At 50.3% G+C, this 70535-nt stretch overlaps 2 protein-coding genes across 2 annotated transcripts; both read right to left on the bottom strand.

Annotated features, from left to right (window-relative positions):
- Positions 1–17841: 17841 nt before the first annotated feature.
- Positions 17842–32967, bottom strand: Ifitm10 (interferon induced transmembrane protein 10). Its single transcript, XM_051145691.1, has 3 exons — positions 32773–32967; positions 31456–31908; positions 17842–18453 (listed from the first exon to the last, which is right to left on the bottom strand). The coding sequence occupies exons 2-3, from the start codon at positions 31696–31698 to the stop codon at positions 18304–18306; spliced, it is 393 nt and encodes a 130-aa protein (XP_051001648.1). The 5' UTR covers positions 31699–31908; positions 32773–32967; the 3' UTR covers positions 17842–18303.
- Positions 32968–36544: 3577 nt separating this feature from the next.
- Ctsd (cathepsin D) lies at positions 36545–49227 on the bottom strand. Its single transcript, XM_051145692.1, has 9 exons — positions 49057–49227; positions 46635–46797; positions 44096–44219; positions 43291–43409; positions 41639–41853; positions 38030–38152; positions 37638–37782; positions 37448–37546; positions 36545–37356 (listed from the first exon to the last, which is right to left on the bottom strand). Exons 1-9 carry the CDS (start codon positions 49122–49124, stop codon positions 37189–37191), a joined length of 1224 nt encoding a protein of 407 aa, XP_051001649.1. The 5' UTR covers positions 49125–49227; the 3' UTR covers positions 36545–37188.
- Between the last annotated feature and the right edge of the window lie 21308 nt (positions 49228–70535).

Consider the following 70535-nt stretch of genomic DNA (forward strand, 5'->3'; position numbering starts at 1 on the left):
TTCCAGTCTGAGCAGAGCTCACAAAAAGGAGGGTGGATATTATAGGCCAAACAGACTAACTGGAGCCTGGGGCTTCAGTGCTGACCCCTACGCTGCCATCCAGGACCCCTAAGACACCCTCCTTGCTGCACTGTGGCCGTATTGCATTGGCCTAAAACGAATGTGAGGCTCAGGGCTGCATTCACTCTGGCACCCAAAAATACCACCTGTGCCTAGAGCTACCTAACGGAGGCACAGGAAAATTCCAGGCAGGGCCACAGAGCCCCAAGGGTCTGAGCTCCAGACACACACACACCCTAGACCCTGAAGAAAGAAACAGCTTGAGTCAAAGCTAGGGACAGAAGAGATGCATCGACTAAGCACTCCATAACAACAAAAAGAAAATGGCTTAGATTTATATTCTGTGTGTGTGTGTGTGTGTGTGTGTGTCTGTGTGTGTGTGTGTGTGTGTGTGTGTTTGTGTGTGTCCCATGAGTGTGTGGACACCTAGAGAGGCCACAAGAAGGCATCAGATCCTCTGAGACTCAAATTACATGTGGTTGTGAACTGCCGTGTGGGTGCTGAGAACTGGACCCAGGTTTTCCTCAAGGATAGCAAGTGTGCTAACCACTGAGAAACCTCCCTGGCTTTGACGGTGGGTTCCAACTTCCTTGGCTCCATGGGACCTTGGTCAGAGTAGAAGGTGCCTTCCAGTTGTGGTAAGTAGAATCACATAGCCCAGGCTGGCCTCAAACTTCTATGTAGCTGAGGATAATCCTCCAGCCTCCTAAGTTCTATAACCATAAGTATGTGCCATCATAACATGCTCACTTGTTGTGTGCTGAGGATCAAGCACAGAGCTTCACCCATTCAAAGCAAGCACTCCACTAAGCCACATTCCCAGTCCTACGGATCAACCACTCTCTGTGAAATGTGCCTATCGCTGTGACGGTTAGCCTGTTCTGAGGACTTTCTGTGTGCATATAACCAAGAGACAAGCACAGATGGGTCTCAAGGAAGGGCTATGTCCAGTGAGGTTTTCCTGTGCTGTCCCTGCAGGCAGGAGTATGCTGATTCTAATTAGCCAGTGAAAGGGGACTACATCTCCCATAATTCCAGAAAAGCACGCACAAGCAAGAGAGTGAAGGGGATCCTCTAAATGATAAAGATATTTAATAAAATCTCAGCACCGGTGGTATACCAGATAAGAGAAAGGAGACACAAATGGTCAATATTAGGAATGAAAAAGAAATCACCTCAGACCTGTGGACAGAGAAGCAGAATTCAATCAAGCTCAAAAATGGCCATCCAAGGGTGGAAAAATGAGTCAGAGGTGAAGGGTGCAGGCTGCTCTGGCAGAGAGCCCAAGTGTGGTTTCTAGTATTCGCGTTGGGTGGGGTGGCTTATAAAGGTCTGAATCTCCCTCTTGTGGCCTCTGCAAGTAGTACATACAAGGTGCACACACTTGCATGTATGCACAATTAAAAACAAAAAACAAACAAAAACGCTCCCACCTGAAGGAGAGATAAACCTGATTTTTAGGATCCCAAGTGTGGGATCGGAACAGTCTGGTGAGAGAACAGGTGAGGTTAATCCACTAAAAGGCCAACCATCTTGTGCTGGCACTTGATTGTTGCCAGCTGAAAAGATTCCAAGAACAGACTCTAGGAGGAGATATTTAAATGAGCCCAGAACTGAAGGCGGGGCTCATTGGAGACTTGGGATAGTTTTGGCTGTTCATTGCATCACTTTGAGGCGCTCCTAGAGAGAACTCTCAAGGGAAGGCTTTGTCTCTGGCTCCTGCTGAGGTTCCGGCTTCTGGTTACTACAGGTTCCAGCAGAAGAAATCCTGCTGATTACGCCAGGAGAATCATTCCTTACAACTGATATCCTTACGGTTTTGTTATTGTGTTCGTTAATCCTCTTTTACCATTGTTTTTGTTAGTCAAGTTATAAGTGGCATATGCTCAGTTAATGTTGTAATAACATATATTGGTTAAGAAAAGTTGAGCCTACAAGTGGCACCCAATGTCCGCCTCTCAAGAACCAATCAAAAGAGCAGAGAGGGGTGGGAGGAGGATTCAGCTGTAGAGGCCTAACATCCAGGGTATATAAGACACACAGAAAACGACTCCAAATCGAGTAACCCAACCCAAAACAGGACACTTCTCATAGGAAGGAGTACGTGTGGCCACAGAGAAAGAATGTGTCAGTGAAAATGACCTAGGACCAGGTGTAACACAGTGGTAGGGCTCAGCTACCCTGCTCGGGGCCCTGGGACCCATACCCAGCATTGCTGGGGGACAACCCAGCCTACAGGAGGTGCTGCTCCGTCCTGTTAGACTGGCAAACAAAAGTACTGAAGCTGGGCATACGGTCAACATGGCTCGCACACTATAATACTAGCACTTGGTAGGCTGAGGCAGGAGAATTGCCTTGGGTTTGAGGCCAGCTGGGCTACAGGGTAAGAACCTATACCAAAAGAAAAAGAGGAAAAAAAAAAAGTTCTGGTAACAGCGTGGGAAGGAGAGGATGTGTGTGCATTGTCAGTGGGGATGTAAAATAGTCCGGTCATTAGGGAGGATAGTGTGGAGACTTCACACAAAATTAAAAATACACTTACTCACGATCCAGTATTCCACCTCTGGGCTCATATCAAAGGGAAATGAAATCCCTAGACAAAGAGACTGAACTGTCCGCAGCTCTGTTTGCAAAGCCTAGGATGTGAAACAGCCCAGGGGCCCACCAGTGAATAGATGGATGGAGAAGAGGTCTGTGTGCATACTGGAGTACTACTCAGTCATGAAGAAGAACAAACTCCTGTTGTTGGCAGTGAAATGGAAGGAGCTGCAGACTACTGCTGGGTGAGATAATCCAGGCTCAGGAAAAGTTCCCCCACTTTCTCATTCACAGTGGAAGCCATGAACTTTGTAACCATGACACCACACACCATAAACAGGCAGATTTCCCCCGATAAGATGAAATGAGACAAGTTCGGTAGTGACATGAGCCACCAGGATAAAAATAGATGGGGTGAGCCTTAAAGTTTAAGAAAAGGAAAAGCAAACGCTGAAGAAAACCCTCAAAGTCTGAACATTTTCACTAGTGAAGTACACAGAGTTGTTGAGGAAGCAATAATGCAGATTTCACATCATTTTCCCCCCCAAAAAAATAGAACGGCCGTTTTTAAAGATTCCTCTTCTCCTTTTTTAAAGTGAGGAGCATAATTAGGAGCAAGACCAGACCGAGGAGGTTTTGACCCAGAGACAGACGCGCGAGGAGTGTCCCCACACTGCCATGCCCGTGTCAGCCCCCACTGCAGCCAAGCGGGATTGTTCCCAGGAATACAAAGCTTGGAAAATGTTGGGCACAAACAGAACTGGCCATAGAAAAGACTTAGAGGCTGGGAGAGAGGCCACAAGACCAACCTCAGCACCATTCACAGGAGGGCAGGGGGCAGAGTTCCTTCACCACAGGCCTGAGACGCCCACGAGCCCACAGCAGTGGTGTACTTAGTGATAAGAAGAGGGGAGCCCTTCCCCTGAAGTCAACAATAAAACAGGAAAGTCCACTCTCCCCGCTGACGTGACCATGGTTGGCAGAGCCTGTGCAGTCAGGGCACCTGAGAGCACAGAGATGTAGAAGAGAGGCCAGAGAGACAGCTCAATGGGGGAAGCCCCTGCCACACAGGCATGAGGACCCCATGTAAAGGCAGGACAGGGTGGCACATGCCGGAGGGGATACCCAGGGCCCACCAACCAGACAGTGTAGCCAACTGGTAATCTCCAGGTTCAGGAAAAGACCCTATCACAGAGGTATAGAAGGACACATGAAAACATTCTGGCCCATGGGTGTTGAATTTGTGTATTCATTTAAATATGTTTATGTGTATCGTGTATGCCTTTGCATTCTCCAGAAGGCCAGAAGAATGGCATCAGATTTTCTAGAACTCGAGTTACAGATAGTTGTGAACCATTGTGTGGTTTCTGGGGTCTTCTGCAAGAGCACTTTTAACAGCTGAACCATCTCTCTAGCCCTCATATGTCCTCATGAATGTAATAAAAATAAATAAATTTTACATCATTCCACCAAAACTGCTAGAGCTAGAAAGTGAAATCAAGGTCACAGGGCATGAGACAACCTACAAAACCCAGTTGTTTTTATGACTCAGTAGGATAGTGAAGAACAGAGAGAGACCAAACTTATTAGAAATATTCAGTACAGGCGGTGGTGGTGCACGCCTTTAATCCCAGCACTGGGGAGGCAGAGGCAGGTGGATTGATGTGAGTTCGAGGCCAGCCTGGTCTGAAAAGTGAGTCCAGGAGAGCCACAGCCAAGGCTACACAGAGATACCCTGTCTTGAAAAACAAACAAAAAATTATATATATATATATATAGGCTCCCACACAAATAGGCCTCTGAAATATTTCTGACATCATTTTCAGGGAGTGGCTTCTTACAATGACAACGAGGTGCACTGCACAGTGCTGAGTGCACAGCATGAGGATCCGGCTGGTGTGAACGTGAACAGCAGGAGCGATCATCTGCAGCTGGTGGGAATGCAAACCAGTCTGGGCAGTTGGCAGGTGGTCTGACAGCATCTCACACAGCTGTGTTCACCCAGAAACCTGTAAACACGTCCACACACAGCCTTGCGAGTAGGTGTTTTCAACATCCATAATTGCTAACGTTTGGAGGCAAGCCAGATTTTACCCTTCAGCATGTGGTCGGATAGGCAAACAGGTCTATCCAGAGAGTGGATTAAGATGCAACCATAGAAAGAAGCGAACTAGGGCTGGGATGTAGCTCGGTGGTGGGGAGCGCTTGCTCAGCACGAACAAGGCTCTGGGTTCCATCTCCAGCAGTGCAATAAAGAAATGGTCTATTGAGTCCCTCAAAACTTAAACAAAACTACCACTCTGTGATTTGAGTGTGGGATGTCCCCCATTGGCTCGTGGGTTTGAATACTTGAAACCCAGCTGGTAGCTCTGTTGTGGAGAGTCGTGGGTCCTTCAGGAGGCGGGACCTCATTGGAGGAAGTCTGGGGGGGGGGGGCGCCTTCAAGCTCCATTTCCGCTCACTCCCTGCTTCCTGGCAGCAGGGTATTGTTACCCTCTGGCCCCTTGCCATGCCTTGCCTTCCCTGCCGTGTTGTTCTGCGTCTGCTGGAACTGTGAGCAAGAATAAACGGTTTCCCTTCAGGTTGCTTCTGGTCAAGATTTTGGTCACAGTTACGAGAAAAGAAACTAATACACAAGGTAATCCAGGAATCCCATTTCGCGGCTCATACCCAAAGGAACTGAAAGCGGGGAGACAGCGGCGAACTGTGTATGCAGCAGTATTCACAGTGTTGCTCAAAACGTGGCCGCAGTATCCATCAGCAAATGACGGGGCCAGCAGTGTGGCTCTGCACACAGCAGAGTTCAACCATAAGAATGAAGGGGTTCTGTCATCTGCTGAAATGGGCATTGGCTGAGACAGGTCTGTCACAAGGGGACACACTCTCCTCGCAGAATCCCACTCCTGCGAGACCCCAGAGTCATGGTACCCACAGGTCAGGATGGGCACCAGTGGCTGGGATGGGTCAGTGTTTTCTACCAACAGATCCTCAGTATGAGAAGATGAAAAAGTTCTGCGGTAGAGAGTGAGGCTGGCTGTGTAACACTGACTGTCCTTCTGCACTCAACTGCTCTTTTGAAAATGGGAGGCTGTAGGGAGGGATAGTGGAGGTGGATATGACCAAGATGCTTTGCATGTGTGTAAGTTATTGTATAAAAATTTAAGTAAGCAATAAATAGGAAAGATGTTAAATATCATGTGAACTTTACCACAACATGTGATGACTGGAAAGGAGCTGGGGAGGTGGTTTAGTAAGCGAAGTGCTTGAGTTTGGATCTTCAGCTCCCACGTTAAAAAGCCAACCATAATGATATGTGTCATTAACCCAGCAGTCTGGAGGCAGAGACAGGAGGCTCGCCAGTGCTGGCTGACCAGCTGCTCTTCCAAATCAGCAAGGTCCAGTTTCAGTGAGACTCTGCCTCAAAAGATAAGGTGAAGAGGCACTAAGGGAGACTCCTGATATGGACTCTGGTTTACACACACACACACACACACACACACACACACACAATCACACACAGTGTATGCACACATGCATACCTGTATACACCACACATACACAGATGCACACACATGCATGCACAATTGAAAAATAATTATGGAATCGTGAACACACAGAGAGAGAGAAAGAGGGAGAGAGAGAGAGAGAGATGTCAGTCCTCAGCACCATACACTTGTCACAAGCCATACACATCTCCCACCAAAGCAGAAATGCAGTGTGAACTAGGGACCCTGCTGAAAAGGGAGTGTTGATGTGACTTGTAGACTATGACAAGTGTCCCTCTCTGGGGCAGAACAGTGATAATGGGCGAAGCTATGTGTCAGGGTGGTGGGAATGACTAGTGTGTGTGTGAGTGACAGGTACATGGAAGGATAGGTGAGGGGATGCGTGTGCATGGGGGCAGGTGAGGGGGATGCGTGTGCATGGGGGGCAGGTGAGGGGGATGCGTGTGCATGGGGGCAGGTGAGGGGGATGCGTGTGCATGGGGGCAGGTGAGGGGGATGCGTGTGCATGGGGGCAGGTGAGGGGGATGCGTGTGCATGGGGGCAGGTGAGGGGGATGCGTGTGCGTGGGGGGCAGGTGAGGGGGATGCGTGTGCATGGGGGGGCAGGTGAGGGGGATGCGTGTGCATGGGGGGCAGGTGAGGGGGATGCGTGTGCATGGGGGCAGGTGAGGGGGATGCGTGTGCATGGGGGCAGGTGATGGGGATGCATGTGCATGGGGGCCAGGTGAGGGGATGTGTGTGCATGGGGGGCAGGTGAGGGGGATGTGTGTGCATGGGGGCAGGTGAGGGGGATGCGTGTGCATGGGGGCAGGTGAGGGGGATGCGTGTGCATGGGGGGCAGGTGAGGGGGATGTGTGTGCATGGGGGCAGGTGAGGGGGATGCGTGTGCATGGGGGCAGGTGAGGGGGATGTGTGTGCCATGGGGGCAGGTGAGGGGGATGCGTGTGCATGGGGGGCAGGTGAGGGGATGCGTGTGCATGGGGGGCAGGTGGCTGTACAGACAAATGTGTCTGGAGGCAGGGGCATGTTGGGTCTGTGTGTTCGGCTCAAGTTTGTTGTGAGCCCAAAGCTACAAGAAAAAAAAATTAAGCCTATGTTTACAAAAATCAATAAAAGACTTAGCTATAATCTAACTGCGTATGTTCAGAATTTGCTTGCTGCAATTTACAAGCTACTGACTGGAGAAATCAATGGATATGTGAGCAGAGAGAGCATGTCCTGTGGGTTTATTTGGAAACTCAGAGGAGTGACAATGTCAGGTCCCCCAAACCCAGTTTCAGACTCACTGGAGTTTAATAACAACACAGGGTGCTAGGCAGAGGCAGACACACTGTTAGTGGAATGTGTGTGGGAAGAGGGGAAATAATATCCAAAGCAATTTTGAAACGAGAAATCAGTTGGGAAAAGGTATTGACTGATTTTAAGACTTTTTGTGTAGCAGCAGTGGTCTGGGACGTGAAGTGGCAACAGAGGGGTAGATGTGCAAATCAGGGGAAGAATGTGGCCCAGAAACTGATTCTGCTGCACAATTTGCAGCCTTGGAGAAAGGCAAAAGGGCAACTATGGTGGAGAGGAAATTTTGTCCCTTGCTGCTACTATAACAAGATACCTGAGTCTGGATGCTTTATGAAGAACAGAAGGTTAGCCCTTACAGTTATGGAGACTGGGAAGTCCAAGGAAAAGGCACTGCTGAGGGCATCACTTCTGGGTCCACACATCAAGGAAGCGAATTGGACCTGAGCCATTGTCCATCTGCACCCACAGCCTTTTAACAGGATGCGGGTCTACAGGTGAGCACCAAGCCCTGCCCAAGGCCATCACATCACCACTTATAGCCACCTCAACAGGGATCACATTACAGCATGGAAGTTTGGGGGACACAGTTAGATCCTAGCTGGAGCAAGAGCCTATTTTAGCAAATGGACCAGTGGGTTATCCATCTGTAGGGTTGTCTGCCAACAACCTCATACCTTCAAGAGTTAACAAGTCAGCCACAGATCCACCATTCAGCACACAGACGCCTGTGCACATGCAGAAGAAAGGAAGGAAAGGAAATTATAAATCATCTCATGGCAGAGAATGGAAAATACCTTCTCTGCACCTAGGCTTTCTCAATGGACAGCAGGCAATGCCCACATCAGAGAAGATCATGGTGAGGATGTGACTCAGTCTCCACCTTAGGAAACTGCTACAAAAGGAGCAAGAAATGACACTGAAAGAAAATGGAAGGAGAGATCAGAGTGAAAACATGAAAAATGAAACCCAGCAAGACAGGCAAAAGCAAGTAAGCCCACAGACTGCACTTCCATATCGGTTGACAGCTGGTAAATTCCTGGATGGTTCAAGGAAAGTAAGAACCGAGAAGACAGATATCCCCAACTGCAAGAGTGAATGTGGACTCGGCATTGTAGGAAGATGGCTCCCGGGAGCAGTGGGACCTGCTCAGTCAGGACTCTGTGCTTGCCTCAGGTCTCACAGCTCCACTCCTAGGGTCTTCCCCAGGGCCTGGCTCCACAGCCCACGAGGGAAGCATGCAATGGACCTTCCATCTCCACGAGTACATTGTGTCTACCAGACATACAAAGGACCCAGAACCAACATGGGGCCTCCCCTGCCCAAGGACATTTGACACATGAACTAAAGACCAGCAATAAAATATGCATTGTAACATTTAAAAAGATCAAAGCCAAACAGTGGGTATTTCCCACCCACAGTGTAATTATGCTACAACTCCATGGGGAAGAAAAAAAAAACCCATAGGAAATTCATGTTGGTTTGATATTAGAAAATATCACAGATGCTTCAGGGAAATCCCACAACAAATAGGAAAGTATTCTTAAATGCTGGACTTTTGACTGGCTTGGTCTTGTGCAATGACGTCATTGCTGAAATCTCAGGCTAAATATATGAAACTGATGCTGGGCATGGTGATGCATGCCTTTAGTCCCAGCACTAGGGAAGCAGAGGCAGGCAGATTGCTGTGAGTTTGAGGCCAGCCTGGTCTACAAAGCGAGTCCAGGACATTCAAGGCTATACAGAGATCCTGTCTTTAAAAAAAAAAAAAAAAAAAAATATATATATATATATATATATATACACACACACTGTTAATATGTAGCTGGTGTGTGTATGTGTACCTATGTGTACAAGTATACATATGTGGGTTCATGTGTGTATCTGTGTTCATGTATGGGTGGGCATAGACATGGTACTTGTGTATGTGTGTTTAGGTATGTTGGCATATATGTATGCGATTGTGTGTGTTCATGTGAGGGTGGGCACACATACATATGTATATATGGGTCGGTGGGCATAGTTGCATGTATGCATATATGTATGTGCTTGTGTATATGTTCCTAAGTGCAGGGGTACACATGCATGGGTGTGCATGTGCCTGTGGAGGCTAAAGGTCAAACTTGAGTGTCATTCCTCAGGCACTGGCCACCATTAAAAAAAAAAAAAACAACAACAAATAAAAAAATTTTTTTTTTCTTTTTTTAGTTTTCTTATTGGCCTGAAATTCACCAAGTAGGCAGAGCCCCAAGGACATGCCTACGTCAGTCTCCCAGTCTTGAGGCTGCAAACACCACCATTCTCAGGTTTTTCTTTCTCCATGTGTTCGGGGCTCAAACCCAGTACCTACCCCTGACTTGGAAGCTTCTTTACCCACTGAGCTGTCTCTCAGGCGTATCTTTTGTTTTTACTTTTAATTTTTACTTATGAAAGTAAGAAACCAAAGTATTTCAACCAGACATGATGAAACTCTACGTGTCAAAACTGGGGAAATGGCCAAAGAAAAATGAAGAAGCAAAGTGGCTTAACGGCAAGTATCCTGAGCCCACAGCGACTTTATATTTCCTGAGAAGCCTGACAGAGTGGAACGCCAGGAGGCAACATATGTCCGTCAGTTTGATGTGTAGATTATAATGTGCTCCGCCTCAACCAAGACATCAAGGTGATTTTAACAAGTGAAAACGTGGGCTCACACACCAATGCTGCAGAGGGAGATGGAGAGTTAGGGGTGAGCCATGGCCACTGAAAATGTCACCTTTGTCTTCACGGATTTTTCTACCAGTTTTGTCTCTGTCCCTGTTGTCTGGTACTCAATCAATAAAACGATAGCACAGGAGACACCCAAAGGGAAAACGGGAGCTAAAGCTGAGAGCAGGCCTCAGCCACCCATGGCCAACAGCAAAATGGCATGACCTCTGCCCTTCTCCCTTAGTGTGTGCAAACCCAGGACAGTGTCTGTGCTGCGCATAGCCCAAACTGTATAACATCTTCTCTCTAGTGAAAAATTCTATGTTACGTAAAACAAAAACAAAAACAAAGCAAAAACCCGTGTTTCTGTCTCAAGCCCATTATGCCAAACTTCCTTGATGTGCGCGTGCCTGCATGCAGTTGTGCCCAAGCATTGCGAGCATTGGAAGGCCAGCAGTCAACACTGGGTGTCTTCCTTAACCACTCTCAACCCTGTTCTCTCAGTGAACCTGGAGCTGGCTCATTCAACTAGCCTGGCTGGCTAACTTGCTTTAGGGGTCCTCCTGTCCCTACCTCCCCAGGAATGGGAATACCAATGCCTCTCACCACACCCACCTTTTCCCATGGGGATCTGAACTTGGATCCTCACGCTTGTGTGGTAAGAGGCACTTTGGACTAAGCTATCTCCTGAGCCCCTTGGAGCTTTATCCTGAAAGTGAACTTGACCAGATGGAGATATGCCCGGGGGAATCAGAGGTGGGGACTCACAGACTCCCCCCTCCCCACAGTGGGTATGTGAGGATGTTTCCAGAGACATTGGCCCAAGAGGCAGAGAGAAGGTCAAGAAGGGGAAGACCCACCCTCCATGTGGGCAGTACCACTTAACAGTTTGGGCCCAGATGTAATAAAAGTGGGAGAGGAGGAAGCCAGGCAGCACACACAAGCACGGCTCACCTAGCTGTTTCCATTGCTATGGGCATCAGAATCCTGGTTCATCCAGTTGCCTACATGAGCTCACAGGAGTGGGCCCCAGGGAGCCTCTAGACACCAGCGGCAGGCTGGAGCTGCATCATCGGTCTCCCTTGTTCTGAGGATCCCCATCACTGCACCATCCAGCTGCCTATGATGTAAGCCAACCTAATAAATCTCCCTTTAGGACACATATGCATGTGTATGCATGTAGACACATGTACTGGTGTGAAAAGAAGCTCAGTGTGAGCAGTCCAAGTTCTCAGCCATTTTCATGATGAAACGTCATAAGAGGACATCATGTGTGTCTGTTTGAAATAGGAAAAGATGACTGGCATCCTGCCCCATACCTGTAATCTCAGTACTTGGAAGGCTGAGGCAGCCTGGGTTACAAAGTGAAACCTTGTCTCTTTAAAAGAAAAAAAAAAAAGCCAAAGGTAGAGCTGGTTACACGGAGTTCAGGGTCAGCCTGGGCTACATAAGATGAAATGAGGTGTGTGTGTGTGTGTGTGTGTGTGTGTGTGTGTGTGTGTGTGTGTGTGTGTGTGTGTGTGTGTGTTAGAGAGGCAGACAGAGACACAGAGATACAGAAGTGAGACACAGGGACACAGGGAGGAATTAAGGAGCTAAATATTCAGTGTGAGATACTGGAGGCAGCAATAGCAAACAGGACAGCAAAAAGAGCAGCACCTCTTAAAAAGAAATTGAAACCAAAATCAAAACCTTCTGTATCGGTTGCCTTTCTCATTGCTGTGACTAGATGCCTCAGAAGAAGAAACTTAAGAGGAGGAAGGACTCACTTTGCCTCACATTTGCAGTGTGGGGAGGGCTGGGCAGCTGGGGCTTACAGCACGGCGGCGTGTTACATCACAGTGGATCAGAAGCAGAGAGGTCACTCTGCAAGGGCAACCAGCCTGTGACCTCTTGCTCGCCTCTCTGCAGACTTACTATGTCTGCCACCTAGACCAATCCAGTGTCCTAAAGGCTCCAGGACCTCCCAGGACAGCACCAGCCTCTGGGAACCCAGTGTTTATGCACTTAAGCCTGTGGAGCACATTACAAATTCAAAGCCTGACTCCTTCCCACTTAGAAGCTCCAGAGCACGTGGTCCCGTCATCTGCTGCTCCAAACAGCACAAAGACACCTCATTCCCAGTGTCACGTCCCTGAGGGAGTGGGGGGAACACTGCGAGTCTATCGCTATCACATGCCTCTGCGTCTGAAGAACCGCAGCTACAGCAGTGGTTTTAAAATACTAGTGCAAACAGAATACTTTAAATTTGTCCCAGATGCACAAAGCTGTTTCAATGTTTAAAAAAAAAAAAAAAAAAAGACAAATAGTATGTTAATTGTTTCTCTAACAATTTTTTTTTTTTAAGACTTTTATTTTGTGTGGTGGTGGTGGTGGTGTATGTGTGTGTGTGTGTGTGTATGTGTGTGTGTGTGTGTGTGTGTATGGTTATACTACTTACAGGGGCCAGACAAAGGTGTTAGATTCTGTCTCTCTGCACCCCGCCCCCACATGGAGTTACAGGTGATTGTGAGATGCCCCATGTGGGTGCTGCAAACTAAACCTGGGTCCCCTGCAAGAGCAGCCGGTGCTCCTAACTACTGGGCCTTCTCACCAGCTCCCAGTTTATTTTGATTTTTGATTATGTGTAGTGTAGTATAGTGTGTACATGTGAGTGCAGCACCTAAGGAGGCCAGAGGAGGATTTTTGGATCTGCGGAAGCTGGCATTGCAGGTGTTGTGAGCTGTCTAGCATGGCTGCTGGGTCTGTTGCAAGAGTAGCCAGGGGTCTTAACTGCTGAGCCATCTTTCCAACTTCTACCTTAATTTAATAAGGGAGGGAGGAAAATCATGTAATCAAATTAAAAGATACATTGCTATAGAGCTGTTAAATTCCAAAGAAGTTTACCATAATTGGGCTGCTGAGGCAGGTAAAAGCACTTGCTGCACAGCCTGACAATCAAGGTTCAATCTCGGGCCCTGGGATAGAAAGAAAAAACAAACTCTAAAACTTCTGACCTTCATATGTGTTCTGTGCACACGTGTAGTCAAGCTCACACCATACACACGATAATAATACATATTATTTTGATTTTAAAAATTTCTGGAGAGCTGGCTCATGGCTGGTTCTGTAACTTAGCTAGTTTTACAATGAAGCTTAGTTGTTTAGGGGTTAAGATGTTTTTAGGTCTAGATAGATGTTTTAAGTTGATAATGATGAGATATATAGATATTGATTAACATTCAGAATTTTAGATGCACCAAGATAGGAAAGATGCCAAACACAAATAGCCAAAACCCTAAGTATGTAACACTTATATAATTCCTGATTGCGTCATGGTTCTTTTTGCTGTGGGTAGTTTATTGTATAAATGTGTAATAATGTGAATGCATATGTAAAAAATAAAAAATATTTAATAATTAAAAAAACAATATTACATGGAACACTGGTGTACATATGTCTCTGCGATATGTGCCCAGGAGAAGTGTGAGCTTTATTTTTATTTTTTGTCTTATTTGTGTGTGGGGTGTATAGATGTGTACACTCGTGTAAGTGTGCATGTGGAGGCCAGGGGTTGATGTCAGGTGTTTTCCTCAATTGCTCTCCATTGTTTCTTCAGAGACAGGGCCTTGATGAGAAGCTGGAGCTCACCAGTTCTGCTTGGCAGGCCTGCCAGTGAGCCCCAGCACTTGTTTACAGGTGTGTAGCAGCACCTGGATCCTCTGTGGGTCCTGGGGATTCAAACACATGTCCTCGTGCTTACAGGACAGGCACCATACCCACTGAGCTGCCTCCCCAGCCCCAAGCTTATTACTTTTCAATACATTTTTATGAAATGCAAAATTCTGTCCTATCATCTTTGCAGTCTAGCAAGAAAGCCCTCATTAGCATATCGTGAATAATAATAAGCTCCCTTATGCAAATCCAAGAGAACTACAAATAGCTAGAATAAATATTATAGGAAGTCACATGGCCTCAAAGGACTTTTCTTTCCTGTGAGGATTACACAAAGAAAGCCTGCTTTCCCAACTGCCATGACACACTGTAAATGAGGCCTAAGGACAGGCAGACAGTCAAGGAAAACAGTGTATGCTGATGAGATGAGACATTCTGGAGAGCATTCACAGATAAGGTTCCACAGCTACAAAGAAGTCAAAACAAACAAACAGAAAAACACCAAGAAAGATGCTGACTCTGCATTTATGCCTCCAATATCAGTTATGTTTTCTGACAACAGTAATACACACTCAGAGAGGAGACTATTTCAGGCTGTGACATTTACAGCCACATAAAAGTCCTATGTCTAGAAATCAACAAACGCTTTAAGATTGTGCAGAAAACTAGAAAGCATTCTGGGCAGAAGTTAAAAGGCCTCAGTAAAGGCATCCGACTGCACACTGGGGCATTTGGAAAGTTCAGTGTTCTCAGAGTATAAATTCCCCCTCAGTGTGTCTACAGACTTAACGAAATTTTCACTAGTCTTTTGTTTTTGTTGTTCTTATTTGACAGGTGGATCCTAAAAACCAAATGAAAAACACCAGTGGAGTGGCCGGGAGAGTTCTGGAGAGGCAGCTCCGGGAGACCACAGCCGGTACAGGCCTGGAGCGCGTCTGGGGAGACCCTTAGAGACTCAGGCTGGAAAGGACAACAAAAGGATGACTGTCCAGAAAAGTGGGTGGGTTTGTTTCTCTCTCGGGTTGTATACCTAGATGTGAAAAGAGCAGACAAATTAAGACTGTCAGTGATGCCGGGCGTGGTGGCGCACGCCTTTAATCCCAGCACTTGGGAAACAGAGGCAGGTGGACTGCTGTGAGTTCAAGGTCAGCCTGGTCTACAAAAGCAAGTCCAGGACAGCCAAGGCAACAGAGAGAGACCCTGTCTCGAAAAACAAAAACAAATAAACAAACAAACAAAAAGTCAGTGATAGAAAAAAGTCACCATGCAAAGAGACTGCCTCACAGAGAGGGATGTCCAGACTCCGAGGATCTAGCAGTGAAAACCTATCCCCCACCTCGCCATTGCTGGTCTTTCTAGGGGAAGGCAAGAGTTCTAGGGCTGGTCCAGTGTCCACCATGACAGTACATGCAGAAAGCCTCAGCAAAGAAAACTGGACCATGCACCCTGCCCCCTCGTCGCAGGCCTTTTGGGCTTTTGTGTCCATCCACATGTCCCATACACCTTAACACGTTTACTAACATAGCCTGCCCCATCATGGCCAGGCTCGCTGCTGCCAACCCTGGCACCTGGGTCCCTGGTAACCTCTTCACCTGCCCTTTTTTTTATGTACCCTGCCTCCATGGACTCTCCCCACACCCTTCGTAGATGTTTTAGTTCATAATAATAATTACTGACCCCCTCCCCACTTGTTTCTTTTTACAGAGCCAGTTTGTATCTAGACATAATAACAAGTAAATATCCCTTAAAATAGTTTTCTTTATGAAAATAGGAAACATCATCTCTTCTGTGCTGGAATCGTTTATGAATGACTTAAGGATGACTTCCTTAAGGAAAGCTACTGGAAACTCACACCAAGTTGTGCTTAAGTACATTTTTTAATGCATGTGAAAAATATTTATTAATGGATGTCTTAGTTGTCTAATTGTGTCATTTATGAACAATATGCTATGAATATATGTATAAACACATGCACATTGAACAGAAGCTACATAGAGTAAAACCTGTGATTTAAAAACTTTAAAAATAAATGCTCATGTGGTCCCCATCAGCACCTCACAAGTCACTCATGGGTACTTTGATGGTCATATATGCTGGCTTTCGTCCTAATGCCTTCAATTTTTTGATAAAATGTTATAAATATTTATTGTTTTATTTATGGGTCTTTGTTGTTTATGGGTGATTGCTGTGCATGCATGATTACAAGAGCATCATATCCCCTGAAACTGGAGTTACAGATGTGTGAGAGATGCCATGTGTGTGCTGAGAACTGAACCTGGGTCCTCTGGAAGACCAGTGCACATTCTTTTTGTTTGTTTGCTTGTTTTCGAGACAGGGTTTCTCTGTGTAGCCTTGGCTGTCCTGAACTCACTTTGTAGACCAGGCTGGCCTCCAACTCACAGAGATCCACCTGCCTCTGCCTCCCGGAGTGCTGGGATTACAGGCGTGTGCCACTGCACCCGGCCCAATGCATTTACCTGCTGAACCGTCTCTCCAGCCCCTAGATGCATTCTGTTGATATGTTCCGGAGAAGCAGCAGACAAGATGTGAGGAGCTGCCTGCCACACCCTCCATGCATCAGATAAGGAAGTGGCTAAAAAAATGACAGCCCCATAGGAAGTGGTCAGGGCTCTTCAGCGTTCTACCAAAGGGGACAGATATCCTGGGTGGTGCAAGCTGAAGCTGCCATTAAACACCACCATGACCTTGGCAGAGACAGACAGCAGGCAACAGGGAAGACATGCAGTCATGGGGCATGGGGACATATGCCTCTGATGAACCCAGGAGTATAAGCCCTTCAAAACTGGCATCTCCTACCAAAGAAGGTGTTCTGGGAAGCCCCTGGCCCAGCAGCCTACCTCCTAAGGATGAGCCCCTGGAAACACATTATTTCCTAAGGGTGCTGAGTATCCTCGTCATTTTTTTTTTTTTTTAACTTTCCTGCAGCTTTGAAAACAATGTTTTGCTTTTTTTTTTTTTTTTTTAACCTCCTCCTCTGGTGCTTTAAAGTCCATTTCCTCCTTTTCTTTGTTCTGCAGTGTAAAGGTGCAACAGTTTTCTTGTCTCTGTGCTCAAAAGCCGGTAGCACAGAGCTATATTTTGCCTCAAATTTAAGGGTGGAGAGGGCATGGCTGTGGCAGAGGGGTGTGGGCTGCTTGCTCACAGCTCAGTGGAGCAGGGAGCAGGGAGCAGGGAGCTCTAAAAGAGATCACTCAGCTCCTTTCTCTCTTATTTCACCCCAACCCCCAGGGCTTTTTGTTTTGTTTTGTTTTGTTTTTCTTGCCACAGTAGCCCAGAATGCGGTAAGCTCCCAGGGACTCCTGAGCTGCCCTCTCTCATTCTCATCCACTGTCTTGTCTACCCCTCTCCCGCCCCCCACTCCCACCAGCTCAAGCTTTTGTATCAGGCCCCAGACCTCCACTGACCTCCGTCTACACTCTGTGTCCACTGCTGGCAACAGCCTCTATTGCCTGTCCTCTCCTGATACCGCCGAGGGTATAATCAGAAATCACAAAGGGAGTCACGCCTCCACATCACTGAGCCTGCCATTAGCCCACTACCTGAGCCCCACAGTACCTCTGTTTCCCCAAGACCAGCCAGGTCCTCACAGAGTGGGGGCTCTGTCTACTCTGCCCACTATCCTGTTCCTACCTTCCCTTTTTCAGCTTACCCCCACCCCAGCACATGGGACCGCACCACTTTCTAGACCAGCACAGCTGCCATTGATCTTGACTTTTAAGCAGTGACCTTCAGTTGATGATAAGGAGTCTCCTTATCCATTTCAGGGGCTAAGTGGATGAAAACCTGACCAACAGCTTGTGGGGTTCCCAGGGACTGGCAGGGCCCCACCACCACTTCTCCTAGATACTACAACCATCATCCCTCCCCCCTCCATACAGGCTGCCTGACTCTGTGAACCCTGTGTGGAGCCCCTCTACCTAACACCCCTCACTTCACCATCTTACACAGCTGGCCGTCACAAGATCACTTTGTTTCTGAGCAAGCCTCCTATAGAATTAGCTGTGTGCATAGACTGCAAAGCAGCACCCCAAACCTCCAGGTGACACCTAGGCCCTGCTTGGAACACGAACAGAAGATGAAGCTGAGCTGGGCACATGTTTTAATGAAAGTTCATGGATACAAGAGCTTGGAGCAGGGGGTCACAGCTTGGAGGAAGTTGGGGATCATGAGTAAGGGAACCCCAGGTGCTGGTAGCCCCCATCCCGGGAGCTCCCATGTAAGCCCTTCTTGCTGGGTGTCAGGTCTGAGGGGTCCAGGAGCCTTGGCAGGGTGCATGGGTCAGGGAGGGCAGCCACTGGCAACCAGGAGCATTGTGGGAGGAAGCCCAGAGACCCGGTGCCATCAGGACAGGGGCAGGCGGCAGGTAGGGTGGCTGGGAAGAGTGCTCCACGCCGTCGGGCACTCAGCTTCTGGTGGCCTTGCTGCCATGCATGGCTCTGGGCCTTGGTGGAAGCCCATTCTGCCCCCACATTCTCACTCAGCATCCTGAATCCCAGTGGCCATCAGTCTCAGTGCTATGTCTCCAAGACTGCTTCCTGCTGGGCTCAGTAGTCAGTGAGCGGGTACCGCAGGAAAATGAAGATGAGGATGATGCAGGAGGCTGCCAGTGCAGAACTGGTGATGTTAAACAGCCGTGCTGTCTTGGCATCCTCCACGGCCCCATTCAGGTCATTCAGGAGCTTCTTGTCCCTAACCTGGAGGCAGACGATGGAGGAAGAGAGGCAGAGGTCAGAGGAGGCAGAAGAGTGGAGGCCATCAGTGAAAAAAAGAGATAAGTCAGTGCAGGAGGGGAAAGGCAAGAGGGAGATGTCAGAGGAAGCAGGAGGAGGAAGTCAGCAAAGGAGGGAATAGGGGAGGTCAGCAGAGGAGGGAGCAGAGAGGTCAGCAGAGGAGGGAATAGGGGAGGTCAGCAGAGGAGGGAGCAGAGAGGTCAACAGGGAGGTCAGCAGAGGAGGGAGCAGGGAGGTCAGCAGGGGAGGAAGAGATGTAGAGTTTAGGAGAGGCAGCAGGACAGAGGCCAGTAGAGGGAGGAGGAAGATTAGCAGAGAAATAGGGGCAGAGGTCATCCATGAGGAAGAAATCAGGAGAGAAGGCAGGACAGAGATCAGCAGATGAAGGAGGATAAAGGACAACAGAGGAAGGGGGACTACAGGAAGGGAGATGAGTAAAGGAGGGGATAGGGAGGCTAGCAGAAAAGGGGGACAGAGGTCATCAGTGAAGGCAGAGAGAGGACGATAGAGGAGGGAGGTTGGGGTGGTGGAAAGCAAGCGTGTGAAAGCCAAGTAGTTTCAGGACCTCTGTCTTGCAAACACCTGCCCTCAGTTTGAGGAGCATAGTCAATGAGAAACTTGTCTTTCACAGTTTGTCAAGTACAAAGTGCTTAATCAGAGAAGAAAATGGGGAGCAAGAAACACGGGTACCCTGAGAAGGACGCTCAGGAATTTCTGTTTTATTTTTGTGTCACAGCTCAAAGAGCCTGACGTGATCTAGTGTAAAAGAGGAAGGTGACCCTGGAGACAGTGGATGCATGGTGAACAAGAAGAGGACGCCAGAGGTGGAGGGTGTGGGGTATGATGACAGCTGTGCCCAGTGCGTTGTGAGTGGTTCTGCCTATCTGAACCTTAACCAGAATGCTGAGTGGACAAGACATCCTCAGAGATGGGGACAGAGCTGGGCATTTCTAAGAGACTCCCTGGTCAGGGCAGGCTTGCCTTAGGACAGTCCCCTGTGCGTGCCAGCCGAACATGATGCAAGCTGAAATCAGCTAGAGATGTGGGTATGCGGTGAGCACAGGGTAGATGGCAATTGCTATACTCACGGACTGGGTTTGGTTGAAAGAAGGAAGGTCGACAGAAAGACATTTGGATTGGCTAATGCCAGAGTTAGGGAAGTGGGTACCTAAGGAGGAAGTGTGGTCGGAGGGAGGGTGGATGGGTGGGAACGGGGTAGGAGCACCACTACACAGAGGACAACGGAAGCCTGCTAGGAGGAGGGGCTGTCTTGAGGAGGAAGGAGTGAGTGGTAAGGCAGGAACAAGGAGAGAGGAGGAGGAGGTGTGGATGGGTACACGCAGTGGACAGAGGGATCAGGGAGGACAAAGGACAGGGGCAGGTGGAGTGAAAGGAAGGAAAGGGACCCAGTTAAGGGCAGGGATTGACTTGGATGGAGGATTGGACTACGTGTGAATTGGATGAAGAGCATATATGGGAATAAGGGCTGTGGAGTCAAGAAAGCAAAGGTGGAAGTGAGGCTCTGCCCTCTTGTGAAACGGCAGAGAACCAGCATCTCTGTCACCAAGAAGGAGGTGTGTCCCTAATTTACTTAGCTCCCACAATTTGAGTGAAGTGTTTGATGGCATTTTATAATTTTCTCCAGAAAATGAAATTCTATCTTCCTTTAGATTTAGTGTTAGCCTACTTGATTTTCAACTGTAAAGCAAACTCCTTCCTCTGACTGATGCTTGCTGCTATGTACACATGTGGATCTCTAGCAAGTAAGATCCTATAAGTAGTTAAACTATCCCCCTGTGATCATTAGCCAAGTGTTCTCTTTAACAAGCCAGCTCTACTTCCTCTTGCATGCCCCTCCTCCAGGCTGCAGATGTGCTAGAGAAACTCTGGGCCTGAGTTTTGCCTCTCTGTGGTAACCTCACACAGTCAGTGGTCCTGTTGCTGCTCCCAATGCTTGCCTGTGGTGTGGAGACAGTGAAAAGCCCACCTCATGGTGTTGGGAAAGGCCTCAAGATTAGCTTCGTGTTTCTGGCACAGTATCTCGGCTGTAGGCTCCCCTGAGAAAAACAAAGATGATTCTAGAACAATGCTGACTAGCAGGGAGTATGCAGAAAAGCCTTAGCTCACCCTTGTATTTTATTTTATTTTGTTAAAGAAAAAAATATATTTACAATTCTTAAGGCTAGAAGGTAGCTATATATACAGAAGTGACTATCAAGTGAACAGTATGGATGGGTAAGTAAAGTGTGTGTGTGTGTGTGTGTGTGTGTGTGTGTGTGTGTGTGTGTGTGTGTGTGTGTGTTGACAAGTAGTTAGGGCAAGTGGGGCCACTGCTATGTTGACATGTGTTAGATGGACAAGAGAGACAGGTAGGTGAATTTTGTCATATGCTGAGTGAGAGGGATAGATACACAAAACATGTCTTTTTGTTTGTTTGGTTTTTGTTTTGGTTTTTCGAGACAAGGTTTCTCTGTGTATCCTTGGGTGTCCTAGACTCGCTTTGTAGACCAGGCTGGCCTCGAACTCACAGTGATCCACCTGCTTTACCTCCCGAGTGCTGGGATTAAAGGTGTGTGCCACCATGCCCGGCTACAGAAGAACATGTCAAGTGGAACTAACAGGAGGATAGACAAAGATATGAGTGGATGCTTGTTGTGGGGAAAAGGCAGCCTGATGACTTAATATGTGAGTGTGCTCTGGATGAGTGGAGAAGCTGGTGTGAGGAGACAACAAATATGTTGGATGTGTAGGGTGCGTTGGATGGCTGGACAGGTACGTGGGTTATGTGATGTCTTTTATGTCGTTAGGATGGATACATAGTTAGAAGTGGGCTGGATGGGAGGTGAGCAGATGGGATTATGAAGGTGGTTGAACTGGAATGTGAGGTATAGTAGTACATTTTGTATCTTTGGGATGGATTCCTCATATATATGCTAGATGGGGGGAATAGGTGGATGAACAGATTTAGGATTGCATGTGGGATGAGTGAGGGTAGAAAGAGGAAGGAGATTGAAAGAATATACCATTGAGTAATGAATGGGAATTAGGTACAGATTCATAAACCCATCAGTCAATCAGCCAGTCAGTCTGGCATCCTAGGTGTGTAACAGCAGCTATGCAGAGCCCAGCTGTGCCCTGGTGTACAACAAAGAACAAAACCAAGCCCCTGTCCTTGTGGCTCACAGAGCAGATGAAGACCCGGGGCAAGCAAGGCAGGTAAGTGGGCTAAGGAGCTTAAAGGATAGCTGAACATGCAAGGGGGTCGATAGTGTCCTGGGAGAACCAATCTCAGCAGATATCCCAGAAAGACTTCATTGATTGGATCTTTGTCCCCAGATCAGTGACAAGTTTGGTTCTGATGGGGCGTTGCTCCTGGAGGGAGGCACAGTAGGTTCAGGGGGGAACAGAGCTCCATGAGGGGGTGGCCAAGGCCAGCCAGTGCCTGCTGTTGGTGGGCAGAGCACAGATAGGTGGGAAACAAGGGAAGCTGTCAAGAAGGTGGTGGGGCTTTGTCAAGGCTTCACAGGAAGACACAGAGCCAGAAGAAGAAAGGGAAGGCTGGACAGACTCTAACAGAGCTGTTTGCTGAGGATTAAGATCAGACAGAGAGGAGACAGGAGTCTGGCCTGGAGAGGGGAGACTAATTCATCAACTGAGGACATGAACCTATTAACATGGACAAGACCTGTGGCCATGCAAGTTGGCTGGCAGATGGATTTCTGGATCTGTGCTAAAGGCAGCACTGACAACGCTGAGTTCAGCGGGAAGGCCAATGACACGAGGGGGCTTGAGATGAGGTAGGCTTGAGGATTAACTGAAAGGCAGTTTCAGAAGGAAAACTGGGAGGCACAGGCCAAAGAGCTTCGCAGTGTGGGCCCCAGAACTAGTGAAAGCTGTTTCATAGACTTATGGCTAGACACCGAGAGCAGCACTGCTGCCCAGTCTGGAGTTCAGGGATGTGGTGGAGGGCAGAGATGAACATGTGAAGGGCATCACCACATGTGTGGTGGTTCTATGAGGGCACATGGGGCCCTGGGGGAGCTGGGTCCACAAAGATGAGGAACCCAGATTCAAAGACCAGGAAATCACATGCGAGCAGTAAGAGGACTTGGAAGAGCGGACAGAGGAGCAACAGGAAAGCTAAAAGGAACAGGGAGGGTGGACAAGGCAGAAGCAGAACACTGGAGACGTGACCAGAGCAGGGAAGACACACAGTGCTCAGTGGGGCCCAAGGAGTGACAGATGGTGTCTGCTATGGAAACAAAGAATGGAAGGAAGGAAGTGGAGAGACTGGTGGGAAGTTGGGCCAGTTGGTCGAAGCCAGGTGCGGAAAGAAGAAAAGGACGTTAGACGAGATGGGCAGGTGAGTGGGGCAATCAATGGGTGACCTTTTGGTGAACGGTTGTGGTCTGATAGATGAATCCATAAAGAGAAGGAAGGAAGGACAGGTCCTGGGTCAGCAACCAGCGGGTGCGAGCTCAGCCTCTGGTGCTGAAGGAACAGGAAAGGGGAAAGGAAAGGGAGGTTGATGGTGACCAAATGGTCAGGAAGTGCAGTGGGTTTGCACTCCACCAATTTAGACAATGAAGGTTCTGACCTCCAGACATGGTAGGAGGTGGGACCTTTGAGGATGAGGCAGCTATCATCTGGAAGAGGACCCAAGAGGCTTTTAACCCTTCCACCATGTGCAGACTCACAGATTATATGTAAGTAACCTACAGCCCAGAAGAGGGCAGACCTGACCGAACTGACCGAGGCCTGGCTATGCTGAGGCCTTGTAAAGTCCAAGTCAGCAGGACTGTGGGGAAGTCACACCATGTGGGAACTCTTCACACGTGCAAACTGGGGTGTGGGTGACCCAGCAGGCATGGGCACATAAAGGATGGGAAAGAGAAGTGACATGGTGGCTAGCCAGAGGGATAGTCGAAGGGGTGGAGAAGAGGAGGGAAAGAGGCTGGAGGGCACATGGACACACACAGGTCCAGTAGTGGGGTGGGCAGGTAGGATAGACAAGACAGAAAAGAGTAGGCTCGTTTGGATAGGATGGACCAGCCTAGGTGGGAAGGAAGTACAGGAAAGTAGGCAGTTGGTGGAATGCTTCAGCATGCATACAGCCCTAGGTTGGATCTCCAGCACCACAAATGAACCAGTGATTGTGGCGATACACACCTGCAAAGTCAGCACTTAGGAGGTAGAAGCAGGAGGGCCAAGGATTCAAGGTCATCCTTGGCTGCATAGTGGGTTTGAGGCCAGCTTGGGCTAAAAGAAGGGGAGAGAGGGCAGGAGAAAGGAGGAAGAGGAGGAGGAAAAAGAGAGCAGAGAAGGGAAGGGAAGGGAAGGGAAGGGAAGGGAAGGGAAGGGAAAGAGAAAGAACATTCAGGGAAGGGAGACAAAGGATGGATAGACAGAGAGGGACTGAGGAAGCCCTGAGTCTTATGACACCGCAACGGTGATCTCCAGGCACTGCCTTGTAGCACTGCATCTAATTTCTCAGTTTTTTTCCCAATGGCACTTACTCCACAAGGTTTTGTTACCATTAATTAAAATAGTCAATTTAATCATGGGAGATTGGCGCCTTGCCTGGATTATACTAAGAGCCCCACCATCACTGGATGGTTTATGGTTCTTGTCTTGCTTAAGGTAAGTGAGTGGCTCAGAGGAGAGACAAAGGTGAGGTAGACAGTGAGTAGCAGGGTGGAAGAGAGCAGTGGTGTAGACTCACGGGTGAACAGGGAGCAGAGGAAGGGAGAAGAAAGGACAATATGTGCCCCATGACCAGAAACAGGAATTAAATAAGTGAGTAGATATAGGTGTGGCCGACGCTTTTGAAGAGAACCAGGAGAAAAAGAGCTGTCAGGTAGGTGAGTTATTGGGATGTGAATGGTGGGAGCTCAAGGGCAGAACTGGCAGGCTCACAGTGGAGATGAAGGCTGCTCCTCCCATGATGCCTCTCGCCTGTGTGAATGGCGCCTGTATATTTTAGACTGACTGGGTGAGAAAAGTCCCTGCGAGCATCTCCAACCCTCTCTAGTTTCTCTCACCCTGAACCTCCGTCAGGACAGTCTGTTGACCCTTCCTTCAGAATATGTCCAGGTCTCAGGCCTGGGAACCCCGTGTTAACAGATTCAACTGAGCTTTAGACCTAAATATATCTGAGACAAAGTAGACTCTGTGCCAAGCACGTGCGGCCTTTTCCCAGGCGTTCTTCCCTGAGTGGTGCAATACAGTAGGACAAATGCTCTTCCTTTTAATAAGGTCATATGTCATCTAGAGATGGTGTTGAGATCACGTGAGTATGTGTGTGGAACCCAAACAAACATTGGGCTGTTTTAAGTAAGGGCTTGGTTGTCTGTAGAAACAATCCCCTGTGTATTCCAAAGGAATGACTAGGGGGCGGCCTTCCATACACAACTCCCTGGGCAGCCAGTATCACTGGGAAGCCCCTCCTATTTGGGTTCCTAGCCCCATCTCTCTGCAGCCTTAGTCTGTCCTCACATGGAAGCTTCATCACGTGGACCCATTTACAGAAGATGACAAAACCCTCATGGAAAAAACAAGGCTTTGTCTCAAGCATATCTGGTCCTCTCTCCTGTTTTAGCCACACAGGTTACTGAACTTTGTTCCTGGGCTTCTGCAAGGCCTGCCCCCTATCTTGTGATACTCACTTCCTCAGACACATACATCTATGGCCTGGACCACTCTGCACTTACACTCAGTGTACCAACTCAGACTCTGTCTGAGTCCATCTTGTATGAAACAGCAATCCCAGCCACTCTCTTCAGTCTTCACAGCTCACACTACCACCGACATATATGTGAGTTTTGTGATGGTCTGGGTTCCCTGCCAGAGGGAAGGCTCCTAAGGTGAGGGACTGTGCGGCCGGTCCCTCATCATACACTGGGCAGTTACTTGCTACATGTGAAATGAGAAGCATAGTGGGAGAATACTGGGGCATTGTGACAAATCAATGACTGCATGTTGGGCCATATGAGTGGCCATAATGGTGACATCATAGGAGAGGGCAAAAAAGAAGACGAGAAAAAGGAGGGAAGACATAAGCTTCAAGGTAAAGTAAGACAGGGACTGGGGAGATGGCTCAATTCATGTAAACTGCTTGCCAAGCAATCATGAAGACCCTGAATTTGATCTGAGGAGCTTGTGTTTAACATCAACAACAAAAAAAGCAGGGAGGGGCTGGAGGAATGACTCAGAGCACTTACTATTCTTGCAGAGGACCCAGGTTCAGTTCTCAGCACCTAAAGGGTGGTTTGCAATCATCTTTAACTCCAGTTCCAGGGTACCTAACAGCCTCTTTCTGACCTCCTTGGGCACCAGGTATAAACATGGTTTATGCATGCACATAAAATGAAATCAATAAATATAAAAATATAATTTTCAAAATTAAGGCATAGCAGCACACATGTCTATAATCTCAGCACTGGGGAGGCAGAGACATGCAGATTTCTGGAGTTTTTGATGCTAGCCAGTCTAACTTAACTGGTGAGCCCCTGGTCCCAGTGAGTCCTTATCCTAAAAGACAAAGTAGGGCTCTGAGGAGATGGCTCAGTAAATAAAGGCACCTGCTACCAAGCTGAACAACCTAAATTCAGTCCCTGGGATCCACATGATGAAGGGAGGGAATAAACTTCTGCAGGTCATCCTCTGAGCTCCACACAATGCATGGTAATGAGTGTGTGTTCATGCATTCACCAAAGTGTGTAATTTTTTTTTATATATAAAAGTGAATGGATCCTGAGGAATGACACTTGAGGTTGACTTCTGATGTCTACATTCATGCTTGCTTACACACATGTGGATTGGCATGCATACAAATATATGCACACATACCCCATACATGAACATGAATACACACACCCAACACAGACTCAGAAATGAAGGTTAATAAATATGTGGACATGGGGCAAGTCCATGGAGAAGAGGGGGAGGGGGAGGCAAGAGAGGGAAGAAAGTACATGGTATGTGTGTGGGTGGCCCAATGGTAGGAGAGGCAGATGGTCTGTGTGGAGTGGCAGATAACAGTTCAAGGAGGGAGGATGGAAGAATACATTGATGAAAGATAAAGCAAGGAAAAGGGGGAAGGCAAGCAGGTAGATTATTGGATGAACCACTAGTAGAATTTGTGTTGAGGCTTGTGGGATTTTTCTTTTTTCTTTCTCTTTTTCTTCCTTCACTTTCTCTTTCCTCTTTTTAAAAAACAAGGTCTTAGGTGGGCACAGTGGCACATACCTGTAATTGCAGAACTCTGGGAGGCAGAAGCAGGTTGATCTCTATGAGTTCAAGGCCAGCCTGGTCTACAAAGAAAATCCAGGACAACCAGGGCCTCACAGAGAAAACACACACACACACACACACACACACACACACCAAACAAAACAACAACAAAACCAAACAAATCCACAGAGGTCTTGCTACTTAACTGAGGCTGGCCTTGAACTCTAAATCCTGCTGCTTCTGGCTCCCAATTGTTAGGATTTCAGGTATGCACCACCATTTCTGGCTTATCTAAGGTGTGTCAGTCTCTCAAAATAAGAGAGTGTGGAGCAACGAAGGAACACGCGCGATGCCACATGAGCTCATGGCTGAAATATGAGGTGTGAAGTTAGGCGAGTGGGAAGTAAGAGTGTGTGAGTATGTTCACAGCCACATGTGGATCAAAAATATTATTGGATGAGACAGACACATAGGGAAGAAGTTGAGGGACAAGAGAGTCAGAAGTACAACGATTGTGTGTCAACAGGCGGGGGAAGGTTGGTGCTGTCTGGATGTAGTGAACAGTGTGGAGGGTGGGTTGACATAGCCATGCCTCAGATGGCCTCATCATCTGTTAACATCCCAGAGTATTACACAAATCATCTATGACACCAGCAGGTGATGAAGTCTTGTGTGTGTGTGTGACCTGTTGTCGCCTGAAATGTCATTCTACTATATGAGAGTGAGTGGATGGCAAGATGGCTGCATATGTGGATGGGTGAGTGGGTGATGGGTGGGTGAATGTATGGAAAGGTGGAAGAATGGGTTGTGAATGTGTAAAGGGGTGAGTGTATAAATAGTAGAGTGAGCAGATATGCAGATGAGTGGGTAGGAGGATGGGTGTGGTGTGGATAGAAGGATGGTAGATGAGTGATAGGTGGGCCAATGGATGGGTTAAAGGGTGGATGGGTGGATGGATGAGTGTGTGGATGGGTAGAAGGGTGGGTGGGTAGATGTTCAGGTGAATGACGGATGGGTAGGCGGATAGATGGTAGATGAGTGGATAGAGTGATGGTTGTGGTGTGGATAGGTGGGTGAGTGGATGGGTGACTGTGTGGGCAGATGGTCAGGTAAACAGGTAAATGAGTAGCTAGGTGTGTATACGTGTCATGTGGATCGATGGATGGTACATGGGTACATGAATGCATACATGGATGGGTGTGGTGTGGATAGACGGATGGGTAGATGGGTGAGGATGGGTAAGTGGGAGGATGAATGCCTGATTTAGCAGATACATGGATAGATGAGTAGATGGATGGAGGAGTAGATGGGTGGATGAGTAAAAAAGTGGCTGGGTGTGGTTGAATGGGTAGCTGGATGGGTGGGAGGATTGATGGGTAGGTGAATAGATGAGCTGGTAGGTAACACTGATACTCAAGAAGGATGAAACGGGCAGATGCATACATACAAAACCCAACCAGAACCTACCCTCCTAGCCTGTTCTTTCAGGCTTTCCTGTCCTGTCCTCCGAGTCTCCTAAGCTCACATCAAGCAGCTGCCACACCCTGGCTGCATCTCACTCCCTCTCCTGACCTTCACACTCTGCTCCCACAGAGGATGTCCAAGTTTGGTGTCTGCTCCTTTCTCCAGGTGAAACTTTGCCCTCACCCATCCTTCAAGGCCCATAGGAAATTCTTCCTCCTCCCAGAAGTCCTTGTCCTGAACCTTACTTGGCCCCAGGCTCAGTGTGATGTTTTCCTTTTATGAGACAGTGGGTTATATATCTCCTCTGGTAACAGCCTCTGTCCAGACAAATAATATCCTTAGACCTCCCCCATGATGGTAACCATGTTTGGACACTGGAAGTGTGGTCCTGAGCGCTGAGTAGGCAGACGTGACCAGGGAAGGAAGGTCTTAGAGGCTCCGTAGGAGAGAAACAGGTTTCAAACAAGAGAGAGGATAACTGTGGGCTGGTGTGTGCACACAGATCAGTATTTCCCCAGGAAAGGGTGGCAAGGGGCCATGAAGCGATCTGAATGCCCAAATTGGAACCCTTGGTCCCGTGCAGCTAGCAATGGGCTGGTGTGTTTATGAAGCAGTGTGCGGAAGCTGCGCAGAGACTTGATCTACTGGATCATGGTCTTTCCTAGAGACAGAGCTGCATGGAGCTGACCCGATCCATGTGGTTGGAGGAATGGATGGTGGCCTGATGGGAAATGGACATACAGGGCAGACAAGAATGCCACCATCTCACACCAGCCCACCAACCCCACCTGGTCACATGACGGCTTAAACAGCATTGTTTGTCAACAGATAAGGCAAGGGCTCAGGAAGGAAAGATGGCTGGAAAACCAGCCACGTCCTCCTGACCCGTTCCACCTACTGTCCTTGGACATGGTGTGGGATAGGCTGCGTAAGTGGCAGGTGCGGCTGGTCAGGAGGCGGCAGCCAGATGCACAGGTGGACTGATTTCCAGGCATCAGGTCAAAGTTAGCCTGGTCTATGCTGACCCTGCATATCCTTCCAAGAAGCCCCAAGGCCTGTCCACTGTTCCCAGGGAAAACCTCAGGGAGCAAAACAAGGGCAAAGAGAGAGAGAGAGAGAGAGAGAGAGAGAGAGAGAGAGAGAGAGAGAGAGAGAGGAGAGAGAGAGAGAGAGAGAGAGAGAGAGAGAGAGAGAGAGAGAGAGAGAGAGAGAGGAGAGAGAGAGGAGAGAGAGAGAGAGGAGAGAGACTTCTCCTCTCTAAAGTGTCAACCTTACATCTCAGTACAAACTCATATCCATCCAGAAATGCCTGACCTACCTACAACCCACACCAGATGGGCTACCCTGCCCAGTCAGCCAGAGACAGCCTGAGCCAGGGGAGGAGGGAACAGCTCCCGGACCAGAGTCCAGGAAGCCATGCCCAAACCCTCAGGCTGTAGACAGTGCAGGCAAAGAGGGCACCAAAGGGAGGCTGTGTTCCACTAGCAACCTGGCAATGGTGTCCTCTCCCTGGCATTACCCCAGAAAGCAGAGCTGAGTTGGCCTTAGGACATCCCAGGCCCCTATGTCTCCTTCTCATGTTGCCTCTCAGGCCAAACAGTCATGCACACACATACCTGTGGTACACTTATATGCAAACATATCGATTCACTAATATTTGCATGCACACACTATACTCAAACATGTGTCCACCCATAATACACACCTAAATGGATGTAGGCTTGTAGGTATGCTGGCACCTCTCACATGCAATTGGACATACATTTCTATATGCGTTCATCCACACTCACACAGAATTGCACTCACATAAGCATTTGCTCACACACATGCACATGTGTGTACACATGATTACATGCATACAATAATGCTCAGGCATACACTCAAGTATCCACACTCTATATAAACATACCCACCCACGCAACACACTCAAATGCACTCACTCATACTTTCTGTACACATGGCAAATTACGCACATGTGAGCACATGTGTATATTCATGCAACCCCATGCTCTCACAGACACACCCACTCGTGTACACAACTTCCACGTGTTACAGCGCAAGGTGAGGAACTCAAGCTTGGAGATGAAGGCATGATAATGGTGTGATATGTTGAGCGTGAGTCAGGAAGAGGAGGAGAGAGCCTGGTGGCCAGGCATGTGATCCAGGGCAAGATGGGGCTTATGTCTGCAGGTGAATCATGGGCTGAGCTGCCTGGGCATCCTTCCTCCCAGGTCAGTTTTATCCTTACTTTTAAATCCCTGCAGCACGCTGCTGCTCTCCCAGCCCCTGGCACCCCTCCTTGCTGGGCAGCTGCAATCTCTGGACTGCATCTGGCTTGGGCCATTCAAGTCTGGGCTCAGGAAGTGATGATCTGTGTAATTGTGAGCCAAGGCCTTCCTTCCGGAGATGCAGGGTGGGAGGAGGGCACCCAGGCACCATCCCCGCACCCTGCTGGTGGGGCTCCAGCAGTCCAAGGATGCTCAGTCTTTACCTGGGACACAGGGGCTGAGACACTCTGAAGTCATCGCCACAGCTTCCCCCAGCCCCATAGCTGTGTTTATTTCTTTCACTTTGTCACAAAAAGGGATAAGAGTAGGAGTGGATGAGGGGGTCCCAAAGGCTTGCCGTCCTGCTCTGTTCCCAGCCACCAACCCCCAGGACAAAGGGGAGCTAGTCCTGGAAGTTGTAGCCACCATGGGTTTAGAATGGGTGGTATTGGATTGGTTTTCCAGCTTTTCCCCTGAGCCAATATGGTCATCAGGCTTTGGCTTTCCACTGCACACCTGGTCAGGTGGGCTTGAGTGCCTGGCAACAGAGCCGTCAGAGAGAGGCCAACCGAATAGGTTTCCCAAGGACCCCGAGACCATGCCTCTACTTACTATGGGCACAGGATTTCACTGGCCCCATGCAGTCTCCATCCTGTTTAGCTACGTGTGGCTACTGGCCACATTGACTCCCACATTGTCCCCTTGACAAGAGGAAAGAATCTTGAGCTCTGAATGCACGCTCCCGATGATGAATTAACTGGCCTAGCTGTACAGAGCAGGCAACCCTACCCCACTCCTCAAACTGGGGCAAGCTTTCTCAGTTCGGGGAAAGGGGAAGGTGTGGCCCTTTGCTGCCAGCCCAAACCTAGCCAACAGCTTTACCTCTTTGAATCCGTTCAGATCTGGCTGGGATTGCGCATGCTCTCTGGCCCCGGGGGCTTCACTAAGTGGCATTCCATCCTGCTAGCCCCCTTCACCCTGCCCGCCCCCTGCCCAGGCTCACTTTGAGGGAGTAGGCCAGAGCAATGAAGCCCAGGCAGCAGAAGTTGAGGTAAACGAAGTTGAAGATGGACCACAGATAGTAGTCGTTCACCTCTGTGGTGTCCGGGTAGACCTCGATGACTGTGGTGGGGTTGGTCATGGTCTTCTTCTCAGCTAAATGCTTGCAGGCCTGGGGGACTCCCGATGCCCGAACGCTGTCGGTCTTGCTGCTTTTAGATTCCATGGGAAACAGAGTGGGTGCCATGGGGGGCGAGGCTGAGGGCTCGGGAGCTGGGGCCGCTGCAGCCTGCAGGGCAGGAGGCTTGGACACACAGGCGAAGCAGCCCTTGGGTGAACCTGCTGGCGGCCTGGGAATCCAGAAGGCCCCGTCCAGGGGAACTCGGGCTTCCTGGGTGCCGTCCGTGGTGATGGCCGGGGCTCCCAGCAGGGCTGGGCACTGACTGGGGCCCTGGGCCTGGAGGGAGGGACAGAGTGAGGAGTAGCTGGGTCCTGAGCGCCCAGTAGCACCCACCCTGGAGCCTTGCAGCATCTCCCCTGCAGCCCCATAAATGGCCTTCGGGGAGATGGAAATCCCTGCGAAGTTGCCAGCTGCCAGCCTGCCTGCCACCTGCCTCCCCCACCCAGCCAGCCACAGCCAATACCAAAGCCATTCGCAGTAGCCTTGGCAAGCACATCGGGGCTTTTCATTCCTTTGCCATCTGTGCCTACTGACACACACAACAGCACCTCCTCAGCGCCCTAACTGACACCCTGTTGCGATAAGCAAAGCGCCCCTGCATCTCCACTCTCTCAGGGCATTCAGACCTACAGTGACACTGCTCTAGTCACTGACTGGCAGAATGAACAGCGCTCGCTGAAGCACATACACACCAAGACGCACCATACACTCCATCACCCGCCGATCTCTCCACTCCCAGCACACCCGCGCTCCGAGAAGCGCCAGGTAAACAACTGCCCACCCAGACGCACAGTGCTACACACACTGCCCCACAGACTCAGACACATCTCCGGAGGATCCGCGCAGGTGCGGTGCTACAAACTCGCGCTCATCGCCTCTCAAATCCGGCAGAAAGAGGCACTAGGGTCCCTAAGGGCGCACACTGTCACACGGACCCACTTACCTCCCTCCTTCCTCCCCCTCCCCACCCGTGCCATCAACAGACCCACAATGACACTCTGCGTAATGGACACTTCCAAGAGACAGCTTGGCGCTGTTGCCCTGCGCCACTGGGCGCGCCCGACGCCCGTAAGGAGATAGCAGGGGGCTGTGTGGCCCCTGGTCTGACCCTGGCCTGCAGCAGCCACCAGGACCGCTCACCTACTGGTGACTCTTCGGCAAGCGGCCCAGACCCCTGAGCCTCGGAGCGCGCGTCCTTCTGCTGTCCCGGGCCGCTGTCTGTCCGCTAACCGCGTCCCAGCGGCCCAACCTTGGGGGCGGGGAGCAAGCGGTGCTGGCGCCGCTGCCACCCCCGCTGCCCGCGCGCGCTCCGCAGCGCCAGGCCGGCCGTGGCTGCAGCCAGAGCCTGACTCACGGCGGCGGCGTCGCAGACACCTCCGCCTCTTCCCTAGGGAGGGAGGGGGCCCGCTAGCCCGGAAGCCAGGACCCCGGGGAGTCGCGGGCTGTGAGACACTGGGACACCCATAACCCATGAGCTGCGCTGCCTGGCTCCCATATCCACAGACCACCTCTCCTCACATTCTCTGGCGGATCCTCGGTCCCGGGAAGTCTGCTGAGCACTCCACCTTGTTTCCAGGGCTGTTGCCCTCTTCCTGCATTTCTCCCAGGAGCCTTACTAACTCCAAGACCTGTGCCTTCAGAACCCCCTTACTTTGAATCTCTTCTTACCCTGTTGAGTCCCACCTGCCACTCTCAGTCCCCATGACAATTCTTCCTCTTTTCCCAAGAGGCCCCTTCCTGTTATCAGCTTCGTAAGCCCCCACCCACCTTTTCTTCTATCCTGCCCAGGGAGATGTTTCATCCTCACAACCAGCTATGCCCTGTCTGAGCTGGTCCAGACAGGGCTTCCTTTCAGAGTCTCTGGCCCCTTGGAGCCTCCAGACTACAGATCACAGTTCCTACCTGAATGAGAACACACCAAACTCCAAAGGAACACTCATCTTTGTTCAATCCTGTCTCCCAAGTCCCTAGGGTCAATGTCCAGGGTTTTTGCTCCTGAGCCCATGAAGTCCAAACCTTCACCAATAATTTTGTGGGTTTTTTTTGTGTTTTGAGACAGGGTTTCCTCTGTGTAGCCTTAGCTGTCCTAGACTCGCTCTGTAGACCAGGCTGGCCTCGATCTCATAGCATGTCTGCCTGCTTCTGCCTCCCAAGTGCTGGGATTAAAGACGTGCACCAATAATCTTAAGAGCCCCCTCCATACCCCCCAACTCTGTTGAGTTCCCTGTCTCCCTGATCCTACCAAGCCTGGTTCATTTGTCCTAATCCTGTTCATCATAAACTGGGCTTGAAGCACTTGACCTGTCCCTGCATAGCAACCTTCCCTCTGCCCTCAGGGCCAGGCATGCTACTCCAAAGCTCTAGACTCTGGTGCCTCGCTGATACCCCTACACTGGTCTCCTTGGAGCTGTCTACGCACCTGCTCATAGCCTCTCTGCACCCCCCTCCCATCCTGGACTCTGACACTGCTCTATTCCCACAGTGCCCTAAGCAGCATTGTCCTCTAAGGCTCAGTCCCCATGCAGCAGCTTCTCTCCTGGCATTCTCAGTCTCTCTTGGACATTTGTGCCCAACTGAATCTCCAGTTCCAGATGAGTCCCAAGGGCTTCCTTGACCATGGAGAACCCCCAACAGTCCTCCCTCCCTCAGAACCCTTACCTCAGTGTATGTGTGTGGAAGGGGGAGTTCTCAGCAGGTCCTCTTCACCCTACCCTGAAGTTCTCCCCCTTCTCAGGATCCCTTCTTCCCTAGCTCTTCTCTGGGACCCTTTCCAGAGTGTGCTAGGGCTGCCTGAGCCCTTTGTCTTTCTGTTCACCTGGAGCCTCAGCTTTCTGAACCCTGAGTCCTTCTCCAGGGCCCTGTCTCCTGGATAAGCCTTGCCCTGTGCCAAGATCCTCCCTTTTTAGCCCAAACCCCACCTCTGACCCCTGGCACAGCTTATTTCTGCATGTCAGGAATTTTCAGTGTGAAGTGGGTCCTAAATGTAAATTAAAAAAAAAAAAAAAATCCTTACGTGGGTGGAATTAATTTCCAAGCAGGCAGGGACCCCTCCCTCATTTTCTTGGCTTTCTTCTGGGCACTAATGAGCCTGGGGGCAAATGCATTGTGCCAGAAAGCCAGCTCTCCCTCGCTCAATTCCACCACTCCTTTGGATCCCAAGAGCCTCACAACCTGACTTGCCAAGGTCTGAACTGAAGAAGGTTCCTCCTCAGCCTGTATATGGCTGTGTACCCTGAAACTAACTTCCACCTGCCTGTGCCCATGACACTCCCCATGCCACACAACCTAGGTCAGATACTGCCTTAGGACATCTGGCCTGTGAGCCTCAGACTTCAGGAAGCAGAAGGGTCCTTTGGCCTTCAGGGTGGGGTTTGCTCAAGGTCATTGGCTAGGTAAAGGCTGAGTCAGGGTCCTCTTCCAAAGTCAGCTCCAGGGCTCCGGAGTCTATCTCCCAACCCCTCCACTTCCAGTTGGTGAGGGAAGGGCTAGCTGGCCTTGGGTATGGTCCTACCTCGCTGATGCCCAGATCAAGGGTTTGAGGGAAGAAACACCCACACTGAGAAAGCTCGGGTGCAGAGGTTTACAGCCAGCCTCCTTACCCCTGCCTGTGGCAAGGGTCCTGCTTCTTCCAGGAACTGGAGGCTGATGTAAGAGTTATTCAGATAGAAGAGATTGAATGTGAACCCTGAGCCAGATCCCAGAGTCCTCCCCAGGGCATCCCTGGGTGGTGGTGGTGGCAGCAGAGGTGGTGGTTGCAGCAGCTGCAGCAGCATGCAGGCCTGCCAGTGAAGTTCAGCATTAGGCCCCAAGGGGAGGGAGGAGCCGTGTCTCCAGCTTTGGTGCAAAAGCCTTTGATAACTCGACTCTCCAGCTCTGCCAGGCCCTGCGGGACTCCCTGCTCGGATTTCAGAGAACACTGGGCACATGTTCACTGGCCTTCTGGCAACCCTTGGCGAACATTCTCTAGAAGCGGCCTAACTGGGCTCAGCTCTGGGACATAGCCCCCCAACGCCCCTCCTACTGAGACAATGACAGCCACTGTCCAGCAGCAGGTAAAGGGTGCCAGGACAACCCCAAAAGGTGACAAAGGACACACTTCCCTATATCCTGCACCTGCTGGTGTCCGGAAGGGGCTCCAAGACTCCAGAGCTGATTCCACAAGGAATCCCTGCCCTATCACTAAGGACTCAGCGACTCCTACCCCATATTAAAAACCCTGCTGGTTGCCTCCCCTGTTGCATTTGAACTTGCGCTCCTTCACCCCCCCCCCCTTCATCCCCTGAATCCCAACCCTCACACCAATGCTCACAGAGCAACAACAGCAGCAACCAGCAGACCAGGCTCCAGCAATGGCTTGACTCAAAAAGCACAAAGCTGCTTCTAGGGCCTGGCAAAGAGGCCCAGGCAGGGAGGCTACCTGGGGCACCCAGCACTAGCAGGTGGCTTTTGTGACCCAGGCTTAAAGGACTTGACTGTTGCAGGGGGGATGTCTGAAGCCCAAGATTCCCATTAGGGCTCATTCCAGTTCCTCTGGGGACAGGCTGCTCCCCTGGCAAAGTACAGCAGGTGCTGGCCTGGCCACCTCTGAAAATGATTCAAGATTCAACAGAATCCCAGGCCTGCCCAAAGCCTCCAGCCAAGGCCACATCCGGCAGCTGACTACTGCCTGAGGTCCCAGAACCTGCCAGTTCTAGCCCAGATTCATCTTGCCCACAAGGCCAGACAGAAAGCCAGAGCCTGAGGAGTCCCTTGTGGGCTGGCCCTGAAAACCAAACCTGGGCTCCATCCCACCCCCAGGAAATTGTCCTGAATCCCACCCCCGCAACCTCAGAAGTACTGGGTCTCCTCAGTCTTGCTAGCTCCAACCCCATGTCCCAATTCAGAAGCAGTACAGAGCACACCAACCAAGAGAAAGAGGCCCAAAACAACTGTATTTGTATACCAACTTTGGCTCCCAGCCACCTCACCCAGGAGGATGAGGGTAGCAGAGGCCAGCCCAAAACAGTCAGCCATCCTACCTCTGCCCCAGGCTGAGGCATGGCTCCCTAGGTAGGCAGAGTCAGTCCCCAGATTAACCTCCCCCAGGTTCAGTTTGGCTTCTGTCCTCTTGCTCCCTCCTGCCAGTCTTCAGGCCTCTCCCAGGCCAGGTCAGAGACAGTGAGGCAATGGAGCTTGATACCATCCCCAGGCTGGGTGAGGGGCATGGGTCAGGGCAGGTTTCCGGGCGGGATCCCAAGAGCAATATGCCTGTTTTGGAGTGTTGCCCAAACAGCCAAGGGCAGCAGGACAAGACAAGCAGTCTCGGCAGCTACCAAACCAGTAGGGGCCTTTCAAAGCAGCCTTGTGTACTGGGTGAGCCTTGGCCTCCTTCAGACGGGCAGAGGGCAGCAATCTGAACCCAGGGACAGGAACCACAGAACAGAGCAGCTGGACCAGCACAAGCCAGGCCTCTGAAGGGCCCAGCAATGCTAGGCGAGTGGGGCAGGTAGAAGGACGGGGCTGGCTGGCTTCCTACTGGACTCTGACCCATTTCCCCGATGACGGGCAAGGAGCAAGTTAGAGTGTGGCAGCTCTGGCAAAGCCAACTCTATTGTTCTCTCTGTCAAACACAGTGTAGTAGGAGCCAATGAAGACGTCGCCCAGGATCCAGAGTGGCCCGGCAGGAGGGGGTATGTTCATGCCCATGAAGCCACTCAGGCATATCGTCTTTTCGCCTTGAGACACCTGCAAGGCCAGAATGGTCACATGTGATCACACGGCACTCATCTCACCTAAGGCGTCCTGGGCTCACATGCCACCGCCCACACCCACTCACCTTGAGAATATACTTCTCTGGGGTTAGTTCATATTTTTTGCCTCCTAGTATCAGGTTGATAGTAGGCAGACTGGGCACCTTCTCACAAGGGACCATATACTAAGAGGCACAAGAGGGAACACGGTATCAAAGACATGGCTTCAGGAACCTTCTCTGCCTGCTGATCAGCACACACAGGCCCGTGGCTTACCTCGCCCTGGATGAGAGGCACTGCTCCAATCGCCTTCTGTAGCTCCTTCACCTCGTCCACAGGCCCCACCATAAGAGATGTCCCTGTGTCCACAATAGCCTCACAGCCTCCCTTGCACAGGGTCAGGCCGCTGCCCACCTCCAACCTATGGGGCAAGAGTGTTACCAGTTACCTCAACCTGTCATAGGTGAGTCTGGGGCATAGCTTGTCTAGACTCTGCCCTGGAGACACCTGCCTTTTTTTTCCCCCCTTGGGACTAAACAACTCACACAAGACTCTGAATGGCCAAGGGTTACAAAATAAGAGGACTTAAGAGGCAGAGGAGGGCCCCAAGCTTCCCACGTGGCACCCCTACATAGTACTCCCAGCCCCCATCAACACCCATGACTCACTGGTCCATGTGCACCTGCCAGTAGGCCATGCGGGTGACGTTCAGGTAGTTCATCTCCCCCGTGTAGAACTTGGAGTCAATGCCGCCAAGCATCAGCTCTCCTCCGAGTTGCCCCGTGGGGTCCCTGGGAGGAAGTTAGTGGTCAGTCTCCACCCACTAGTACAGAAGGGGCATCCAAGGGTCAGGGAGCAGAAGAAAGGAGGTTATGTGAGGAAACAAAGGAGGGCTTCGCCAGGAAGGGACCTGGAGATCTGTTGAGGACAGCTGGACCTGTCTGGGTCACTATACTGTATAGAGTGGCAGCTGAGCCTAGACTTGAGTTACTCCACAGTGTAAAGCAGCATCCTTAGCTGGAGTTATTCAATTCTGAGTGCAAGCAGCAAGAAGAATGAGTCCGTATCTTATTCATACAAACAAACCCCTGCCATCTGTCAGCATGCCAGGAGAAACAAACTGATAAATGACAACTGAGATTATCAGATCCTAGATCAAACAGACTCCAGTGTGTCAATCACATCAAATGTGCCGACCCCCTTACCTGGGACTACCCAAGGCTGAAAGGCAGCAGCCCTATTGACAAGCCTGGCCAGGCATACCGTCGTGGCAAAGGACCCTTGGTTCTATCCCCAGGCTGTGGCCTCAAACAGATTCTCCTGCCTCTGAGCTCTGGGTACTTCCAAAGTGATCCTGATGCCTCTGTGTCTGTGATTCATAAGACTTCGTATGTGGTTCCTCACATTCTTCCCTGTGTTTGGTCCTCCACCTTCTATACAGCACCTCTGGGCTCTACAGTCTCTGCAACCCTTTCTTAGCTATTCTGGAACCTGAACATATGGAAAGCACTGCAAGAAGGATAATGTGTGACCTGCTAGTATTTGTATTTCAGATTTGATCCAAGTGGCTGGAGATAGCTCGGAGGTTAAGAGCACTTGCTGCTCTGGCAGAGGACTCAGTTCATTTCCCAGCATCTAAGTCAGGATGATCACAAACACCTGTAACTTTAGCTTCTGAGATTCCGACAACTTCTTCTGGCTTCCGCTGGTGACTGCACTTATGTGCACATCCTCTCATAATAATAATAATAATAGTAATAATAATAATAATAATAATAATGATAATAATAATAATAATAATAATGATAATAGGAATAAAAGAACCTGTGATGCCAACAGCTGGCTATCAAGTAAAATAGGATTACTTGTAATTTGCAACGAATGAAACTTATTCAGCATGTCAATTTATAGTTATTCAATAAATTCTAACACTGAGGAAAACCACAAACATATCCACCTATGTCTCCGACATGATGCATTCACAATGCCCTACCTGGCCAGGGATAATCCTAGAGTAGAGCTAGCCTAGGGCTCAGATCCTAAACAAAATTCCCACTTGCAGTTCTGTTGGCCTGCTGAGCAGCCTGGACCCACAAGTATGGAGAGATCCAGAGAAAAGAGGAGGGTGGAGCCAGTCACCCCAGGGAGGGGCTTCCAGCCCAGTCCTACAGAAGCTGCTAGAAACAGCTGGCCCTTCTCTGCAGGATGCTGCCTGCAGGTGTTCAGGCTCAGCTACTGGTGGCTAAGGGTCAGGCTGGAGCTGAAGGACAGGGATGCTCTCTGCCTGGCAAAACTCAAGACAGGCTTCTAAGAGGAAGCTAGGGACACAGCCCTGAGAAGCTGAGCTGGCCTGAGCCATGGCCACTGCACTTGCTAAGTAGGAATGGCCTACCCCGACACCCACACTCTCGGCTTCTCCTCCAATCCTTCTCTCAACACCCCCCTCCCCCCCCCCCCCCCCCGGTCTCATGGAATGCCCACGATGCCCTCAAGCATAACACAGGAGGTATGGCCTGTAGCTACAATGCTGAATTTAAGTATGAGCTTGTCACCTCCAACCTGAGGGGCCGGGGAATATAAGTGCCACACCTGGCCAGGCATCATCCTGGGGCACAACTGTCCAAAGCTGAGGGAAAGAAAGCTTTCATTTTAGGCGCTGCCATCCTGCCACGCCTACACCTTCCTCTGGTGCAGCTCCGGGCCTTACTCAGTTTTCTTGCTCCAGTCTCCACCCTGCCTGGCTTCAGCTTGTCTCTCTGTCTCTCTGTCTCTCTCTCTCTCTCTCTCTCTCTCTCCTCTCTCCACACACACACACACACAGAGCCTGCCTCTTGCCCTCCTCACCCACGCTCCACCCACATGCCTGGTTACAGAGCCACAGCCCCTCACTCTGCTGGTTTCACACCTGCCTACTCAGCAGCCACACCTGTGGGTCACCAGCCTGGAACCTGGCTGGCAGAGTAAGTGCCCTAGGGCCTAGGCTGTAGCTGCCACATCCCTTTCTACTTGATGGGGATGGGGAGGAGGGAGGGGGCGGAAGTGATCTTTCTCCTAGAAAACAGACTCCAGGGAGGATGGGTGTCTTGAGATCTTAGAACTGAGCCTTGAGACTTACAGACAGGTGGTCTCTGATCACTTGTCTCTAATGCACCATGGGCCTGGGAAAAGACTACCATTGCTAAGTAAAACAGAAGCCTACAGTCTGACCTGGCCTACTTGTCTTTGTTTTCTGAGACAGTGCCTTCTACGTAGTTCTGGCTGTCCTTGAACTCACAGTGATCCTCTTGCTTCGGAATCTCAAGTGCTGGGATTACAGGCATGCGCCACTACCACCCACCCAGCTCAGCTAACTTCAGGGCACCCTCCAGCTCTAGGAAGCAGAGCCCAGGGGTTGATGACCCTGTCCATTCACCAAATGCCCCTGCCTCTAGAGAGCCACTGTGCCCAAGGGACAGAAGCAGACAGGGAAAAGCAAAACCAGATGGTTCTGGGCTGGCACAGGACCGATCACCCACAATCAGGGGCTAGGGAACATGGAGTGGGCATCCGGAAGTTACCCTTGCTGAGGCACGCAGTAAGTCAGCCCAGAAAAGGAAGGTGTGGTTAGCAGCAGCAGCTCAGGGCAGGAGGCCACCCACACCCAACCCACACCCAGGAGCTGAGCCCAGCAAGTGATGAGCCCTTTATCCCAGCTGTCTGTCTTCTCTCAAGTTCCCAAACAAGACTGTTGGACAGGCCTGCAGGAGGCAAGAAACTGATGGGTACTGGAAACTCCTTGCAAGATCTCTCTCCTTTGTGTGTAAGATTTGTACTGTGGGGAGGATCTCTCCTAACAGGAAGGTCCCCAAATCTTTCATGGAGAGATGCTCCCCCACCCCCTACCCCCGCCACCCCTGCAAGGTCACACTCAATGTATAACCCAGGGCTCTCAGTCCTCCCCCAGGTTCCAGAAGCCTGCCCCGGAGTGTGTCACGGATCAGGGCTCATACCCATGTCTCTCCTAGCAACCAGCAGGCCAAACAAGGACCCTATCTGCCCTTACCAGTCCCAGGACCCCAAGAGCCAAGACTCTGAGGCAGACAACCAGCATCTCCTGGCTGAAGCCCCTGGCACATGACCTTCTTGCCAAGGGAAATAACAGTAACTCCTGCCTGCCAGACAAACTCAGGTCTGAGGCCATGGCCAAACCTGCAGCATAGACTCTTAAATCCCATCTGTATCCTCCCCCCTGGAGCCAAGCCCAAGGGAGGGCGAGAGCCACGCCTCTCCGGCTGCACCTGTTCAGGTAGAAGGAGAAGATGTTCTTGTCCACCAGCTTCTGATTCATCAGGTTGTCAAAGACTGGAAGGACATTGTTGACAGAGATACGAGGGTAGGCCATGCCCAAGATGCCATCAAATTTGGCTGCGATGAATGTGATTCCGGGTTCCTTGGTGGCTTCTCCAAAGGTCTGTTTCTCTACCTTGACTGATTGCTTGGCCGTACATGGTACCTGCAGACCAGAACACATGTGTCACAGCTGATACACCCTTTCAGGATGGCCAAAATAGCAGAATGTGGACAAATGGGCTCAATAGAGCCACGTAGCTGAAGACAAGGACACGATGTCAAAGTCCCTCTCTGAGGGACTTATGAGGACTTCGTATTAACCAAGAGATGCCACCTCACCTACATCCTTCCATATCTATTTCCACACGGACAGTGTTATTCTTGCCCTTGGACGTGGGGGCAAGCCACTGAGCCTGCAGCTTGAGCAGCTGGGTAACCCATAGTAACTGTCACCCTGAAGCCCCAATCCTCCTGTTCACCATCAGCCTGCCCCATCACGCTGAGGCTGCAGGTGGAACTAGAGCAGGAAGTGGAAGGGGCTGCTGCTGAGGACGTGTCAGAAGGATGTGATGCGGGCGGTTTAACATCCTGTGCACTGAGGGGCCCTGGAGAAGCATCACAAGGAGCCAACAGCAGAGAGCTGTGATCTCACAGGTACGGGGTGTCAAGGCCCAGACAAAGGTCAGATTAGGAGGAGGAGGAGGAAGAGGAGGAGGAGGAGGAGGAGGCCTGGCTGTTGGAATCTGCAGCTCCCTACAGCATCCTGGCAGGCTTGAGCCCAGCCCAGACACTCTCTCTCCTGGCTCCTTTTACAGCACTTGTTGCAGCACACAGGCAGGACTTCCTAACCCAGCTTAGCCTTGACAAGTATGAGGACCCTTTCTATACTCAGGCCTGGCCCCTTTGGCCAGACCTTCCTCAAGGCCTTAAGACACCATGCTGGCATCTGGGTGGTGACGACGCACACCTATAACCCTAGCACTTGAGAGGCAGAGGCAGGAAGATTTCCGTGAATGTAGGGCCACCCTGGGCTACAGAACCAGTTCCAAGACAGCCAGGGCTACAGAGAAATCCTGTCTTGAAAAACAAACAAACAAAAAGAAAAGAAGGAAGGAAAGAAAAGAAAAAGATACTCTGCTCCCACCTCACCTCAAATATAAGGCAGTCCTCCCCAGCCAGTGTCCCCAACACTAGCAGGCCAGCAGCAGACCTGCCCGTGGCTCGCTGGCCAGGCCAGGCTGTTTAGTCTCCACTAGCCAACACCCCATGGCCCAGCTCTGCCCCTCCCACTCATTTTGCCAACCCTGGGAACTCATGGATGCCCCTCCCATGTCCTTCCCATCTGCCTCCTCACCACCAGGTATGCCGGGGTCTCCTGCCCCAGAGCCTTTGTTCAAGCGGCACCCTAATCTAGCACGTCTGCCCCTGTTCCCTATCACCCAGCACTGCCATGGCCAGCCAAATTCAGCAGCTATCTCAGGTGTCTGAAGTAGGGCTAGGAACACCATGCTCTCTCTCCTCTCAGCTGTAGGCGCTCACAAGATGAATCCATTGCCATGACAGGACCTCTGAGCTCCAGGACAGATCCCCAGGGACTCACCGACACAGTGTCCTGGCTCAGGTACCCGGAGAGGCTGCCTGAGCCGTAGTGGATGTCGAAGGCTGTGCCGTTTTCCACGTAGGTGCTGGACTTGTCGCTGTTGTACTTGTGGTGAAACCCTGCAGGGGATCAGGGCCATTAGTCTGCCGGCTACCACTACAGTCTCTGGCCTCTCTGGGGTGCTGTGGGGTCAGCTGCCCAGGCTACATCTCCAAATTCACCTTTGGCTATGACCACACAATGAGGACTCCCCCCTAAGTCATGGGCTGTTCACCCAAAACCTTGGCCTTGGCCTTACAGGTGGACCCAGCCTCCAGTTTGTTCCACCCTTGGCCAGCAACACTCCCCAGCCTCAATGACAAGGCTGCAGCTGACAAGAGCTGGTAAGTGGGTACCTCAGGGGAGAGCAGAAGAACAAGGGCTGCTGGGTATGTTAAGCAGATGAGGAAATGTTGCCCAGGAGGTGGTCTATATCTGAGGACCCACAAATCTCAAGCCTGACCTGCCTCCCACAGCCTCCTCAACTACATCCCAGAAATGCTGGGCTTCAAAGAGATGGGGCTGGAACCCCATTCCCTAGAGAGAAAGAGAAGTCAACACCAGTTGCTCAGGGACCCCACTCCCAGAGTAAGGCCTCTGTCACCCTGATTGTTCCAAAGGCCACTGAGAATGGCGGGAGAGTGTAAGATAGCAGAGCCAGGGCACCCCAGTACCAGGCATGTTTAATGGATCCCTTGAGTCTCTCCTCTAAATCCTTGGGAGGGGGGGGGGGGGCGCTGGGAGAGAGGGTGACAGGGAGACTCACAGCACGCTACGTTCAGCAGCTTGCAGTGAATCGAGGGGACCCACAGGTTAGAGGAGCCGGTATCAAAGACGACTGTGAAGCACTGTGGGGGGGTCCCGATGCCGATCTCACCGTAGTACTGGGCCTAGGGGAGGAACAATGTTCATCAAGGTGAGAGGAGATACCTGAGAGGGCTTCTAGGTAACTACGCCTAAGAGGCCCAGGCAGAGGCAGGGAGTGCTCCGGCATTCCGGCCTCAGCTACTACATGCACTTTCACCTACGGGACCCTGAATAGGAACAGAAATCCCAAAGAATAGACTCTAGATGGGTAGGCCTGAGACCTAGTACTGAACTCCAAGATTCTGGGCCCCTTTACCTACTGCACTGCAGGGGCGGGAAGAACTGGACCAGTGGAAAGTAAGGCTAGTGGTCAGACAGGCCTGGCCTTCCACAAAGCCTTCACAAACCCTGACATGGATTAGGCTAGCCAGGAAGGCCCCTGTGCTGTTTTTGAGTGTCACACCTGACTCTAAAGGCCTTAACTCCTGCCTGTACCTGTTCTACAGGCCTCAGTCTGGACACTGTCATGTGGAAGAAATGATGAGAGGGGCCACCACGGAGGCAACAGTACTTGCGCCAACTTGGTCACTACTTCATAGCAGGGAAGCCTGGCTTTGTTTTCCCACTTATTCACACAGACAGCAGGGACCACCAGGGCTGCCAATTCCAGTGTCTGGGCAGGCACAAAGGTTCCCAAATCTCTCTGGGGGTGGGGGGGGGGGGGGGGGGGGGGGGGGGGAGCCCAGTTTTAACTACTGGCTATGGCACTTGCCCAGGAAGGCGCCTGAGCCACAGGTGGATACAAGACTCAGGGCGCAATCCCATTTAACTCCAGACAGCGTCACAAAACGCAAGAGAAGTAAGTGGGGAGGGGAAAGGGCATTACTCAGCAAACTGTACTCTGCATGTGTGTGTGCCTGCGCACGTGCAAGTGTCTGGGAACTAACCAGATGGACCCAGGCAGGCAGACTGTCCACTTTCCTCAGCCAGTCACAAGCCTGGGTCTCATGTTTCCTGTCACTGCCATAGCTTGGGTCAGATAAGACAAGAGGGCACTGCCGATTTAGCCCAAGGCTGCACAGTCATCCTGGGTTTATAAGACTTGGGGGAAAAGATGCCAGGCTCTGGCCCAGAACCCTTCACAGAGCTGAGACTAGCTTACCAAGTGGCTTCCAGAATGTTCTCCCTCAGAGCCTGTTTGCCCTTTGAGGAGGGTGGGCTGCTGAGCCAGACCTATAATCCCAACCACTCAAAAGGTCAAGATAGGAGGACTGCAAATTCAAGGCTAGTGTGAGCAATTATCTCAAAATAAAAAGTTAAAAAAAAAAAAAAAAAAAAAAAAAAAAAAATGGAGCTGGGCGTGATGGTGCACACCTTTAATCCCAGCACTTGGGAAACAGAGGCAGGTGGATCGCTGTGAGTTCGAGGCCAGCCTGGTCTACAAAGTGAGTCCAAGACAGCCAAGGCTAACACAGAGAGACCCTGTCTCAAAAAAAGAAAAAAAAAAAAGTGAAAACTGGGGTGGGCGCAGAGCACAGTGGTAAAGCAAATACCTAATGTGCACAGGGTACTAATCAGTTCAATCTCCAGAAAAAGGGGTGAGGGGGGGAGTGGCACTAAAAATAGCAAGGAGGGCCACTGATTTGGGGAAGGTGGCAAAGTGATCCCCTGGGCTAGGGGATCAGCCTAGGCCTGTCCTAGGACATATGCACAGAGAGGCTCCAGCAAGTTACATCTACATGGGTCCAGTAACTGCTCCCCTAACTCAGCCCTGGGACAGGCTCAGGCCAGACTCTGGGTTTGATTCCAGGCCACTCTACACACCACAGGACAGTCCTAAGGCTGAGTGAGACTCAGCAACAGCAGCAGCTAAATTGAAAAAGTCTGTGCTCAACAATTAATGTGGGGTTGGGGAGGGCACAACTGAGGATGTAGCTCAGTGGCCAAGCCCTGGCCCCCCGTGGCCCCCCACATGGGGCCCTAGGCTCAATCCTAGTACCACAAACAGAACAAAGGAAAAACCTCAAGACCCAGGAAGAACCTTCCGTAAGTACCAAGCAAGGCCACCCTGATTCATCCTTCAGCCCGAGCAGTCAAGGCAGGAGGAACAAGGGCTCTAGGATGGCAGGAATGGGGAGCTGTTAAAACAGGGAATGGTTGGTGGCACATGCCTTTAATCCCAGCACTCGGGAGGCAGAGGAAAGCAGATCGCTGTGAGTTCAAGGCCAGCCTGGTCTACAAAGTGAGTCCAGGACAGCCAAGGCTGCACAGAGAAACCCTGTCTCCAAAAACCAAAACAAAAAACAAACAACAACAACAACAAAAACAGAAAAACAACCAAAAAAACAAAAAACAGGGAATAGTGTGGCTGGCTGAACCTGGAAGCCCGCCCCACTGAAAATGTCCGCCCCCCCAGAAGAACTGGCTACCGATCGCAGGGAGCTAGCCCCTCCCACATTCACCCTTCAAAGCAAGCCCCAAAACACAACCCCACTCACATCCAGGTAGTTTTTTAGTATCTCTGGCACTGGCCCCTTCATCTCAGAAGGTGGCTGCTGCGCGGAGTACTTGGTTATGGGACCCTTAAGGATCAGGTTTTCCACAGAGCCGGCCACCTCCGTCATGGTCCGGCGGATGGATGTAAACTTGTGCAGAGGGATTCTGTCAAGACGGGATAGAGGTATGTTAGTGCACAGCTCTGCCTGCTTTCCTCCCACCTCCCACCCCAGGATACTCCAGGCTGGGCCAGGGCATCCCTCTTAGTATAGAATGACCACCAGCCATGCACCTCAGTGCCCCTGGCAAAGATGTCTGTTTAGATAAACTTGTGTATCTCTCCCACCCCCCACCCCCGAGACAGGGTTTCTCTATGTAGCCTTGGCTGTCCTAGACTCACTTTGTAGACCAGGCTGGCCTAAAACTCAGTGATCCACCTGCCTCTGCCTCTCGAATGCTGGGATTAAAGGCATGCACCACCATGCCTGGCTGAACTTGTGTATCTCAAACTGGCCACGACATGAAAAACTCCTGCCCCAAAAGCCATAGGCCCAGTGGCCCACCAGATCAGCTAAGGGCACCCTATCACCACAGACTCCTCAGCTCAGTCACAGAAGGCTCCGGTCTGCCTCACTCCTTCCATCCAAGCACAGGCTAGTGTGCCCACCCCTTCCCCTCACCAACCACACCCAAGTCAGGTGGTTCTCAGTCACTCCAGGGGCAAAACAGCACACAGACTGGTCCCCAGTGCTCTCTGTCAGCCTAATCTAGTCTTTCCTGGGTTAGTGGCTAGTGGGTTCTTTTTAGGGTGTGGCCAGGTACTTGTGCCCAGTGCCCTGGGGAACCCAACCCTATGGGAGGAGGAGGAGGAGGGAGAGGAGGCGGTGGCACAGGTGCACCCAGAGCAAGGTGCACAAGGGGCTCAGGGCTGAACCTCTGAACCTGGCTCTTAAGACACATCGGTTCCCACCTGGACTCTACAAAGAGGTGTCCCCTCCTGCCCCTAAGCTTATAGTGACAGCATCATGCCGGCCTCCCTGGAGGTTCTTCCCCTAACCATCCCGGAACCTTCAACACCAAGTGCTGAGACATGTTCTCCCTAGCCAACCTTGCACCTTTCATAAGACCCAGCACACTCACACCACCACCACAGAAGTCAAGGCCCATGCACGCTTCCTGAAGCCCTGATGCAGGCCACTCAATAGGGGATTCTACCATTAGTTAGCAGAGGAAGGGGTCCCTGTCCTGTCCTCCAGGACACCTCTCTCCTCCCAGTTTGCTCCTCTCTCAAGGAGAGCTGGCTCAAGTCTTTAATCACTTGATGAAACTTCCCTGCCCAGGGATTTGTGGTGTTCAAGGTCACAGCTGACCTTTCCTGGCATGCTGAGGGCATACTCTTGAAAGATAGGATTCTTGCCTAGAAGTCGTGGGCAGGACAGAGCTAGGATTTTGGTCTGAGGGTGAGTGGGGTGGGGGGCACACACCCTGCAGGGGTCTGGAAACATGCCAACAGCCCAAGGTACCAAGGATCTTAAGAGAGTGGTGTTGGTTCTGGTGCCTGGTCCCAGGGATCCTGGGGTTCCCGTCACCATGGCAACACCACCTCTTTCCAGAGAAGGGAAGCCTGAGGGTAGGGCAGGCAAAGGCAGGGCAGGATCAAACCTAGGCCACTCCCTACAATGGCTTCACAGAGGCTACCCACTCCCGGCTTGCAGCCTCCAGGCTGGACTCCTTCCCACCCAGTCCTGGTGCCCAGATGGCTGAGCTAGCTCTGCTCCAGCACCCTAGGGCCTCATCCACCACAGAGTGGGAAAAGACACAGGCCACCACCACAAAGGCCCCATCTAGAACTGAGTCCACAGGCCTGAGGAGGGCCTGGTCCCCAGTGAGGTAGACTTCAGCTCCAAGGCATTTAAACAGGGCCACTTCATACCTCCTCTCCCTGGGACTTGTGCGACTCAGGAGGGAAAATGGAAAGATTCACCACCCAGGACAGCGGGAACATATTTAAGTAAAATTCTGAGCACATGCACCAGTGCACAGCTGTTAAACAGGGTCCCTTAAAAGGAAAAGCCTGCCCAGGTTCTGAGGGACGCAGGCCTACTGCGTCTTCGACTTCCATAGCTGGGCTGGTAGTCAATAGAATCCCACCCATGGAACAGCACTGCTCCTTGGAAGCCCGCCCCCACGACGCGGGGGTAGTTGGAGCCGGACTCACTTTGTGGCCACTCTACTGTCCCCTCCCATCCGACCACAGAAATGGAGGGGACCCAGAAGACCCCTATGTTTTGAGCCTTTCGTCCCATAATCCGCGGGGCCCTGAGGAAGGCCGCACTGAGCGCACGGGTGCATTCTAGCACCTGCCGGAGCACGCAGGACTCCGCGGGGCGCGCCCGCATCACCGGACCCAGACCGGGTCCTCACCTGATAACCGCGGAGGTGGACGCGGCCAAGAGGCCGATGGCGAGCAGCAAGATGCCAGGGGTCTTCATGGTCACGGCGGCCCAGCGAGAGCGAAGCTTAATGCCAGAGGTCGCGCGCTTATAGCCGGAATGACACCGCAGTCCTACGGGGTCAGCTGATCCGCTTGTTTGCAACTCAACAAGTCACGTGAGACAAGGGCGCAGGGCGGGGCGACCTGGGACCGCCTCCAACACTGCTGAGGCGCAGGCGTGCGCTGCTCCAGGCTCGCGCACGGCACTCCGCTCGGGAGCGCGCCGGCCGACTTTTCCCGGGACTAGAGAATTCCGAGTGCCGGTCACGTGGGGAAGGAAGTGCGCCCGGCTCCCTAGCCCGGAAGCATCCTCTGGGGTGAACCTTTCCTTCAGCGCCATCCTTCTCCAACTTGTCTTGTAGAACTGGCTTCCCACTACCAGGAATCGCTGTCTGGGCCCTGACCATCTCCTTGGTACCAGTTTAAACCCAAGCTTTTTTCCTCTCAGCTCTGTTCCTCTTTCAGAATTTCCTAGGAGCTTCTCTGGACACTTGGGCCGGCGTCCTCCATCCTCTTCAAAGGTCTACTGCCTACTCACCTCCCCAGAGCGAGGCCTCTTTTTCTAAAGCCAGAACACCTAGCGTGCAGATCTATAGTGTTTATTGCAGGCCTGGGCCTGGTACCATGCCTTTAAGGAATCTACCTGAGCTTGCAGAGAAGGTGGGGAAAGGGGTGCAATTGCCCTCTGAGTCTTTCTTTGCTAGTTCACAGTAACTCCACAGTGCCCAGCAGATACACCTATAGCACACAGAGTTGCTTCCAAAAAGAGGAGTGGCCCTGGGCCCTCCCTATAAAAGCTAGGCCCTCACGTTGAGGATCACCATAGCATCTTCCCCCACCCCAACCCTCTCCTGTCCATTTGACAGTGAATCCAGCAACAAGGGAAGGGCAGGAAGGGAAACAGGTCAGTCCAGCATCCTCTGTGTAACAACCCTTCCTCCTCATGGAGACATTCATTGCTTAGAGACCGTCCCCAGCCTTGGCCCTGAGGTGAGATAGCCCAGGCCCAGGTGGTTGGAAACTACCCTTTCTGGACTTCCACTTCAGAGCCCCGGAGGGGCCACACCACACCTCATGGGCCAGGCCCCTCTGGGCCTCCCTGTATTGGTGCATCCATCTTGGGTCCCCTAGGCTACCAAATACTAAGTGCATGCCAGGCTCTGCTCTGGGTGTCAAAAGGGACCAATGCAGAAAGTCCTGCCTTCCTGAAGTCTTCTATTTCAAGGTGAGGACAGACAAAACAGGAACTAGGCAGTTCATGCAGACCTCGAAAGCTGGTGCAGAAATGGGGTACATGAAGTCATGGGGTGGAGTGTTGCAATCACAGAGGCCTCGTTTGAGCGGCTCTGAGTAGGTGGACAACAGCCAGGGGTGCTTCACAATTAAGAGAAGAGACCAGAAGGTAGCTCAAGTCTTGGCCTATCAGGGGTAGGGAGAAAGAGACAGGCAGGTGGAGGAGTGGACAGGGACATTGGGAGCTCAGAGGAGGGAGGAGCCACCTGGAACATGCCTCAGCTGTCTAGGTGAAAGGAATCAGTGGTACCTGGGACCATGAGGTAGAGAGAGGAAGTCACCGTCTGCTCATTAGGAGGGTTTCCTTGTTGGCTTTACAGATGGTACCAGGTTGGAGTTCAGTGGTGACATTGCAGGGCGCTATCTGAAACAGCTGGACTAGTGGTGTCTGATGGGGCAAGAGGTGCCCTGTGAGAGGATGAGGCTAGGGAGGAGGACAAGGGCTAAGCTTTGCGTGTTTAAGGCCAGTGTGTGCCCTCAGGGTACGCCTCAGGTCCTGGTGAGTAACAGTAGCTATTTGAGTTGCAAGCCCAGGAGACAGGGCCACCTGCCATAGAAGTAGTACGTCGCCCTCATTCAGGTCTTTGTCCCAGTTAGATTGGGTGAAACAAAGAGCCGAGTGTGCAAAGCCTATGCACAGAAACAGGCTAGATTGAGCCCCGGAGATTCCCAAACATTATGAACCTAAACCGAGGGGAACATGGCAAAGGAGACCAAACAGTGGCCATCTGGAGACAGAGGCCAAGAGAGAGGAGGGCCTTTGAGGCCTGAAGAAAGTGTCTTCTGAGAAGAGTGGCCATGAGGTTAGGCATCATGGATGATGCATCGCATGGAAGACAGAAGCCACCTTGAGACACTGGGTTTAGCAATCTGACACGGACGTCAGTCATTTCAGTGAAGAGGGATTAAGTACTGTGTTCAGTAATGGAGACAGGATGGTGTTGACAGAGAAGTGGGTGGAGGCAAAGGAAGAGTGTCACCTGTGTCTGCCCAGGTGATAGGAACAGGGGAGAAAAGATAACCTTGAATAAACTACAAAGGAGGAAGAGGCGAGTGGATCTCTGTGAGTTTGAAGCCAGCCTGGTCTACAAAGTAAATCCAGGACAGCCAGGGCTGTTACATAGAGAAACCCTGTTTTGAAAACAACAACAAAAACAAAAACAGAATCAGTAAAAATAATAAACAAAAGTGGCCAACTGGTCTGAACAATCACATGAGCAAGGATAGCATCTCAAAGGCAATTATTCCGAGCAGATGCCTGGCACCTGCCGTCACCTGGGAACTACAGATTGAAACAACAGTGAGACACCACCGCACACCTACTAGGTAGCCCAGATCCAAAAGGGTGATGACATTGGTTTAGGGCAGGGCAGGGAGGTAGTGAGTGGGCAGGCCACTCATTGTGGTGAGGATGCAGGATGGCGTAGCCACTTTGGAAAACAGTGTGGTATTCTTTTTCAAAACCAAGTGTTCACTTGTCATACAATTTGGCAATTGTTCTCCTAGGTATTTACTCAGAAAAGTTAAAGATTAAACTGAGGCATGGAAGCTTGTGACTCTAAAGAAGTAGAGGCATACCAGTCTGGCCTGCTAGACCCTGTCTCAAGAAACAGAACAGAAGAAAAAAAAAAAAAACACTTTAGTGTGTGCAAACTCATACATGCAACATGATGGGGGCTTTATTCACAATCGCCCCAACCTGGAAGAACCCAGATGTCTTTCAGGAAGTGGTTTGATAGAAATGTTGTCTACATCCACAAAGTAGAATAGGGTCTAGGGTTACAAACAGTCAAGCTGTGGAGTCATGACACACACTCTTTGCTGAAAAGACAGGAGAATTGAGGTAATTAAGGCAGTAAGCCAGGGGAAGAGTGGGAGTAGGAGGCAAGCAAACATGTATCCTAGGGCTTTTTTATGGCGGTAAACACAGTTGTGTAAATCCGGTGATGGGAGGGCACCGTGCCTTTGCTCTTGTGTATCTTGAGTTCTTAGATGAAGGTAAAAAGGGTTGGAGTAGGGCTCCCATGTTGTCTGAGGAGTCAGTTCCCCAGCCCCATTTCATTTCCCCAACTCCATCAGGAGACTGGAAATGTCTATGGAGGCTTCTGGTTGGAGGATCTGGGACTATAGGCCTGCTGCAGGTGCCTCTATTTCTGTCTCATGTCAGCTGGCCTAAGTTCTGCTACAGGACCTCTGATCCTCGTTGCCGTGATGTGAGGCCAGGCAGAGCTCTGCTTTGGCTGGGCTTTGGGTCAGCTCACAGCTTTCCCTCAGCATCCTATCTCTCCAAGGTGACCCCCCATAGTCCCCAGCCCAGCTTCTCTCTCTCTCTCTCTTTCCCTCCCTCCCTCTCTCTCTCTCTCTCTCTCTCTCTCTCTCTCTCTCTCTCTCTCTCTCTCTCTCTCTCTCTCTGTCTCATAGGCCCTGGCTCCTGTGCAGTCTCCATACCTCTGTCTATAGAGGGCTGGGTGTAAACCGGGGGTATCAGAATGGGAAGAGACTCATTTGCATGTGTGTGTGTGTGTGTATGTGTGTGTGTGTGTGTGTGTGTGTGTGTGTGTGTGTGTGTTTGTAAAAGTCTTCCTTGGAGTCCACCTCCAGGCCTTGCTATCCTTGCTTCTAGGCTCTGAGACCCCTGTCCCATTAGCTGTCATTAAATAACACAGGAAAGAAGCCGTGCCCAGACACCTTTGACCCTCACAGAGCAAGGAGATGCCCATAAGCATGGGAAACAGGCTGTGCGGGTGGAGGGGGGTTTGGTTATGCAAGGAGAGGATGGAGCTAGAAAGTTTCAGGTGGCCCCAGTGCTAAGTGGGAAATGGTTTCACCCTAACCTCCAACCTTGTGATGAGGTGCTGAGTCACCCCATACCTCCTTGTCCTCCTCCTCCTTTGCCCCTCCTCCTGGCTGAGTCACTGATCTGAAACCTCGAGGCCCAGCTGCCCTAGGGCCCTTGGAGGAAGGGGTGTGGCTTCCTGGGACCCAGCAAGTTTTCCTATAAGTTTTTCAGGGGCATCTAAGGCCATCTGAGAGAATGAGTTACGGGTCAGTTGAAAGGAGGGACATTAGCTGGTGGCAGGAAGGGCAGGGTTGGGGCAACTGGCATAGTTAAGGCAGAGGGCTCCTCTTAATACAAAGAAAAGTATCTGGTGTTCTGTTCAAGACTCTGAAGGAGCATGAAGATCTCTAGTGAGTGTCCTAAACTTGAGGCCACCTCAGTTTCCAGGAACAGCAGAGCCCTGCAGACGGGTCACCCCACAAGGAGATCACCCACCCACCCCCAGCAAGAGCCATCAGCCTTCAAATCACCTTACAGAACCAGAAGTGAGAGACTGGCCAGCAAGACCACAGCTGGACCAGAACCCCTCACCCAGCCCAGCTCCCACCCTTCTCCATCTTCACTGTTCAGGAGAGCTAGGCATCTGTCTGTCAGATGGATACCCCAGGCACCCACAGACACATGTGCCTTATAGGCCACTGCAAAATGGCTGCCTGGATGACTTGCTATCTTCCAAGTTGGCCATCTTGGAGAACAAGATCAATAGAAATCAAGAAAAAAGAGAAATCTTCCCAAGAGAGGGGATGGAGGTTAAAATGGACAGCACACACAGATCCTGAGGGGCAGAAGTCTCCAGGAGCCTGGCAGGTAGGGGAACACTTGAGAGGAGCCTAGAGATGGCAGGGCCAGCTGAGAGGTCAATGAATGGTACAAATAAGCACAAAGCTAGCCTCGGGAAGACTCCACGTTCTGCCTGGACAAGCCCATCACCTTAGATGGAGCACTTGCGTGTGATCACTGTCCTCATGTGGGCTCTGGGTATGATGGCAACATTTTTGTGTACCTAGATGTTAGCAGACAGTCATCTGGATTTTCCCGTAAAGATATTTCCTAAAGAAATCAACATCTTCCTTGGTCGTTTATGAGCTAAGCACAGGATGTGGGCAGGCCATTTCTAATCAGATAAAGAGCTTAGAGAAAAACGCTTCCCCAGTAGGAAGGAGTCCCTGCCCCCTTCTTGGAGCTCCAACTGCTCCTTAACTGCAGCCAGCTGTTTAAAATAAGCCTCCCTCCCTCCTCAAAAATATCCCCTGCATTTGTCTCCTAGAGGACTCTGATGAAGACAGACAGGGTTGAGAATGGAGTCCTAGGAGGTCTCTGGACAGATGGAAGCCACGTAGTAGGGCCACACAGTCCCATGGTGGGAAAGGAAGTAGGAGGGAGCCAGAATCTAGCAGCTGAAAGGCCCAGAAGCCAGAGGACTGATCTTGAGGTGGAAGAGGACAGGCTTGAACTAAGTCTGTGGCATCAAGAATAGGAGGAGAGGCTTGGGCACACAACAGCAGAGGAGAGTTTGCCTGGAGCACAGGAAAGCCTGGGTTCAGTCCCCAAGACTGTAGGAGGTGGGGAAGGAAGGAGGCAGGATGTGGGACAAAGGAAGAAGAGGAGGAGGAGGAATGAGGCAAAGGCAGTCAATGCTGGGACACGGAGATGTCGCCCTGCTTCCTGCCTGTGTTTGTGTCCTGTGGCTGCAGTCATAAGAGACTACAAATTGTAGGAGCTAAAAAACAACACGTTTATTCTCTTGCAACTCCCGAGTCCAGAAATCCAGCCTCAATGGCTTTGCATTCCATGGTGCCTCGTGGGTATGCTGGGCTGGTTCCAGGGAGGTTATAGCATAGTCTGTTTCTCAAATCCTAGGCCAAGACCCCCACCTGGAACCTCCAAAGACTTCACTCTGTTCTCTATTTCCACCTCACATCTCCAACGACCATCTTGCTTTCTCTGGGAGGACCCATCTTTTGCACTGTGAGGTCTCATCTTTCTTCCCAGTTGCCAAGGGTCCAGAAAGGGACGTCTCAGGAGGGGTGCTTGCTTGTCTATCTACCACACTACGGTTGGTGGAAATGGAGAAGACTGAGTTTGGAGTGGAGAGCATGTGGTGTCTGAGAGTTGGGTTTGACACTGGAGTCCCAGGTACCAGCAAGTGAGGCTGGAGAGAAATACTGGTGAAGTTAGGGTGAGGATATGATTGGTTTAAAAGGGGAGGGGTTGAAGAAAGAGGAAGACTATGAAGACCTAAACTCTGATGATAAGGGGATGGGTAGAGGTCAGTGGGGAAGCTGTTGTGAGGTCAGGTGCCATGGCCACTGGGGGCTGAGTTGGGTGATATGGACCAACAGAAAGAACAGAGGGGACAGTTCTGGGAGTTGGCTGGTGGGCTGGACTGTGTATTCAGAATAGTTCTAATGATCATCATAGTGACTTTAGCAGGGCTTGTTCACTTCGGGGCCACATTGCGTCTATCAGGTATCTTGGAGCATTTTCTGAGAGCTCTACAGCTGCCATCTTTGCTTTCAGGACAAAGGCATGGTTTTTCTCATGGCCAAGAGATGTTTTCTGCCCCAGGTTCTCAACTCCCAACATCAACATCACTGTAGATAATGGCCACCATTAGCATCACTACAGGTATGGCCACCATTACCAGTTGCATTAGGTCAGACCCTTCTTAGGAGATCCTGGCTTCCACTCACTGATGGGACTCGGGCTATCCTGCCCTACAGAGTATGTCACTGCTTCAGAATGACAGTATGGAGGTGGCCCAACCTCCTGCTTTGTGTAGTACATACAGCTCCTGTACCTGGGGTAGGGCCACACCAACCTTAGGATGACCTTGTCATGGTGGACCTGGGAGAAGAGAGCTGGATCCTGGAGGCAGGGCAGGGGTTCAGCCTTCAGTCCTCCCTAGGGAACCTGTTCTTCAGAGGCTCCAGGAAAAGACCTTAATGTCTGCCCTCCACCCGTAGCCACAAGGCCTGTTCCCCAGGGTAGGCCGGTGGTGGCGGTCAGTACCTTTCTGGCTTTGGGATGCAGCTTCCTGTGTTACCTGCCCCTCCCAGGCAGCTGGACAAACGGGTCTAGGGTTACAACACCCACTCCCTTACAGCAATGACTCAGGAGGAAAGGGAGTGGTGGGTAGGACATGTGTCCCCTCCATCCTTGAAGAGCACCCCAGCTCTTCTAGCCTGGATGGCCCTGGCAAAGATGGCTGGAAGGCTGAGCCAGTCTGCCTCAGAGATAAATTTGAGAGCCTCCACTTATTATGGAGAGTGAAGCTGGCAGTGACACAAAACTGTCCCTTGCAAGTGCCTGCTTCCCTCGCCACAGTAGAGATAGATTACCTAGCCCTTGGGTGGACCCTTCACCTCTATAGGCCTCAGTATCTCCACATGTGTGATGCCCTGATAAGTACAGGGGGTTTGAGCTACCCAGTCCATCCCACTGCGGTTCCATGCACAAACTGAGGGACTTTGTTTCCCAGGGCTTGGGCCTCAGAAGCAGGGCCAGAGCAAGTAGTAGCCTGGTCTAGCCTGAGTGCCAGGAGGGCAGGGTGCCCAGGGGTTAAAGCACAGTGGGTGAGCTCCACACACAGCTAAGACCAAAGAACACAAGCAGGGAACAGGAGAGGGGCTGTAGATGTAGAGTTGAACATTTCCCTCCTGCCATAGGGACACCACAGCTCTAAGCCAAGACATTTATTCAACTTCCGCTACACTGAAGCTGGAGCCTTCAGAAACCAAGAGCCTGAAGGCTGGAAGTGTAGTTCTACTGGTACTTGCCTAGTGAACACAAAGCACTGTGCGTAGCCCTAATACCACATAAGCTAGGTGTGGTGCACACCTATAATCCCAGCACCCCGGAAGCGTAGGCAGTAGGATCAGAAGTTCAAAATCATCCTTGTCTGCCTAAGGAGTTAGAAGCCTGAGCTAGCACCACCTCCCCTTCCTCCCGGGGCATCTGGGACAAAGCCTTCTCAAATCAAGGTTTCAGGACAAGACCTCTGTGGTTCATTGCCATGACAAGGGTGTAAAGCTTGGGCAAGAGTTAGGTTTCAAGTTTGGACCTGAGCAGGGCCTCTGGCTTCTTTTTCTTTTCTTTTCCTTTCCTTCTTTCCTTCTTTCCTTCTTTCTTTCTTTTTTTCTTCCATCCCTCTTCTTTTTTTGATATTTCAAGACAGGGTCTCTCTGTGTATCCTTGGCTGTCCTGGACTTGCTTTGTAGACCAGGCTGGCCTCGAACTCACAGCAATCCGCCTGCCCCTGCCTCCCAAGTGCTGGGATTAAAGGCGTGCGTCACCACCTCCTGGCAGGGCCTCTGGTATCTATGTCCTGCCTCTAAGAGAGAGATGGCGGGAGGCAAGAGGGTAGAGGTCACAAGAGGTCCCCAAACTTCCTGAGTCTGTAATACTCATGCATACGGAAATGCCATCCTGTGAGACACCGTGTTCTGAGCCCCTGCAATGGCTCAGACTGTTCCCAGTCTGGGCTGGTCAGAAGTTGCTGGCAGTGCTGGGAACAGGGTCTCCTGGGGGGTCGTAGCCCAGGCACTGTATCCCTGAATCATCTTTCATGCCTCTGCATTTTGCTTCCAGGTGTGAACTCTGTCTGTGAGACAGCTTCTGCTGCAGGAGTTAGTGAGTAGGGAAAAGGATGATGGGGTCCTCCATAACCCCATCCCATCAGGCCTGTTCTTTAGCGCTGTTCTTGGGATGACCCAGAGTCAAGTGGGAGGCAGCCTCTGTACGGAGTTCTGTGCCAGTATAGCCAAAGTCAATGCCTACCCTTTCCCAGGATGGAGTGTCTGCTGTAGAGCTGAGGCCTCTCCTTGGTTTTCCCCTCATTCCAGGGCGCTGTTGTGTGGGTATCCAAGCAGGTTCTTGGACACAGAAAGGAAGCCAGGTTCCTGAGCACAAGGCCAAGGAATAGTAAGAAGAGAAACAGGCAGGAGTCTAACGGCTTCTCTCCTGTGTCCACAGGACCTAGTACAGGCTCAGCATGGCAGAGGGCTGGCCACCTCTGTAGCTGCCCGGGGGAGGGTGTGCTCTGGGAGACCTGGCTGAGACAGACCTTGCCAGGGATGGCAATAAATCCCTGGCCCCAGGCTCTCACACTCAGCATGCCTGAAGACAGAGAAAGGCCACTTCCTCCCTGAATATCCATCACCATGTGACTGTTATCCCCAGGGTGTTGACCTCTGAGCACATGACCAGGGCCCTTCTTGCAGACTGCGTGCCAGCCAGCAACTTCCTTCCCTTCCCGGAAGCTACTCTTGGTGCCCCTGCATAAGGACAATCATGTGATGCTGGCCTTGGCTCCTCGACCCCAACCCTGATCCTTAGGAAGGCAGCTCCTTCCTTCTGTTGCCTGCAGATGACCACCCCACATGCACAGAACTGCATCTCCCCACCAGCAAGAGCCTTTTCAGAAGTGATTCCTGCCATATGCTCTGCTATCTGGCCTTTGGCCCAAGCTCTTCCTGCCTTAGCGGTTTGGCTTGTCAGGTCCTTCCCCTGAAGAGACCGCTGTGGATATCTGCTTTCTTTTTTCCTTTGGTTTTTCGAGACAGGGTTTCTCTGTGTAGCCTTGACTGTCCTGGACTTACTTTGTAGACCAGGCTGGCCTCGAACTCACAAAGATCCACCTGCCTCTGCCTCCCAAGTGCTGGGATTAAAGGTGTGTGCCACCACCGCCCGGCGATATCTGCTTTCAACTAGGACATGTCCCCAAAGATAGTCCAAGAAGTGCAGAGAGGTACAGCTGTGCTGGCCCTGTTGGCTGTGAGTCTGTGATAATTGGTATTGGTTGTTGATGTGACAGAGTCTAGAACCATCCAGATGTCACACCTCTGTGGCTGTCTGTGAGGGGTTTTCTAGATTAGATTAATTGGCGTGGGGAGTCCCACTCCAAGTATAAGCAGCACCATCCCATGGTCCAGGGTTCCAGACTAGATAAAAAGGAGAAAACAAACTGAGCAGCAGTGTCTATCTTGCTTTGTTTCCTGTCCACAGATGCAACATGACCAGCTGCCTCAGGCTCCTGCCACTATGACTACAGTAGATTGCACCCTCAAACAGTGAGCCAGGGATGGGGATAGTGGCACGCACCTTTAATCTCAGCGCTTGGGAGGCAGACAGATCTCTGTAAATTTCAAGTCAGTCTGGGCTACATAGTGAAAGCCTGTCTCAAAAGAGAAAACAAAAACAAAAACAAAAAACAAAACAAAACAACACGAAAAAACTGAATCAAAGGAAACCTTTCCTGCCTCCCCTAAACTTTTTGCTAGGTGTTTTGTCACAGAAATGGGCAAAGTAACAGATTCAGGGCCTGGCCTGCCAATTTCATGTGTGAACTGGAGTAGGATCCAAGAAGCCTAGGATGGGAAGTGACATTGCAGACCCCAGAGGGGACATGAAGCTGAGTTCAAATAAATGAGGGGCAAGAGTCACCTGTAGGTGGTGGCCACCAGCTAGCTGCCTTTCACACCCATAGACTACACTATGGCCACCATCCATCCAGTCTCATCATCTCTACCCTGGCCCAAGGGGCAGGCAGGGCCTTGTCCCTGTGCCCCAGATGAGGACACTCGGGACACCCACAGGAGGAAGTTGCTCAAGGACATGGCATCTTTTGGTCTGGACTCTTTTGCTGCCTGTGCAATTTTGGGGAAGTCCTTGTCCCCATCGGGATTGTGGCTGGCTGGGCTCTCCCTTTTAGGAGCTACAGCCATGAGTCAGGTGTCAGAATCCCTGCTGGGCAAAGGGTTCTGGTGTCCTAGTGTAGGATGTCCTAGCCAGCACCCATAACATAGTGCCTCACTCCTGTGGACACCAGAACGGTGCTCTCAGGGCCTCCCATTCCTCCCCTTGCTGTGCCTGGGCAGGAAGACCCAGCCTCAGAGACTCTAGCCCTCAGACAACACTCAACCACATACCACTGCTGGACCAGGAGGGAGGTCCACACCCTGAGGCCCACTAAGGCCTTCGTAGTCCCACCACTCACTCATATGTGCATCCACCCACACCTCTACCTTCTGTCTCTGCCCCTCCCACTTCTCAGTTTGGTGCCTTGTCCTGGGGTGTAAACTGCCCCAGAGACACTCACATGATCCCCAGAACCAGACAGAGGTTAAGGAGTCTGCAGTGGACACTGGACTTGCGTCAGCTCTCTCACCTCACGGCTTGAGCTCTGTATTAACTCCTATGACTGGATCCATTCACTACAGCGTGGGGACAGTGGGATCTAGTTGATCCAGGCTCTTCTCTACAGGACTTCTGGAAACGTCCAGTGCCCCAGGAAGCAAAAGAAGAGCCCCTCCCCCCAAGACTCAAAGCTATCACAGCCCTAGCCTGCCTTGATCACAGGCTGGCAGCTTCCCAAGACCTACCTGGCAGGTACAGATCTCTGCCCATCTCACTGTCTGAGGGCACTTCAGTGTCCCCCAACCAACTCTCTGACATTCTCAAGATATCAGACATCTTTGGTGCCCATCCTGTGTATAGCAAGTGTTCATCACTATCTTTTTTTTTTTTCTTTCTTTCTTTTTTCATCACTATCTTTTTTGAAGTCTGACTGTATGCAGTAAGCTGAACATGTTGAGGATGTAAACGCTGCCTGAGACATTCTGGAATATGTCCCCTGGCCTCATCCCTCATACTTCATGCTGCTTTCTCCCCACCCCCCAAATTTCCCCAGCCGACTGTGATTAGCTTGTCCCTGCAGATGAGTTTAAGTTTTATATAGATGGAGCCAGACATCATGTGTCTGTCCTTGTCTGGCTTCCTGCACTCAGCGTGATTATTTTGAGATGCATCCACACTGCCTGGCACTTCAAATTTGTTTTTCCACAGCTGCAGTAACAACTTGCTGGGACTTAGTGGATTAAAGCAACAAGGATGCACTATGGAGATCAGAATCCCTAAGGGGTCACTGAACCCAAATCTGGCGTCAACCTGATTGCAGGATGAAACCCCCAGCTCCTTTCCTTACAGTACCCAGACCTCTGCATACCCTAGCTCTGGGCCCAGTCCACCTGCAGGGCAGGCATTGGCCATCCGAGCATTGATGATACACCACCCAGGCCTGGACTTCAGCTTTTATATGCATCTCGTGATTACATTCCTCATTCTGTTATCCTTGATAATCTCCCATGGTGAGGTTGGCTGCTTAGTGACCTGAATTCTTATACAGCTATAATTCCTGGCTGTGGGGAGCTAACACACACAGGTTCCCGGAGGCTGGGGCATGAACCTCCTTGGGGGCCACTCTTGTACCCGCCACCCTCAATCCTTCATTAGTTCTAATTGCTGAATAGTTTCCCAACATGCAGAGGCCACAGTTGGTTTACTCATTTAACTGTCTGAGGTCATTTCCTGGATCCCAGGTTGGGGCTGCTGGGATCCCAGGTTACAAGGGAAGCTGCAGGAATTTTCACACTCAAGTCTTCTCTGGGGTTTAGGATTTTACTTCTATACAAAGAGTAGTGGGGATTGGGGAACACAACACCTTCCTCCTCCTCCTCCTCCTCCTCTTCCTCCTCCTCCTCCGCATTAGTCTAAGTTCAATTCTACCTGTTTTGACCAGTGTGTGTGTGTGACAGGTATGGCACATCCTTCAGGCTCTCTTTTCCTTAATGGGCTATCGAGTCATGGGATGTGTTTATTCAGATGTTTCCCTGTTTGTTTGTTGAGTTGTTTGTCTTACTATTGAAGGGAAATAATTCTTTCCCTCTGTAAACCAGGCTGGCTTGGAACTCACCATTAGCCAAGACTGGCCTTGCACTCATGGGAATCCTACTGCCTCGGTTCCTTGAGTTCTAATATTAGAGGTGTGACCCACCATCCCCATTTTTTTTTTTCTAAAAAGAATTTTTTTTTTCTAAAAAGAATTTTATAAATTTATCGGTTACTTTTCTCTAATTCCATTTTATGCTGTATTCCAAAAGTTTTTGATTTTCTAAATTCAAGGCAAGTATCATGGTTAGTTTTAACTGTCAACTTGACAGGACCCTGAATCAACAGGAATGGCAGGACCAGTGGGGAACTCTCAATACTGGATTGACCTCCTCCTGTCTGTGGAGGGTTGTCTTCACTGTTGATGTGGGAGGGAACACCCAGGCTACTGTGCACAGCACCATTCCTGAGGCAGGAGGTCCTGAGATAAGCTCCAGGTGAGTGCCATCCCACATGGATTCTGGGACTTGACTTGCTGACTTGACTGGAGAGATTTGTGTTTATTCCTCAGACTGTGTCCGTCTGTCTCTCTGTCTCTGTCTCTGTCTCTGTCTCTGTCTCTTTCTCTTTCTCTGTCTCTCTCTCTCTCTCTCTTTTCTGGTTTTTTGAGACAGGGTTTCTCTGTGTAGCCTTGGCTGTCCTAGACTTGCTTTATAGGCCAGGCTGGCCTCAAACTCAGAGTGATCTGCCTGCCTCTGCCTCCCGAGTGCTGGGATTAGAGGCGTGCGCTACCATGCCCGGCCTTGTGTCTGTCTCTTACAGAGTCTTTGCCTGGCTGTGGTGTCAGGACAGTGCTGCCTTCCAAAATAGCTGGGAAGACCTGGATTCTCGCCTTTTGAGGAACAATTCCTTAGCAATTCCTGCCCTGATTTAGATGCTGGGAGGAGTGTGCCTTCACAGCCATCTAGGGTTTTCTTTGCAGGAATATTCTGTGTGTATGTTCATGTATGTGGAAGCCAGAGAGCAACCTTAGCTGATATTTCTCAGAGTCATCCACCTCCTTTGAGACAGGAGCTCCATTTAGCCTGTAACTGCTCAAGGAGGTGGGTCTGGCTGGCTAGTGTGTCCCAGGGACCCCACCTGTCTTCACCTCCCTAGCACTAGGGTTACAAATATACACCATTACACTGTTTTTTGTTTGTTTGTTTTTTAACATCGGTTCTGGGTTTTATTGGTTGTTTTTTTTTTTTGTTTGTTTGTTTTTTGTTTTTTGAGACAGGGTTTCTCTATGTAGCTTTGGCTGTCCTGGACTCGCATTGTACACCAGGCTGGCCTCAAACTCACAGTGATCCACCTGCCTCTGCCTCCCGAGTGCTGAGATTAAAGGCGTGTGCCACCACCACCCAGTTTTTGTTTTTTTGTTTTTTGTTTTTGTTTTTGTAAGGACCACGGTATTGGTCTTTATAATTGTTAGGAAAAGTATCAGCTCAGGACTCACTCCCATCCACAAGACCAAGGTCTCAGTATAAAAGAGATTTATTTGCCCCAGAGGGACAGAGGGTAGGAAATAAGAGACAAAGACAGAAGATAGAGGATGAGGAAGAAGGAAAAAGAGAACAAGGAAAAGGCTGGAGGAATATTTGTCCTGGAGTGGATACAAAGGACTGCCTCTGGATAGAGAGGAGATAGACACGGTACACAGGAAAACAGAGTTTAATAAAGGCACAAGGGGAAACCCTGTGTTACAATGAGGTGTTTGGTTTTGATTGAGCCTGTTAATTAGGTGAGCCAAAGGCGGCTTTTGGCTACTGGACTTCCATACTTTGATAGCTGGACCTTGGTAGTCAGCCTCAGGAAGAGGAAGTAGCCAAATAGACCTTGGTGGCTAGCTTTAGGAATATAATCTATGCCGGGCATGGTGGCACGCACCTTTAATTCCAACACTTGGGAGGCAGAGGCAGGCAGATCATTGTGAGTTCGAGGACAGCCTGGTCTAGGACAGCCAAGGCTATGTAGAGAAACCCTGTCTCAAAAAACCAAAAAAAAAAAAAAAAAAAAAAAAAAAAAAAAAAAATATATATATATATATATATATATATATAAAATCTAACAGTTTGTTGCTGGTGGTGGTTGTTTGTTTTGTTTTGTTTTTTTTTAGCAAGGCAGAGGGAATTGGAGAGAAGAGCACATGCTTAAGTGAACTGGTGTCCCTTCAATAATTGCTAAAGAACAGGAAGAGACTATAAAGAACCACTCATTCTACACGCCTGGCTAAGATGACAGACAAACCATCCAAACCCCTGAGGACAGGTGCCACCGTAGCTTCATGTCCGTGAAGACAGCTGACTCTATACTTAAGAATTTTCCTTCAGGATGGGGCGATGCGTGGGTGGGTGACGGGTGCCTTGCAAACCTGAGGAGGTGAGTTTGCTAGAGCACTCACCCAGAATGCCTTGGCTTCCAGGCTCCACCCTCAGCACCATAGAGACTGTGTGATGGAGCGTGCTTATAATCCCAGCACTTGCGAAGTAGAAACTGGAGGGATCAGGAGTCCAAGGACACCCTCAGCTCCAAAGAGGGTTTGAAGCCAGCCTGGACTATATGAGACCCTGGCTTTTTAAAAAACATTTAAATTCCTAGGTCCCATTAAAGAAGGTAACTGACTCCATGAGGCCTTGCTTCTTCTCGTGCTGAGTTAGGCGAAGCTTCACGTGTCGTGGTTTTGTTTGAGTTGACTTCAGAATGCTTCCTGATTTCCTGCTGGAGGACTCTGGCTCCTGTCTGCTAATCTCTGTGTTACATCAGTGTCCTTTTGCTGTGTAACAATTGCTGCCAACCCACCAAATTGTTGCTACACAGTGGTCAGAAGACCAGGCCGGACTCTGGAGTCAGGGCCTCAGCTGCCTGTGCTCATGCCTGGGTCACGGGGTCCACTTGCAAGATCCTGTTTGTGGGTAGAACTTGAGCCCTTGTGATTGCAAGGCTGATATTATAATAGATCTAAAAATAATGGTTTAGCAGCTAACAGTGCTTTCTGTGCAGTTAAAAGAGTAGAGTCCAGGTCCCAGCACTCAGTGGACAAGCCAGCATCCTGTGTACCCCAAATCCAAGGAGGGCAGAGACAAGAAGAGTGCTGGACTTGCTGGCTTCCACACTAGCTGAGAAAAACCTGAGCTTCAGGCTCATGGAGAGACCCTGCCTTAGAAGTAGGTGGGGGTGATAGAGGGCACCAGAAGCCCTTCTCTGAGCTCTGTGTACACACAAACATGAACACCCACACAGAGATATAAATTCTTTGTTGTTTTCCAAGACAGGGTTTCTCTGTGTAGCCCTGGCTGTCCTGGACTCACTTTGTAGACCAGGCTGGCCTCGAACTCACAGAGATCCTCCTGCCTCTACCTCCGTATGTATGTATGTATGTATGTATGTATGTATGTATGTATGTATGTATGCATATTTTAATAAAAAGGAGTTCTGAGTATGGTGGCACACCCTTGTAATCCCAGCACTGGGAATCAGTGAAAGGAGAGTCCTTTGTTTAAGGTCAAGTTCAGCCTGGGCTACATGATATTCTGTCTGCAGAAACTGCACTTAGAAAAAGTTTGTGAGGCCGAGCGTGGTGGCGCACACCTTTAGTCCCAGCACTGGGGAGGCAGAGGCAGGCGGATTGCTGTGAGTTCGAGGCCAGCCTGGTCTACAAAGCAAGTCCAGGACAGCCAAGGCTACACAGAGAGACCTTGTCTTGAAAAACCAAAAAACAAAACAAAACAAAATAAAAACCCAAAAACCCAAAACCCAAAACAGAAAAAGCTTGTGAGATTGAGCCAGACCACAGATGCCTCTCCCACCCCAACTCCTGCTTGCCGTTGGATAATTAATAGTGTACAGTGTTTGCCTAGCATGTGTGAGGTCCCAGGGTCCCCAGAGCCCCCAAATTAATGGTTATGAGAATGATGAAGTGAATTTTGTTCTTGTGGGTGGACCACTACAGGATATTCTGTGGAGCTGTGCATTGGCCAGGGGTGATGAAGTGATGAAGTTAATCCTTCCTCACTGTGTGCTCCTACCATGGAGAGACAGAGCTGAAGAATTCTCTCACCTCAGACATCCCATGATCCCCCTGTTCACTTCTGTCCTACCCCACCACCCCATCCTACCCTTGCCTTATGCACATGTCTAGGGGCTGGAATCACATTAGACTGCCTTCTTTCATTTGGTCACACGTGTTTCCATCATTTCCTTTCATGACTTGACACCTTATTTCCATCATATGACTGTTTATCTATTCACCTAATAAAAGACATTTTGCTTACTTGGAAAATACGATAACAGGCTCAAGTGTGGCGGCGAACACCTTTAATCCCAGCACTTGGGAGGCAGAGGCTGGCAGATCGCTGTGAGTTCAAAGCCAACCTGGTCTATAAAGCAAGTCCAGGACAACCAAGGCTACACAGAGAAACCCTGTCCTGAAAAAAACAACAAAAACAACAACAAAAAAAAAAAAAAGGAAAGAAAGAAAATATGATAACAGTGAATAAAGTGGCTATCTCATTTCCCTCATTGTTACAAAATACCCCAATAAAAAGCAACTAGGGGAGAAAAGGATTTATTTCAGTTCACAATTCCAGGTTACATTCCATCAAAGCAGAGAAGTTACAGCCTCAGTTGCTTGCGACAGCTGGTCACATCATATCCACAGTCAGGAGCAAAGGGAAATGACATGCACACATGCCTGCTTGCATCTCAATTTCTTCACTCCTAGTTTAGGACCCCTGCCTAGGGAATGGTGCTGCCCACACGGGGCTGGGTCTTCCCACATCAAGACAACTTATCACAGACATACCTACTACAGGCCAGTCTGACCTTGATAACTTCTCAAATAAGGATTCTTTCCAGGAGAGTCCAGGTGGTGTCAAGTTGACAGTTGAAATTAACCAGTCCAGGTGCTTTCACTACATGTGGTTTTTGTGTGAACATCTGTGAGGTTGCTAGGTGGATTCTGTGGTGGCTGTGGAGGTTAAGCTTTAGAAGAAGCTGCTAAGCTGTCTTCCAGAGCGGCCTTACCATTCTGCACGTGCTCATCAGAGGTGAGGGATGCTTTCTGCTGCGTGATGCTCTCATCAGGCCTTGGTGAGGTCACTGTCTGAACGTTAGCTATGCTAATAAATATGCAGTGGCATCTCATTGTTGCTTTAGTTGTCATGACACTGAGCATCTTTTCATATGCCTACCTGCCATCTGCACATCTCTGTTGGTGAGACGTCTTCTATACATTTCTTCATGTTGTAAAGCATCTATCAGCTGCTAGTGCTGGGAAATCCGTCTTGATTGGGTTATGTGCTCAGCCTCACCCATTTGCAATTTGAGAAAAACTTCGTTACATAGTAAAGAGAGGGAACCACAGCATGAGCAAGGAGGCCGAAGGATAACTTTGTGGAGTCAGTTTTCTCCTTACACCATGTGGGTCTTGGGATCAGACCCATGCCATCAGACTCAGCAGCAAGTGCCTCTTCCCTGCCCCCTTTGTAATTTTTAAAAGTTATTTATGTACTTTGGGAATCAAGTACATCATCCGATAAAAGAATTTTTGAGACTGGGTTTCTCTGTGTAGCTTTGGTTGTCCTGGAGTAACTGTGTAGACCAGGCTGGCTTCGAACTCACAGAGATCCGTCTGCCTCTGCCTCCCGAGTGCTGGGATTAAAGGTGTGTGTCACCACCGCCCGGCCAGATAAGTGTTTTACAAAAGTTTTCTGCCAAGAAACTTAAAAAAATAAAAAAAGTATTACTTATTGTGTGTGTGTGTTTGGCTGTATTGTATATATATGCAGAGGCCTCTCCAGAAGCCAGAAGCACATCAGATCCCCTGGAACTGGATTTACAGACAGTTGTGAGCCATGATATGGGTGACGGGAATGGAACCTGGGTCCTCTATGAGAGCAGCCAGTGCTCTCTGCCGCTCCAGCCTCGTCAAGTTTTACAATCCTTCCTTCACAGTCGGTATCATTGGCATCTTATCTAAGTCATTGCCAAGGCCAAGGTCAGCCAACCGGTTCTTCTGAGCTGCTTATCTTGGGGATTTTGTGGGTTTGAACATCTGTGATTAACTTATTTGTTTGTCTACCTAGTATCTGTTTACCTGACTGTTTATGGTGGTGATGGGATCAAACCCAGGTCCTTGCTTGTGCTAGCAAGGCCTGTGCTCTCCCACTGACCTGCAAGCCCAGCCCTGGGATACACTTTGAAGTGAGTTTTGAAGTACTCTGGGTTACAGAAAGTCTAAAGTACAGACAAAAGGAAAGAAAAAATAGCCCAGTAGACTTTCCATAACCCAGAAAGGGGATCACATGATAGAATCCACTGGACTCTGACCAGGGATGGAAGAGTAGTAGTAGATTTCTCACAAATGGTGCCAAGTACCTGGACTTCCACAGGCAACGCACAATAAAGAATGAAGAATTCTAGGTACTGATTTCAAAAGAGCAAGTGCTCTTGACCGCGCGGCCACCTCTTCCAGTTCCTATAGTAAGCCTTGAGGGCAGGTGGTATCAGTCACTGGAGTACAGTGTTGGGGGGGTCTGTGTCTTCTCACATAAATTTCACGCTCTACTTGTCTTTAGTCTCAAAATACCTTTTTTTTTTTTTTTTTTTTTTTTGTCTTTGCTTTTGCTTTTTTCATGTGGTCTTGCTGTGCAGCCTGGACTAGAATTGAATTCAATGTCTTTAGCCTCTCAGATACTGAGGCTGCAGATGTCCACCACCTTGCTGAGATTTTTTTTTTTTTTTTTTTTTTTTTTTTTTTTTTTTTTTTTTTTGCTTTTCAAGACAGGATTTCTCTGTGTAGCCCTGGCTGTCTTGGACTCACTTTGTAGACCAGGCTGGCCTCGAACTCACAGAGTTTCACCTGCCTCTGCCTCCCTGCTGAGATTTTTATTGCCTGGAATAACATTAAATCTACAGATCAACTTGAGAAGAACGGGGGATATTCAGAATATTAGCTTTCTAGCCAGGAGCATGAACCAGCTGTTTAGCCTGAGAGTTATGATGTTTTTGTCTGTAGCTCTTATGGAAGTTTTGTTATGTTGGGGCCAAAGAGGTTGCTCCACGGTTAAAAGCACTCGTTTCTCTTTCAGAGGGCAAGAGTTCAGTACCTGCCCGGCACCCATATCAGATGGCTCACATCTGGAATTCTTCTGGTCTCCACAGATACTGAGCATGTCCATGATGAATATCTATTTACATTTATTATTATTATTATTATTATTATTATTATTATTATTATTATTTTGCTTTTTCGAGACAGGGTTTCTCTGTGTAGCCTCGGCTGTCCTGGACTTACTTTGTAGACCAGGCCGGCCTTGAACTCACAACAATCCACCTGCCTCTGCCTCCCAAGTGCTGGGATTAAAGGCGTGCCCCACCACACCTGGCTTAAAAAAAAAAAAAAAAAAAAAAAAAAGGAATTACTCCTGCTTTGCTTGCTTCTGCCTCTGGATTATTTGAGACTTAAGGACAGAGAATTTACTTTTAATAGGTTAAATGGGAGAAAAATGGTTCTAGTTGGTAAACATGTTTTTGGAGTGGGGGTGGAGCTCACTCACCGCACCTTAGGTGTTCAAGAAAGATTTTATATGCAAAGGACCCACTCCAGGTGTCAACACAGACTGCCCAGATCAGAGCTCACTTCCCCACTGCCCACCCCAGGACACTTGCCCTCAGAGAAGATGAATAAGGGTGACACACATCCCAAGTCTTGGGCAGTCCTTGTGAATCAGAGTGAGAATTCCAGACCTGGAACAGGCCGAGGGCCCGTTTCCAGAAGCAATGTGACTGGGCTTGAGGCCCTAATTGTACAGGGACAATGCAGTAAATGAGTGAATGCAGTCTGTGTCAGAAATCTTATCTCTGCAGCCTTGCTGGGCACTTCCCCAAGGAGTCTGCAGCTCTGGAAGGAAGCCAAGGAAGTGATATCTTTGGCTGGAGAGGTTGTATGTAGGTGTGCATTTTCATTCAGTTCCAAGTGTGTGCATGTTTGTGAAGGCCAAAGGACAGCCTTGGGTGTTGTTTCTCAGAAGCCCACCACCTTTTCTTTGAGTTGGGCTCATCATAAAGGCTAGAGTGACTGGCCACTGAGCCCTAGGGATCTGCCTATCTCTGAATCCCCAACATTTGGATTACAGGTATGTGGCATCACACATGGCTTTCTTATGTTAGTTCTGTGGGTTAAACTGGGGTCTTCATGCTTGCAAAACTGTCCTGCAGACCAGCTCCGGGAACAGTGAAGATGAGAAAAGAGAAAGTCTTGGTGGATCTTCTGTAGGGAGAATTGAGCAGGCAGTGAACAGCTGGTTAAGGGAAACCAACCATTGGGAACAACTGGCTATAGGAGCCAGCTGTTGAGGAGAGGTTGAGGAACAGAGGAAAAGGAAATACTAGACCCAGGCATATCAGTACAAAAATGAAAGGTCTTAAAGCCCTGGAGAACTTTACTTTTCTGTCTCTCAGTCTCTGGCACTTGCTTTCTGTTACTGTTATGTTTCTGTCTCTGTCACTCTTTGGACCAACCCCAGTACTTAATTTAAAGTGAAATTCAATTTTTTTTTCATTACAGAT

This window comes from Acomys russatus, chromosome 5, assembly GCF_903995435.1.
Source record: "Acomys russatus chromosome 5, mAcoRus1.1, whole genome shotgun sequence".
Lineage (NCBI taxonomy): Eukaryota > Metazoa > Chordata > Mammalia > Rodentia > Muridae > Acomys > Acomys russatus.

What these genes read in the sequence shown, in the direction of transcription:
- Ifitm10 (XM_051145691.1), bottom strand. Translation starts at nt 31,698, where the DNA reads ATGGCACCCACTCTGTTTCCCATGGAATCTAAAAGCAGCAAGACCGAC. An exon ending in CTCTGGCCTACTCCCTCAAA is followed by an intron (nt 18,454 to 31,455) that starts GTGAGCCTGGGC and finishes GTCTGCCTCCAG; the next exon opens with GTTAGGGACAAGAAGCTCCT.
- Ctsd (XM_051145692.1), bottom strand. Translation starts at nt 49,124, where the DNA reads ATGAAGACCCCTGGCATCTTGCTGCTCGCCATCGGCCTCTTGGCCGCG. An exon ending in TACTAAAAAACTACCTGGAT is followed by an intron (nt 44,220 to 46,634) that starts GTGAGTGGGGTT and finishes TTCCTCCCCTAG; the next exon opens with GCCCAGTACTACGGTGAGAT. An exon ending in TGAGCCAGGACACTGTGTCG is followed by an intron (nt 41,854 to 43,290) that starts GTGAGTCCCTGG and finishes TCTGGTCTGCAG; the next exon opens with GTACCATGTACGGCCAAGCA.